The sequence below is a fragment of the Suncus etruscus genome, chromosome 1, assembly GCF_024139225.1.
Source record: "Suncus etruscus isolate mSunEtr1 chromosome 1, mSunEtr1.pri.cur, whole genome shotgun sequence".
Classification (NCBI taxonomy): Eukaryota; Metazoa; Chordata; class Mammalia; order Eulipotyphla; family Soricidae; genus Suncus; species Suncus etruscus.
Window position 1 is genome coordinate 114,986,529 of NC_064848.1, and position 72,089 is coordinate 115,058,617.

A 72,089-nucleotide genomic window follows, 5' to 3' on the forward strand; every position below is an offset into this window, starting at 1 on the left:
ACATTTTAGCTGGATTTTTTTTTCTGTGTGTTATCAATTATTTTAATGATTCTAAAATTTCCTTCAATAACAAATTATTTTTGCATAAATAGCCCAAATGAATAAATAGATTTCAATGAAATAAAGTGAACCATAGAGTTGTCCTTGGGAAAGATAACAATGAGTAACTGAGTAAAATTAAAGGATATTTTAAAATAAAGTGGCTGCAGAATGCTTTGGCAGGTTTCTCTAAAAAGAAATGACATCTAAGTCTTAAAACACTGGAAACAGAACATTCAAATATAAACACTTGGGACTGTTAGTGAAAGGGGTGTTTGTGAGAAGCCAATAAAACCAAAGGCATTTTATCTAGACTGTCCCTTCCCTCTATTTATTAATGTGAGTAACGACATTTGAGCGATGGACTTCAGACCTTTGCCAATACAAAAAGAACTTGTTGATCAGTTTGTACTTAACCACACATGCTTGGTTCCTTCTATGAGGCCAAACTCATCTCTTGAGCCTTGGCTGCTTGGTGGTCTCCACTGCATCATCCCTCTGAGGTATCTACCTTCTGGTTCAGTCCCTTTACTCATTTAATCCTTTGGAGTCTGAGCTAAATTTCTGCCATTAGTACTACTAGTCCTGCCATATTCCTAGATGACTTTAATGATTGTTCTAATACAGTTGCTCTTTCAAGTTTCTTGCTCTCATTTTGTCTGTGATCATAACAATTTTATTTATATGTAGACTTCATCCTACTCTTGGATCATTCTACATCAGATGTAGAATCACTAATCATTAATCCAAAATGTCCTAGTTTGTTTCTAGACCTGCTTGTTCAACAACTTCCAAGAGATGAGAGGTTTCATCAAATGTCCACTGAGCTATTATCTTAAAGCTTCATAGACCTTTTAGTCCTTTAAAGGTAAAGGACAGAAATAAGTTTAGATACTGCTGAAACAGCATTTTTTTTTTTTTTTTGGTTTTTGGGTCACACTTGGCAGCGTTCAGGGGTTACTCCTGGCTCTATGCCCAGAAATCGCTCTTGGTATGCTCTGGGGACTATATGGGTTGCCAGGATTTGAACCACCGATGTTCTGCATGCAAGGCAAACGCCTTACCTTCATGCTATCTCTCCGGGCCCCTGAAACAGTATTTCAACAGATATTCAGAATTAAATTATCATCCCTTTGTCCTATCAAATGTCTGGCAAAATCTGATTATCTTCATTTCCTGTTTCTGTAGTCAAGCTGGCTACATAAATGGGAAAAATAAAATCTCAACAAGCAAATTTTCACTTCAATTCTCTATTACCAAGTTGTTAGATCCTTCATAGTACTATGTAGTCTTTCTATGATTCTGCTCATTCTCTTCTCCACAACAGTAATCTTAAAAAACTTGATTTTCGGGGGCCGGAGAGATAGCATGGAGGTAAAGCGTTTGCCTTGCATGCAGAAGGATGGTGGTTCAAATCCCAGCATCCCAGATAGTCCCCCATGCCTGCCAGGGGCCATTTTTGTGCATAGAGCCAAGAGTGACCCCTGAGTGCTGCCGGGTGTGACCCAAAAACCAAAAAACCAAACCAAACCAAAAAAAACCCTTGATTTTCAAAGCTCAGACCTATTTCACTAAAGGTGAGATCTTGTCTCTGCCTTCACAAAGAAAACCAAAGTTTGTTCTATACACCTATCCACTCCTCCTTCCTCCATGTGTTTCCCTTCCTGTGGTCTCCACGTTGATGCAGATTTTTACCTGTAGCCCCCTTGAAATATCTTGTGGTCCCACAGATGTTAGGTTGGTTGAGAAATGTTGTCCTAAAACAAACTGACACAATCATGGAGACCTTTTATCTCATTTCAATGCATCTCTTTGCTAAATTGGTTTGAGAAAGCTATAGCTGAAAACAACTGCTGCCTTCTTACTCCTTTTCACAGCTAAAAAGTCAAAACAGAATAGCTTCTCTCTACATGTGGAAGGAAATATGTCTAGGCCACTATTTCTAGGATGTCAAAGCCAGTAGAATTTAGTTTGCAATTCTGCACTCTATTTGATCTCTCAGCAACATTCAATACTCAAGCACATTTCCCTACTTTGGTTTTCAGGATGACAAATTCTGGTATCTCATCTCTCCAGCTTTCACATCTCAGTATCTTTGCTTGCTTATTCTTCTACTTTCAAGAGTTCTCTCAATTTTGTGACAAGGAATCTTTCCTTTGTACTCACTTCACAGATGAACACACTTTTTAGTTTGCTTCCTACCCTTACTTATCAGTGTTTAGGGGATTACTTGTGGTTCTGTGTTCTCTCCCAGCAGCGATCAGAATTGAATGCGGGGGTCCCACAAGCAAACCATGTACTCCAACCCACTAAGTCATCTCCTGGACTCCAGTTTTTTTGTTTTTTTTTTTTTAAAAAGCAACATAATAAAAGATTTTAGGATTTTCATTTTAGACCAAAATGTCTCAGCCACAATTCTTCTAAGCCACTACAAAAGCATGAAGACAGCCATAGACAATAAACTAATGAAAATGAGAATTTAAGTAAAATGAATTTATTTATTTACAAAACAGACAGTGGGTTGAATTTGGCCCATGGCTATGGTTTGCCTGACTTCTATCTATAAAATTATCTTCTGTGCCTTCTGTTGGCCTCTTTATCAAATTTATTATCATAACCTGTCACCTAATTTGTACATTCTACCACTACTTAATGTTCACATTTAAATGTCTGCAAAGTAACTCAAATCTTAATACAGGAATTATGCTTTATTTCCCAAGAACTCTTCTCCTTTTAATGTTCTGCCTTAGTTAAGAAGCATTGCCATTCAGAGAGCTGCATCTCTTCCTCTCATCTCTCATTGTCTGAACTGGAATCATGCCTAATAAAGTCTAGAAATGTCATTACTTGAAGCACAGAGTCAAATTTAACACTTCACTAATAGATCTAAATTTTATTTACATGTTTATTACATGTTATTCTTTGATGTGCATACATATTCGAATTTAACATACAACTTGGGAGAAAGGTTAACATTCTCCCACCGAATGGGTTCAAAAGGAATGTAAAAATGGCAAACAAAACAATCTCTTACCATTTTTACTTTTTTAATTTTCCAAGACGGAATTCATTAAAATTTTTTAAGAAACAATTTAATCATGAAAACCAATTTTACTTATGTATGGAGCACAGAGAAACTAGAATCTCACCACAGCTATCTCCTAATTAAAATGCAAATACTTCAAGATTTTATAAATTGAGGGGGACTAACTGATGTCAACTGCAAATATAATGAATTAAGCAAATCCACACATGCCACTTGCTTTTGTGGGGAAGAGTTAGGCTGACTTAAGGGTGACTCAGCAGAGTTCTACTGACTATGCCTGTCTGTTAACCATCCTGCTACTCAGAATGGCAAGAGTCAAGTAAGTGCATAATGGTAGAAAGTGAAGATTAATTAGTTCCAAGTAGCTAATTGCTAACTATAATTTTGCCTATAGTTTACGGTGACATACAAATGTACAGATACTGTAAAAACTCTAACAGGAAGTTTTAAAATAAAACTTCTGGTATTATGAAATGGCTGAAATTTAGAGTATGAAGAATATTGTCTAAAGTATAATCCCAATATTTCTAATGCAAACCAATATTACGTACGGGTGTTCTATCAAAGTTGTTACTGGTAGTATCATTTCTCTCTTAATTACATGTTTATGAAAGACATGTTTTTAATATATACCTTGAGTTAAATACCTTAAAAATATGCTTTAGAAGTAATTTTTACCAGTGTTAGAGGATGAAAAATCACTGAAGGTGATTAATAAATATTTCTTATTGTCATTAAACAAATGTTAAACATTTGTAAAAAAAAAAAACTATCCTCTCTTGGGTTGGGAGGAATTTGGGACATCAGGCAGTGCTCAGGGTTTTCTTAATCCTGGCTCTTAGTTTAGGAATAACGTTTAGCAGGGCTCAGGGGACCATATGGGGGCCAGGCATTGAGTCTGGGTCAGCCATATACAAGGCAGCCTGCCACTCTTATCACTTCACACTCCAAATCTATCTTCTTTGAATAAGGCTTATAGTCATTGAATAAATTCATTCTAGATTGTTTTACTGAATGACTCTCATGTCACTGTTTAGGATGTTGACATGGCTTTTCATTTTTACAAACTTTACATTAACATCATGTTGTTGAAACTTTTCTAAATCAATTTACCAATATCAGTTTCTTAAATAATAAAAAAGAAAAGGCATCCATTTTTTTCATACAAAAGTACCAAACTTTTGTCAACTTAGCCTCTTTTCTTCTATGGAAATCAACTCTGCCCTTAAGTTTGATGCACATACCTTTACCTTTTCTTACAATAGGACTGACAATTTTTTTTCTGTCTATAGCCTGATAAGTGTTTGGGTTTTGTATGCCTATGGCTGTAACTAGGACTACTTCATTCCTATTGCTGGTGTGTGAAAATAGCCATAGACAGAGTTATTTATCCAAAAAAAATGTAGTCTGAATTTGGTCTATTGTCAGTTAACCCGTCTTAGAAAAACCAATCTAATAAAAATACAAAACAAAAATATGTGATCTTGGCAAATATAATAACTAACTCAAAATGCAGACATATTTTTTGTTTTTCTTCTGATGTTGAATACTGAATTTTGCCAACTTTCTGTTTTGGTTAAGGTTCTTCTATTATAATTTATGGATAGTTAATTTGGCATAATTTATCTTAATTAAAGAAACTGCTTGAGTTTATTTATTGAGGGATTCAGTTTAAAATTAATAAATGATGTCCATACAATTTATTATTCAATTTAATTTTTAAAAAACTTAATGAAAAATATAACAGAATCAAAACATTTAAAATAAGTACACTCACTACCCATTCCAGTAAGTCATTTAAGTCATATCAACTATAGAATAGGAAAAATAAATTCAGGACTGTAATTACTTTAAAATACACTACTTCCACTTCTGTCAATATTTTACATTTATGTATATACTCTATAGTGGAAGCAGAAATTCTCTCTAAAAACATTGTCTCCTTAAAATCTTGAGGTGCATATTAGAGCCACAGGCAATATCCCACATACAAAATTGCAGTACAGGCCTTTCAAATTTGGCATTTCACTGGTACAATACAATGACCAAAGTATATTATCACTGTACAGTGCCTAGACATTCCAGTAAGAACCATTAATTCTTTAATGTAGAATGATTAATACATATTCTACAAGGGGCAGTGAGGTTAGTATTTCTATAGGGTATATCTTGACATAATTTTCAAATTGTACAACAACACAAAAGACTTTGTTAAGGCCATGTTTTATTTGCTGATTAATGGACAAAAGGCAATGTAATTTATTTTCAAGTATTTCTTGAAAGTCTGTGCTCATAAAAATCATGAAAAGTTGGACTGTTAGTTAAATCACTGAAACTTTAAATATATCTTACACAATCTTGTTTGTACAAAAATACAAGTTAAATATAAACATAAAGCAATCATGATTTTATGCAAATCTGTGTTATGTGATCGTCAGTAATATATAAAAGTTTCTTGGTTCTGTTATTTGTGAAAAGATCAATACCAGATTGAATTACTATCTATTGGCAAAGGGCCCTAAAAAGCTTACTTCTGCATTAATCTTTTACATAATTAAGTGTATTTCCTAATTTGAAATCACCTAAACACAGGGAAAATAAAATGGAGGGGCAGTATGTCCATAAACCAACAAATAATTTGGCTGTAATGTCATAACACAAAGAAACCCCACACATCTCTTTACAATTAACATTATGCATTACACACACACAGGTATACGTGCATGCAAGCACGTAAACACATACATACGCACTCACACATACCCAGTCATAAAACAAAATCTAATGAGGTGCTGCTTCCAGTTCAATATTCAGCTTCGCATTTGTTCTTACTTCATCAAATGAATAGCTTTTTGTCACTTTCCCATTTTTGAAGACAGTATGGAGAAGATCCTAAATGAACAGAGCAAAAGTAAAATTTAGCAAGTACAGTATTATTAAGTGAATCTTTAAATTAAAATTTTGCGTCTGATAAATTTAGACTAGTTGAATACACAATGACTTAGTGATAAAAGACAATGGTCCTCAAACTATGGCCATAGGCCACATATTGTATTTGTTCCCATTTTGTTTCTTCACTTCAAAATAAGATATATTAGTGTGCATAGAAATTTGTTCATAGTTTTTGTTTTCACTATAGTCCAGCCCTCCAACTCTCTGAGGAATAGTGAACTGGTCCCTATTTAAAAAATTTGGGTGCTGGCGAGGTAGCGCTAGAGGTAAGGTGTCTGTCTTGCAAGCGCTAGCCAAGGAAGGACCGTGGTTTGATCCCCCGGCATCCCATATGGTCCCCCCCAAGCCAGGGGCAATTTCTGAGCACTTAGCCAGGAGTAACCCCTGAGCATCAAATGGGTGTGGCCCGAAAAAACAAACAAACAAAATTTGATGACCACTGGTCAAATGTTTAAATAATTTCATAAAAAAAGGAGAAGGCTGGTGAAATATGCCAAGCAAATTCAGTTTAAAATCGTTTAAAGAAAGCTAAGTTTAAAAAAAGCTATGTAATAAATACTTCACTTTCATAAAAAGGAATGATCTAAACATCAAGTTCTTGTGTTTATAAAAAACTTAGTTTCCTCCTTTAATTTTTCAAGGTGGAATATATTTACTGTCTGAATCCTCAGAACTATGGCTGCTACTTCCCTTTTACCTAGCGAAGACAAGACCCATCACCAGTTAAACTAACCCATCTGGAATTACACCAAACTTACTACTAAGTCATTGCATTTTGGCTAAAAACAAAACACTCCAACACAGAAATAAAAGTATTAGTTTGTTGACTTATGACTGAATTAAAAACCTGTATTGTATTTGTGACTTCTGAAAAATAAATACTTTTATTCATAGAGGGGTAACAAAGATAAATTAAAAGAATAGCACCAAATTCCATTTGGTAATGCCACTTCACCTTATTGAAAAATTACTGGCCTTAAATATTGTTCTGGAAATGTACAAATTGATCTTCTGGGCCCAAGTTTTCTATCTAGTCTGAATAAACACTGAGGGACACATGATATTTTCTAAAATTTTTGTTGTCATGTTTTAAAGTACACTGCTTTAGCTACAGCATTTTCTTTCAAAGAATTAAGTGGGTATTTTTATAGTTTATTCCTTAAAAATTATAGGGTACCAGAATGTACACCTATAAAAAAATCATTTCCCATTTATTTTTATTTATTTTTAGTTTTGGGGCCATACCTGGCGGTGTTCAGGGGTTACTCGTGGCAAGCTTAGAGGACCATATGGGATGCCAGGGATCAAACCTAAGTTGGCTATGTGTAAGGCAAACACACTATCCACTGTGCTATTGTTCTGGCCCATCAATGCCCGTTTAAAAGACTTATACCCTTAGTTTATCCTGGATGTAGTAGAGCTGTTTTAGAGGGATCTAAAAGTTTAAGAATTTATATAGTTTTCACTAATAATATTAAAAGTCTTTCATTAATTCTGGGTCAAAATATTACAATAAAAGAACATTATGAACAATAAATTACTATGGTAGAATCAAACATAGCATAATCTTTTCTAAAATGAGAGGCATATTTCAGTTTATTTTCACTTACAATCCAGAAATTTTATAATGCTGAATTGACAAATATAAGCACACTTTTGTACTATAAATATGAGTTCACACCACTTTAGATTTAGTTAAGTCTAAGTTTCATTTTAATTAGGTAGTCTGAATCAACTTATGTCACTTTCACAACATACATGACCAAGATACCATACTTTACTTTTATCAGTTCACAGAATTTGAGAAGCAAATAAAACTATAGGAACTGGATTCTATTACATTTTAAAAAAGATAATGACCTTTTTAATAACATTTTAAACACTCAATAATCCTTTAAATTAATCATCAAAACTGTATTAACAGTATCCTTTAAGTATTTTTCCTTTTTAGTTTTTGGGCCACACCTGAGTACCTGGTGGTACTCAGCATATACTAATGGTTCTGCATTCAGAAATCACTCCTGGCAGGCTCAGGGGACCAAATGGGATGCCTGGGATCAAACCAGAGTCGGTCAGGTGTATGACAAATGCACTACCCACTGTGCTATCGCTCTGGCCTTTTCTATAAATCTTGGTTTTTGGGTCACACCCGGCAGCACTCAGAGACTCCTCCTGGCTCTATGCTCAGAAATCGCTCCTGGCAGGCTCGGGGGATACCGGAATTTGAACCACCGACCTTCTGCATGCAAGGCAAACGCCTTACCTCCATGCTATCTCTCTGTAATCTACAAGTATTAATACACCAAATGATTCACTAATTGGCTAAGTAAAAATAAGATCTAACAGAAACCTGTTCAATCATAACCCTCTCAGTGTCAACAATTTCTTTCTTTCTGAATGTTATATAATATTTCACACAAGGAATTTTTACTATTCTCATAATCCAGTTACTTTCTGGTTTTCATCTTGGTAAGCTAAATCTATACTAAAAATAATTTGATAATAAAATTATTTTGTTCCCAAGAAGAAAATCACTACATACATGACCATATTCTTCAAAATCTCCTTTTCCTTCCTCAAGTGTAACAAAATTTCCTGCTGGTGTCCTATGTAAAGATAACCGGCCCTTTTTGGACCTTTTGTTGGGATCAGCGACTGGGTCTTTGAAGACATTAATCTGAAATCCAAATGAAGAAAAACAGAGAAATAGAAGATTAACTGTCAAGAATAATCAGTCATTCCTGTTTAAAAAACAACCTCTAGATTATTTCAAAGTACTTATAAAAATGAAAGTATTGAATAGCTTTTCTTATAATGGCAGAATGCATAAAAGTATAACTGTAAGAAAGTTTGAAGCTAATAGGTGTAATAAGCTTTAAGTTTACCTCCTTTTATACTACCAATTACCTTTAAGCCAATGTTAAGTAAGACATATACATGCTATTAAAAAACAAACACACAAAACCAAAAAATCTTTGGCCTGGTGAGTAGTATAGTGGGGTTAGGTCCTGTTAGATCCCAGACCACACCCTGATCCCTTGAGTAGCACTGGGTGCAGCTATGGAGTTCTACAGTACTATTAGAATACCCAGGATGCCCAGCTTTACAGAGTCTAAGTACTGCATCCTCCACCTACACACATGGAGGTGTCAAACCACCCACCCAAAAAAACAAATAAACAATAAAATTGTAGCTATTTGTGGCAATGAAACTGGCTTATTATCCAAGGTAAGGCTCTCTTTTCAAATAACCTTTTCTTTTTGCTACCTTTTATTCAACTATCTTGTTAATATTAGTAGCAAAAAAACCCCAACAACAATCCCCAAACAAACAAAATAAAAGTTAGAGAAACTCATCAGAGCAGAATATTTGTTTTAAGATTAGAGAAGTACGGAGCAACAGATGAGACCTTATTGGTACCAAACAGCACTTCTGGGTCAAAGTACTATACTGCTGGTACTGTCCATACTCTCCACCGCCCCCCAAACATCCTACCTACCCCCTAAAAATAAGGGAGGGAGGGGAAGCAGTTAAGCCAATTCCAGAACCCTTGCAAGAAAGATGAGACAAATCAACCCAAGGAGATCCTCCCATAGAATCTCAAGTCTATCAAGAATGAAGGGGGCAGGGGGTGGTGAGGATAGAGGGTATTCTGTTGCCTAAGAATCTGTGTATATTCCAGTTCTTAGTAATTAGAACATGATTCTAATCTTTGGGTTTTGGGGTCACATACAGTAGTGCTCAGGACTTATTCCTGACTTTGGTGGAGGACTGTGAGGTACTGGGGTTAAACCTGTGGTGGCCGTGTGCAAGACAAGTACCTTACCCATGATACTATCTCTCCAGTCTCACAAAGCATGATTCTCACAAAATTCCAAATTCACTCACTTTCACTATACTTCTGATATGTTTCCCTCTCATGCATAATAAAAGTTGCCTCTAACCAAGTCTTTTTATTTATAAAGTGGAACCTTAAAACATACTAGCTCAGAGGCACAGTACCCTTTAATCAGTGCGTTAAATAATTGAGTTCTACCTAGATACAGAGAAAGTACTAACATAGGAATAAAGATTGAGACATACCCCGAGGCCATTAGTTACAACATAACTACACTTGAAGGAACAATTCAAGAGATCTCTTGTTAACTTCTGTAACAAAGCTCCACCAGAACCAAAGGAAACATTTTCAATACTCCACTTTTTTTGCTTCATGCCTTCTACAATCTAAGGAGATTAAAAACACAAAAATAAAGTGTTAAGTAATTTTTAAAGAGAAAGAGTTTTCATGAAAAATACTGATGAATGAACTATCCCAGAACTGTAAATAACACGATTAAAATAAGGCCTACAGTATTATATTCTACTTTTTTTTTTAAACACCCAATATAAAAAAGGCAGCTTGAGGAATAAAGGAGGAAAGATTTAATTCAAAGTTCCTGGCTGTGACAATAGGTATTGTTATAGCCAGCGTTAGGGAAAACAAGAAGTTATGAATGCTGCAGGCTGAGTAAACTTATTTCATCTCTTAAAAGTTATCATCCAGATATCAGAGCATTAGCAATGGGGCCAAGACATTTTCCCCAAATCAGTAGGCTATATAAATGACTAACAATTATGAATACATCTCAAAAGGTGTTATACTGCGTCGTCACCTATGTGATAGGATATTTAAAAATGATAATAAAAGGACACAAAATACTCATCTCCAACTTGAAATATGAACATAATATTCTCAAAGTTTATTTAGAATAACAAATCTTCAGTTTTCAAGAGGAAGTTTAAATATTTATTTGAGTAACTCAACTTATTCTGGGCCAAAGAGTTTCTGAAATTGGTACAAGCAACTTGCCCTGTTTTTTCATTTGAGAGGGTGTGTTTGTGTACCTGCTAAGTTGCATAAAATGTAGATATAAGTAAATGATAATAAAGTTTGATATTTATATAGACATGCAAACAATGGTAAACTATGTAACTAGAAGATGAGCTGTAGCAGCCTGCTCCAACTCGGGTGGAATTGAAGGGTATCTTATTAAGCAAAATGAGCCAGAAGGAGAACAAATACCACAAAAACAAAGCAAGGAATGAGACAGAATCAAATAATAAGGGGTTGATCTTTGATTCCAAAAGATATTACTGAGCAGTGGGGGTAGGCAGAGTGTGAGTAAAGGAAGAGGAGGAATGGACAAAAGGATAGTCCTACAATGTCTCTGGTGGTGCTGAAGGTCCAGTAACTTTGTGTCTCCTAGCAAAATCATAATCATTAACATCTGTAACCTTACAGCACATTAACTAGGTTTCCTGAAATACAACAAAATATAAAAATTTAAAACAAATGTAGGTTTGGGTTCTTAATGTGTAACATTTTTTGTGTCACACCCAACAATGCTCAGGATTACTCCTGGCTCTGCACTCAGAAATTGGCTCTGGCAGGCACGGGGGTGGGGGTGGGGGGGGGTGGGGTGGGGGTGGGGGTGGGGGGGGTTGGGGGGGTGGCGGCGGCAGCGGCCATGACACCATATGGAATGCTGGGATTTGAACCACCACCCCTCCTGAATCAGCAAGGCAAATGCCCTACCGTTGTGCTACCTCTCAGGCCCCTTACTAAGACATACTAAGAAACAAAACATAAAAAGACACTGGGGGCATGGACCAGAGCAATAGTACAGTTTGTAAGATGCTTGCCTTGAACACTGCTAACTAGGGTTCAATTTCTGGTATCCTATATGGTCTTTTGAGCCTGCCAGGAGTGTTCTTCCCATATGAAGAGTTAGGAGTAACCCCTGAACATCACTTGATATGACTCAAAAACAAAAACAAAAAGACTTTTTGGGCATATGAAGTGTGGACTGGCTGTCATATTTATATTTTAAGTTAATATCCTGTAAAAAAATTTTACTTAGAAATATTAATAGAAAAGACATATGACATTATATGCACTCATAAAAAGTATCCATTATAAACTATCAACATGCTTTTATCAAAAAAGGAAATTTATGATAAAATAAAAAAATACAATTTGTTTTGTTCTTGTTTATGGTGTCCAAAGAGGAACCCTGGCCTGCATGTATGCAAAGAGTTAACCTTATCACTGAGCCAGATCCTTGGCCAAGGACTGCTTTACTAGATTTATAATATAAAATACATACCTCTTGTAAGGTATTAATGTCTACTCCATCCCCTTGAATAACTCTAAGATAAGGTGGCAGCAACTTGTAGCCTTTTGAGTTCTCAGTAACAGGGAACTTCTTACCTAAAATATCCAAAACCTGTATGGAAAAATACAACCAAGAAGAAAATAACTAAAAGTGAAAACTGTGAATGCTTTGCAATTAAAAAATTAAGCAATCTGAAGAATATAACTGTGAATAAGACTTCTAAAACTTAATCCCAATTTTTTGTCTAAATTAGAAATAGGCATGCTATTTCCTGTTGATCCAATTTATACTATAAAATGGTTCTACACAAAAAGCTTTTCCCTTAGATCTTTCAAATTATATAGATTAGTATATATCTTATACTAATATTAATTTATAGTAATTTATACTAATTAGTATACTAACTTATTACTAAAAGATTAAAAAATACATTTTTAAATATGTAAAGTATTTAACAAACTCATGATTTTAGTTTAGATTTATGCTGCCTGTGTTTGATGGTTGGTGAATATTTCTAATATAACTCAGATATAAATATATTTGAATTATGAAATCATTAAAAATGAAGATAATAAAATTAAACATATATAACTCAAGAGTGTCTCTTAGGTTGCCTATTCACCTTAAAGATGACACCTATTTTTTTTCACAAACTAAATCTCAGATATATTTTTTGATAATAATTACATTTTTTTGCTTTTTGGGTCACACCGTGTGATGCTCAGGGGTTACATCTGGTGATGTGCTCAGAAATTGCTCCTGGCTCAGGGACCATATGGGAGGCTAGGGGATTGAAGCAAGGTCCATCCTGGGTCAGCCGCATGCAAGGAAAACACCCTACCACTGTACTACTAATCCAGCCCCTGATAATTATTCTTAAGTAAACTGATTAAAGATATTGGCAGTTGATCAAATTAAAATTAAAAAAATTACTGTTCATAAAAAAAAAAAGATAGTGGCAGTGTGAAAATTCCATATTCAAGACTTAAGTTTCTTATAATCTGTGCCTTTTTATTAGATAGCAAGAAAAAGACAAAACCCATTAACTTTACTAAAATGAAATCTGTTACTATTCCAGGCTAAGATAAGATATTCATATTGATCTATTAATAGTATAGGAAAACTCTGGATCTTTATCTCCCTTTATTCCCAAACACAAAAAAAAAAAAACAGCATTTATAACTGTTTTCTCAGAGATAAAATGATAAAACTTAAGAGTAAAATATTTTCTAGTAGTAGGCATTAAATTCCCTTCACTTACAAGTGTTTTGTTTTTTGTTTTTTGTTTTTTAAGAAAAAGGTAAACTTGGGCTGGAGCGATAAGAAAGCAGTAGGATGGGAATGTTGCACTGGTGATGGGTGGTGTTCTTTACATGACTGAAACCCAAACACAATCATGTATGTAATCAAGGTGTTTAAATTAAAAAAAAAAAAAAAAAAAAAGAAAGAAAGCAGTAGGGAGTTTGCCTTGCATGTTGCTGATCTAAGTGATCTAAGACGAACCTTGGTTCTATCCCCAGCATCCCATATGGTCCCCTGAACCAGGAGCAATTTCCGAGAAAAAAGCCAGGAGTAACCCCTGAGCGTCACTTGGTGTGGACCCCCCTCCCCCCCCAAAAAAGGGCAAACTTATGTCTTTAACACTAAAATATTGCAACCATACCATATTCACTGAAACATTGATGGAATCTCTAATAAAAATTACTTTTCTTCTTATTTTTGGGCCACACCTGGTGGTGCTCAGGGGTTACTCCAGGCTCTGTGCTCAGAAATTGCTCCTGGCAGGCTCGGAACCACATAGAATGCTAGAGATGGAACCTGGGTCTGCCTTGAATTGGCTGCATGCGAGGCAAACGCCCTACTGCTGTGCTATCACTCCAGCCAAAAATATTACTTCTTAAAAAGTTAAAAAAAAAAGTTGAGGCCAAAGAGATAGCATGGAGGTAAGGCGTTTGCCTTTCATGCAGAATGTCATTGGTTCAAATCCCAGTATCCCATATGGTCCCCTGAGCCTGACAGGAGCGATTTCTGAGCATGGAGCCAGGAGTGGCCCCTGAGCACTGCCGTGTGTGACCAAAACCCACAAAAAATAAAATAAAATAAAATAAAATAAAATAAAATAAAATAAAGGGGGCCCAGAGAGATAGCACAGCGGCATTTGCCTTGCAAGCAGCCGATCCAGGACCAAAGGTGGTTGATTGGAATCCCGGCGTCTCATATGGTCCCCCGTGCCTACCAGGAGCTATTTCTGAGCAGACAGCCAGGAGTAACCCCTGAGCACCGCCGGGTGTGACCCAAAAACCAAAAAATAAATAAATAAATAAATAAATAAATTATTTTTATTTAACAACACTACTTGCCTACAATTTTGTTCATCAAAAACTTTAAAGGCACAATGATAATTTGAAATAAAGAAAAACCATACTTGGTAACCAAATCTCAGGACTTTGATTGTAATACCATTAATTTATAGAAAAGAAACTATCCAATAAGTACTTAACTGTACTTGTACAAATAATTCATAACTGAACATCCCCTTTCTTATTAATACATGGTCTCAGACAAACCTATAAATCTCTCTTGAATACAACTCGAAGAAAAGGGATGGGCTGGTTTAGGCATTTCGGAACAGTATGTAGCAGTTTTGATGTACCTGGTCTACAGGCATTTAATATTTCATATTAAGATTTACCTTTAACACAGTGTCAAGAGGATTTCCAGAATCAGGTCTGATTATTAATGGTGCCTCTGTACTTCTTGATACTATTAAATGTCTTAGATCTTCACCCCATATTTTTTCACATGCATTATAAATGTCATAGCTATCGCTGACCACAGATACAGGCACTGACGAAAACTGTGTTACTATATGTTCAAAAGCATCTTTTTCATGATCTTTCCCCCAAGCTGTTATGGTACTAGAAAACAAAATGAAAATATAGTTATTTAGGCAGATGCATTGTCTATTCTTGAATCACTGATTATTCATATTTCATGTCTGCTAATAACCACACTATCGAAACTGCAAAGAAGGCAAATGATTTAATGATTAAACATAATATAATTATTTGAACTGAGCTAGTCCTTAGTCAAGATTTTTAAGACTAAGAATCTTAGTCCTCTTTAACAGTTATTTTAGTTTTTTACTCATATTCAAACAATGATAAACTAGTTATTACTTTTATACTCCCGAACCTCTTTAGCTAAAAAGCATTCTGTACATTATGCGAAGATGTTAGAAACAAAGAATATATACTCACATTATTTTGAGAAATAATATAAGCATTAGATTCCATTCTGTGAATTTTTAAAAACATCTACTAACAGCAGGGATATACATCTGATCGTTTTACCTTGCAAGATCTTGTGTTTCGAGGCAATTATTTAGGCAGTTATTTTATAATGTATTTTATTGAGTCAACTATCTGTTTATCTTCAAATAGCTGGTAGTAGGTACTTATTATTTCATTTATAAACATCTATTAGTCTAAGATTAGGATATTTTGCCTGAACACAAACAATTAAAATGGGAACCTCTAAAAGTATCTATTAGCAAAAGTGGTGACAATAATATTTTTAATAGTGCCCTGAAGGACTCTTCTTATAAAATAGATGAACACTTAATATGTACCTTAAGTACTTGTTGGGTAATTAACATAGACTGTAAATAATTTTTCAAATAACTACCATAAACAGAATTGAATAATGAATCTGAAAGCTCTTACAATTTTCTCATGCTAAGTTTTTTTTTAACTTCTCTCCAATTTTCTAGCATTTATTTCTACTCCCTTTTCAAAGTACATTAAATAAAAAATAGTGGAAAAAAATCCAACCTTTTTTCTAATCTTTAAAAAAACTGGTGTGTGGGGCCAGGAAGGTGGCGCTAGAGGTAAGGTGTCTACCTTGCAAGCGCTAGCGTAGAACAGACCGCAGTTCGATCCCCCGGCGTCCCATATGGTCCCCCCAAGCCAGGGGCGATTTCTGAGGGCATAGCCAGGAGTAACCCCTGAGCGTCAAACGGGTGTGGCCAAAAAAAAAAAAAACAAAAAACAAAACACCTGGTGTGCCTCCTATTCAACATAGTACTGGAAGTCCTTGCTATTGTGATTAAGCAAGAAAAAGATATCAAGGGAATCCAGATAGGAAAGGAAGAAGTCAAGCTCTCACTGTTTGCAGATGAGATGATTCTACACTTAGAAAACCCTGAAGACTCTACCAAAAAGTTTCTAGAAGTAATAGATTCATATAGCAAAGTGGCAGGCTACAAAATTAACACACAAAAATCAATGGCCTTTTTATACACCAATAATGATAGGGAAGAAATGGACATTAAGAGAACAATCCCATTCACATTAGTGCCACACCAACTCAAATATCTTGGAGTCAACCTGACTAAAGATGTGAAGGATCTATACAAAGAAAACTATAAAACACTGTTCCAAGAAATAAGAGAGGACACCAGGAAATGGAAACACATACCCTGCTCATGGATTGGCAGGATCAATATCATTAAAATGGCAATACTTCCAAAAGCATTGTACAGATTTAACGCGATTACTCTAAAGATACCCATGACATTCTTCAAAGAAGTAGATCAAACACTTCTAAAATTCATTTGGAACAATAAACACCCATGGATAGCTAAAGCACTCCTTGGGAAAAGGAATATGGGAGGCATTACTTTCCCCAATTTTAAGCTGTATTACAAAGCAATAGTTATCAAAACAGCATGATATTGGAATAAAGACAGATCCTCAGATCAGTGGAATAGGCTTGAATACTCAGAGAATGTTCCCCAGACATATAACCACCTAGTTTTTGATAAAGGAACAAGAAATCCTAAATGGAGCAAGGAAAGCCTATTCAACAAGTGATGTTAGCACAACTGATTAGCCACTTGCAAAAAATACAAACTCAGACCCTCAGCTAACACCATGTACGAAGGTAAAATCCAAGTGGATTAAAGACCTTGATATCAGATCTGAAACTATAAGGTATACAGAACAACATGTAGGTGAAACACTCCAGGACATTGAGACTAAAGGCATCTTTAAGGAGGAGACAGCACTTTCCAAACAAGTGGAAGCAGAGATAAACAGATGGGACTATATTAAGCTGAGAAGCTTCTGCATCTCAAAGGAGATCGTGCCCAAAATTCAAAAGCCACCCACTGAGTGGGAAAAATTATTCACCCAATACTCATCAGATAAAGGACTAATATCCAAAATATACAAGGACTGACAGAATTATACAAGAAAAAACCCATCTAAACCCATCAAAAAATGGGGAGAAGACATGAACAGACACTTTGTAAAAGAAGAAATGCAAATGGCCAAAAGGCACAAGAAAAGATGCTCAACATCACTAATCGTCAGGGAGATGCAAATCAAAACTACTATGAGGTACCACCTCATGCCACTGAGATTGGCACACATCACAAAACAGGAAAACAAGCAGTGCTGGCGGGGATGTGGAAAGGAACTCTTTTTCACTGCTGGTGGGAATGCTGTCTAGTTCAATCTTTATGGAAAGCGATATGGAGATTCCTCCACAAACTGGAAATTGAGCTCCCATACGATCCAGCTATACCACTCCTAGGAATATACCCTAGGAACACAAAAATACAATACAAAAATCCCTTCCTCACACCTATATTCATTGCAGCGCTATTTACAATAGCCAGACTCTGGAAACAACCAAGATGCCCTTCAACAGATGAGTGGCTAAAGAAACTGTGGTACATATACACAATGGAATACTATGCAGCTGTCAGGAGAGATAAAGTCATAAAATTTTCCTATACATGGATGTACATGGAATCTATTATGCTGAATGAAGTAAGTCAAAGGGAGAGAGAAAGACGCAGAATGGTTTCACTCATCTATGGGTTTTAAGAAAAATGAAAGACATTTTTAACAGTATCTCAGAGACAAGAGAGATGAGGGCTGGTAGGTGCAGCTCATGACATGAAGCTCATCACATAGAGCGATGAGTGCAGTTGGAGAGATGACTACACTGAAAACTATCATAACAATGTGAATGGATGAGGGAAGTAGAAAGCCTGTCTTGAGTACAGATGTGGGTGGGGTGGGGATGAGTGAGATCTGGGAAATTGGTGGTGGGAATGTTGCACTGGTGAAGGGGGGTGTTCTTTACATGACTGTAATCATACAACTATAATCATATTTGTAATCATGGTGTTTAAATAAAGATAATTAAAAAATAAAAATAAAAATAAGAAAAAACACTGGTGTGCATAACTTTGCTCAATATGTCAAGTGATATGCTAGAAAGAACAGAGCATTTACATTTTAGAGTTGTAAACACTTAGCTAACTAGAGGCTACTTTCTTGTCTGAGCCTGAGCGTTTTTGTATGAAGCTTTTTATACTAAACACTCCTCCTAACAGAGGCTCCTAGTAGTTATAACACCAACTCTCTACATTATTAACTTTGGATGAAGGGATAATTAACACATGAAGAGAGGGCCATTCAACTAACATTAAATATATATATGGCCAAAGTGAGTACTCAATTTACTATTAAGAATCAGAAACGGGGGGGGGGGGGGGCAGAGAGATAGCATGGAGGTAAGGTGTTTGCCTTTCATGCAGAAGGTCATCGGTTCAAATCCCGGCGTCCCATATGGTCCCCCATGCCTGCTAGGAACAATTTCTGAGCATGGAGCCAGGAATAACCCCTGAGCACTGCTGGGTGTGACCCAAAAACCACACACACACACAAAAAAAGAATCAGAAACGGGGCCGGAGCAATAGCACAGCAGTAGGGTGTTTGCCTTGCATGCGGCTGACCCAGGACGAACCTTGGTTTGATGCCCTACTGTCCCATAAGGTCCCCCTAGCCAGGAGTGATTTCTGAGCACATAGCCAGTAGTAGCCCCAGAGAGTCACAGGGTGTGGCCCCCAACCAAAAGAAAACAAAAAGAATCAGAACTTTCCTCCTTATTAGGGAGTGAATTATGCTTAAAGAACATCAACCCTGGGAGGTCTGCAATGTAAGAATAATGCCTACATATAGCTAGAGGTCTTTTCTTATGCATTTTTTTTCCTAGTGCTGTATGAATACAATCAAGTTCATCTAGCACCCTTAATCGTTCATTTTTAGACTATCTCACTTGAATTCTCTACGGCATTTGAACTTCCCTGAAGTATTCTTTCCAATGACATCTCCCATATTTTCAATCTTTTCTATTTCCAGGGTTCTTCTTCAGTCTTTCTTCAATCTAACCAAGGACTCTGAACCTGGGCACTTGTCTCCCTCTATACACCTATCTGTGTGAAAAACACTCAAAACTTTTCAATAAAACCCCTGTGATCAAGATTTCTAAAATTAGATTCTTAGGCAGGATTTTCTTCTATAAAGAGGTATCTTCACCTCATCTATCCCCAGAGACATTCCCTACTGTATTATCTAAGTAATCCCATCATAACATCTATTTTTCATTTTAGTGTTTTGTACGTGACTATCATAAATATTCAATGACTCTACTTAGGTTCATTTATTCTGATGCTGTAAATTACCTCAATTATCTCAATTTCTAGCATCAGATTAAATTTGATACCTTGCCATAATTTGAGGGAAAAGTTATGTAATTGAGTATTTCTTAGTCAAAAATTCACTCATTAAGAAAATACTTTTAACACTAATGACAATGTTCTGTATTATAGATCTTTTATTTTAAAGCTATTTTTACACAGTGGTTTCCTTATCCTCAATGTACTTCTGATACTAAAATTTTATTTTTATTTTGGGCCACACCCAGTGGTATTCAGGATTTACTGCTCAGGGATCATTTTTGGCAGGCTAAGGGGACCAAATGGTGTGCCAGGGATCAAACCAAGGAAATCATTCTGACACTGATATTGAACTAAAAAAATTTTAGCTGCTTCTTTTGTATACCAGATAAAAAAACTAAAGAACAGAGAGATAAATGACTTGCCTGCCCAGTCAACATCAATTGTAAGGCCACTCAGTTCCCAAACCTTAGTCCAAAGAACATCTGAAATATTCTTTATGTTAAGAAGTCAAGTAGAGTGATTATGAGAAAATAAAAATAAAATAGATTTTCATTCTGCTTTAACATGAAAGTCCTACAGAAGATATTACTTTGTTCTCAGATTTGTAATGTCAAGCTGATATTACTTTGAAAAAGAATATAAACACTAAATTAAGTTTTATAACTGATTTTAACATCATAAGTTCAAAATAAATATACCTTAATCACAATGACAATAAATATACTCTACTCACAAAGATATGGCTAATTTTGCTAGATCCACTGATCCTGAAACTCGTCTACTACAATGCTCAGTAACTTGAATTGAATCCCTTTTCTACTGATTTAAATAAAGTTCAAATCAAGTACTATCACCTGCCAAGTCATGATCATGCTTATTTACTTCTCTCTATTCATTATTTAGTCATTTGGTTCTTGGACCTTGTCATTTCTTGACCTGATTAAAATAGTTTCTAATAAAGTCTCCTAATTTCTCCTTTGTTTTAGAAACACAAGTTATCTCATATGAAAATGGAGGATACCAGATTTTCATATGTTATTTTATGAAGATAATCTTTAAAATACTTTTCTGGTATTGCCTCTTTTTCAAAGTTCACTGCTCACCCTCCTATTTGAAAATAGAATTACAAAAACCCAGTATGTTATGCACCTATAATCTGTTATAATGAGCCTGAGAACATTTACTAACCTGTCTTCCCAATCTATTCTATATTCTCTAAAAAATCTGTTTCAATTCTTATTACTTTTCTATACATTCATATTCTCTTCTGATCTTATTCTTTGAACATAAATATAGTAAGTAAACAATATTACCCAGAACAAGCATTTCTATGATACTATGCATTTTACTAACATACTATACTAACATATATTACTATTATATACTATTAATATTTCTTCAGGAGCCAAAATTTCACAAACTACTCTCAAATATTTGCTTTGATCCTACCAGTAGAATATGGTCTTTCCTGACCTTTCATTGTACCACTGTAGCATTTTAAACTGTGTTCTCTACAAATACTTAGCCAATTGAACAGAATGTTGCAGTGTTAGTATTTTAATCCTGTAGACAGTCTCTAAAATATCTTGACATCCCTTATATCACTTTGTAGATGGCCTTACATAGAAGCTCATCTTTATTTTAACCTTACTTATTGTTTTAGAACCTCACAATATTCAGAGTACATTTGAATTAACACCCCCAACTTGGTAATGGGAATAACCTTTGTAACAAGAACCAGAAATGTTTGGTATACATTTAAAAACACTAAGTTAACTCTAAGACCAGAGAAACTGCAGCTTAGATTATAAATTTCCTTCTAGTTAAAAGCAAAAATAATGTGAACATTCTTCATTTTATAGAAAGAATTTACTTGTTCATCTACCAGAGGTCCTGACTCCAGATGATGACTTCTAGAGCAAAGACATACAGTGAAAAAGGAAACATGACTAGGTTTTACAGTACTTGTGGGCTTAGTCCAATGGTTGAAAAATAGCCTGTAAAATAAAACCTTTATGGCAGTGTAAGAATTGAAAAAATTCTCAAATTATTTGTTGGCACGGTGAAGAGTTTTCTTCCTTACCTAAAAATATTAAAACAAAGTATAAATGCTGAATTTATATTGTTTAAATTTATGAGGATTATTTTGGTACCTGGCTGTGTATTTATGCAAAATATCTCTGAGTTACAAGAAAGAAAAAACATAGTAGCTTTAGAGAACAAATGTTTAGATAACAGGAGAATAAAAATTTTTACCTGTGTTCTGCTGCTGGCACAGAATAACCGGGAACAGGATCTTTTGTTCCATAGTATTTTTTAATTAAAGCAATTCCCGCTACTGTATCTGTTCCTTTGAAGTTAACCAAATGAGCAGATGCTCCTATACCAGCAGTCTGGAAAATAAATCACAAACTAAAATCCAAAAATGAAAAAGACTCATACTTGAGATGAAAGCAGAGTTTAAAGCAGTTATTAGTCCTTATGCTTAGAGATACTGAACTATTTATTGTTAAGGAAATAGTGGTAGTAGGTAGTTCCTGATGATAATGATCCAATATTCCCTAACTAGTCAAAGCTTCAACTATGTGATTCTCTAAGAGAATCTAAGAGTGATTCATTCCAATTTCCTATCATCACCCTTACAACCTTACGTTGACCCTGTGTTTCTCTATATTATTATTTGTGAGATGATACAATGAGAATTGTAACTAACACTAGTGTTAGTGTATTTATCTGTCCATCCAGTATTATGTATACTTAAACCAAGACCTATACATCATAAGTGCTTAATATACATATGAGGACTGAATCTCATGAATTAAACAATATGACCACCTTAGAACCATTATCAATCTTACTAGCCACCCAGAAATCTAATCAACAATTGTATTAATAAAATGAGGTTCACCTCAAGTGTCTTACCTCCTGGGAAGAGACTCCTCTGTAGCCAAAATCATGTAATTTATATTCTAGACCATCTAAGTTACCAGACGTCTCTAACAAATATTTGGCCAATATTTTCTTCTGCTCTCTAGAATTTGTAGCTACTGTGATTGGATACCAGGATTGAACAAGAATAGTCTGTAGCAACAAAGTTATAGTGACAAATATTAATATATAAATGTTAATTTCTAAGAAAAAAATCAAGCTTTATCTGATATGTCCTAAATTTTCTCTATCAGAAATATCAATTAGACATTTAAAGTACATAGCTCATTCCACAAATTAACAACACAAAGGATAAATATACCAGGTCCTTAAATAATAAAAATGTCAACTTAGTAGTTTCTATTTGAAATTCCAAAGAAGCAAAAAAAAAAATATATATATATATATATAATACATTATATATAATAATATATATTTTGCGGGGGGTTGGATCACACATGGTGGTGCTTAGGGGTTATTCCTGGCTCTGTGCTCAGAAATCACTCCTGGCAGACTCGGGGGATCATATAGGATGCTGGATTTTGAACCAACGTTAGTCCTGGGTCGAATGTGTGCAAGGCAAATGCCCTATTTGCTGTGCTATCTCTCCAAGAAGAATATTTCGAAAAATCAGCTGTGATGAAGAATCAATTGAAAGACCATTTTCAATTTAATATGTATTTACAGTTTTAAATAAACACTAATTCTTACATGTTTAGAATTGCCATAAAAGTTGCTAAAAAGATATCCATAAAACCTTATAAATGCCTATCAATTTTGTATGGAATGCAGACATGTATCAAATAGTTCATGGACCAATACTAGGTTCAGAGAAGTTCAATTTCTAGTTTTTTGAGGAATGTCCATATTGTTTTCCAAAAAGGCTGGACCAGTCTGCATTCCCACCAGCAGTGGATAAGTCTTCTGAGAGAACAATCTATGCCAGCACTGTTTGTTCTGCACAGCCGTTAGAAAAAATGAAGTAATGAAATTTGCTTACATATGGAATAGAAAAGGAGACTATCACGATGAGTGAAATGAGTCAGAGAGGGACAGACAGAATGATTACACTAATTTGTGGGATATTAAAAAATAATATGAGAATAATACCCAAAGGCAATAGAAATTATGGGGGAAGTGCAATTAGGACAGAGAAGGGACCACTATGACAATAATAGCTGGAAATGGTCACTTTGGACAAAAACTAGGTGCTGAAAAGGATATGCATGATACACTTTCATTAAAAGTATTGCAAGCCATGGTGAAAGAAAAATGGGGATAAGAAGGAGGGAGAGATGAGAGAAAGAGAGAAAGAGAGGGAGAGAAAGAGAAGTAACTGTCATAGAGGCAGGCTGTGGAAGAGAGGACAGACAGAATGAGGGACAACAGATCGGAAGGAAAGTGGGGAAATTGGAGGCGGGAAATAGCCACTAGTAAAAGGATAGGTGTTGGAACATTGTATGATCAAAATTCAATCAGAAACAAATTTTTAATTATGTATCTCAGTTATTCAATAAAAAATAAATTAAAAAAACAGTTAAAACAACCCTCCCCAACCAAAATAAAAAAATTAAAAAAATAAATAAACCTACCAACATCTAAACGGGGGCTGGGACTGTATCTCTGGTACTGCACCTAACTAGCATGTGTCATGTCAGACTTGGGTTTGTTTTGGCTTGCAAGAAAATAACCCTTCAATGGCCCCCATTAGGAGGGGTGGGGGGCAGAGTAGTTAATTTCTCTTTAATATTGCTGGTCTCATAGGGCAATTGGTTGCTCTAGGAATAGCTTGCCATTTCAGTTCTTCTATTCCTTAATTCAACCTTATTCCCTATTTAATGTTTGCTTATAATTATTTTTCTACTACAAATTCAGCATTCTCACTTATTATTTTTGTTTATTTTGGGGTCACACCTGGCAATGCTCAAAGACTATTCCTGGGTCTGTGTTCAGGGGGCATTCTTGGTAGTGCTCAGGTGATCATATGAGGTGCTGGAAATTGAACCCAGGCAAGATGTGTGCAAAGCAAATGTCTTATACACTGTACTAACTGTATTATGGCTCTGGCTCCCAACTCACTTATTAATTCCTAATTAGTGTCAAGTTAAGAATGACTTTTTACTTCCCTATATGCTCTTAATTAAGATATTTTATGAGGCCAGAGCAACAGCACAGCAGTAGGGCATTTGCCTTGCACGCAGATGAACCAGGACAGACCTTGTTCAATCCTCAAGAGTCCAATATGGTCCCCCAAAGCCAGGGGCGATTTCTGAGTGCATAGCCAGGAGTAACCCCTGAGCATCACCAGGTGTGGCCCAAAAATAAAAAAACAAAAGGCAAAACACACATACAAAAAAGATACATCTTACTCTAAGTTACTGTGCCAAGTTTTTTTTCCAGTGATCACAAAACTTAATTTGTTAACTATAACTGGATCAGTTATGAAAAATGTAAAAAATAGTATAAAAAATTCTAGTTGAGTTATAAAGATAGAAAACTGACCTTAACTCCTAGAAAAATGACAGGAAAAGATACTATTAGACAGAATAATCCTTTACAATGCTATTTCTTTCCACTGGTCAACAAAGTCAGCTTAAATACACTCAGTAAAATATATTCCCTTTGCAACAAAGGTTTATGTGATTGGAGAGATAGCTCAACTAGCTAGAGTACTTTAGTTTTGTATGCTAGTGCTAAAGTACTAAAGGATTACATTTGATCCCGGGAACTGTTTGGTTCTCCAAGCACCACCAGGAATAATCCTCAAGCATCCAACTGAAAATTAATTCTAAGTAGCACCACATTTTGGCAAAAAAAGCCAAACACAAATTCTCACAGACCCAGGAGTATATTTTAAACAACTCAGATCACAACAATGTTAATGTTTCCATCTTTAATATACAAAGTTAGTGCACATTCACTACTACCAAAGTCTCCATCACTTCCTATTACTTGTAGTCTTCTGCTCTCCATTCTCTTCCACTGCTTGGTATTCTCATCTAAATAATCCAAGGCTAAGGGCCTGTCATCATTCTATACTATTAATTTGCTTCTCCATATATCTGCACTACTCTGTGATTATTTCTCTTAATAGATCTTTAGTTTCATCAAAGTTGTAGCAAACTTGGTTTTCATCTTTTCTTTTAGCTGCAAAGTATTTCATTATAAATACATATAAATCTTTATCCACTCATTTATCTTTGAACAATGGGTTAGTTCTATATCCTGACTATTGTACTAAGTCCTGCAATGAATACAGGTGTTCACATTTCTTTTCCAATTAATGTTTACGTATTTTGGGGATAGATGTCAAGAACTGAAATTGCTGGGCTACATGGAAAGTTAAAGATTCTAAAGTTTGAGAAGAGCACATATTGTTTTCCACAAAGGATTAGTCAGACGAGTGTTCTCCAACCTCTGGTCTACATGTGTATAACAGTTGAAAACAAATGATAAACTGCCTTCATCATAATTGCTGCCCATAAACTAGTATGCAAGGCAGGTAGGTGACAGTTCTCCCTTAGATCTAAAATAGTTGAAGTATGTTATTGATATAAAACATTTTCACCAACTGTGAATGAGGGTGCTATTTTAGACATATCCCTGCCAACACTGGTTGTTTCCAGTCTTTTTGATATATGCTACTGAATAGTGTGAGGTGATATTTCTATTGTTTTGATTTATATTTCCCTGATAATAAGTGACCATGAACCTACTGCCTATCAATATATCTTTGTGGAAACATCTAATATTTTCTCCTGTTTTTTTTTGTTTGTTTGTTGTTTTTTTTTTTGTGTTTTGTTTTGGTTTTTAGGTCACACCTGGTAGTGCTCAGGGGTTACTCCTGGCTCCACACTCAGAAATTGCTCCTGGCAGGCTGGGGGACCATATGGGATGCCGGAATTCGAACCAATGACCTTCTGCATGAAAGGCAAATGCCTTATCTCCATGCTATCTCTCCGGCCCCTATTTTCTCCTGTTTATATTGTGATTTTTAAATTTAGCCCAATGTCCTTCACCAAGCAGAACTTTTATTTGATGTACAAATTTTTGTTTATTTGTTTTTATTTCCTTTGCTAATGGAATCAAATCATTAAAAGTCCATATGTGACAGAGTTTTGTCTATAATTCCCCAATCTATTTTATAAGTTCAAATATAATCTAAAGGACTTAATTTTTAACCCACTTTGAATTAAATGTTATGTCTGGAGAGATAATGATCCAGTTTCTCCAACAACATGCATTGGAGGCTTTCCCTATTTCTCTTCATGCTTTCAGCTTCTGTGTCATGATTAACTGTCCATATATGAGGATCTATTTCTGGGCACTTGATTCTATTGAACTGGTCTGAGAATATGCCTTTATTTCAGTACCATTTTGATTGCTGAAGTATCTCGGAAATGCAATACTTTACATTTTCTTTTTTCTCAGAATAACTTTGGCTATTTAGGGAGTTTTATGATTATGTAAAAATCAGTAAATCAACTTGACTCTATATAGATAAGAAGTATCTGGTGATAAGGCCTAGGCTCTAAACTGAGCAGATTATGAATGAAAAAAATACAGTTAGCTAAAGTTTTAAAAATTTCTTTACTTTTACTAAAGAATATCCATAAAATGTCTGACATTACTAGACTTGTAGCTGTGCTGCTTTTCTAAATGTTCTTTATAGTGACAAACATACAGGATTACAACAAGAAGGAACCCAAACTATTAATAACAATTAATAATTTTATTTTATTAATATCTCAGCATTGTTAACTTTCCTGAAAAGAAATTTATGTAAGTTTAATCTGTCATTTTATAGATGAGGAAACTGAGGGCTGGCAAAGTTAAATCAGTTGCAAGAGATCATCTACTTTTATTATTAATAGTAACTTTTCCCTTGTCATGCAGGAGGACCAAACCCAGGTCTCACACCAGAGTTACTTTCACACTACAATCCCAGTTGAATGGTTTTTACATTTTCAATTAATATAGAAGAATTAGAAGCAAATCAATTCACCTCAATCCAATTTGTAAGCCAGTAACACTCTGGATCTGTGTTTTCTACTGTAAAGAGAACATTTCCTCTGGGAATGACAGAACCCTCAGGTACAGCTTTTACTTCTATTGGAAGATGTCCATCATATTTCTAGTAAGAGACAATAAGATACATTAATGCAACCAATCACCTATTTTTAATAAGGTTCTTTATATTTTACAAAAGTTAAATGTACTGTCAAGAAACTGCAATTATAGACAAACGCTGCTAGTAATTTTGTCACAAAACCCTTAATCAGAGGCAGGAGTGCTAGCACAGAGTAGGGCACTTGCTTTGGACATGGCTTGACTAGGTTCAATCCTAGAAATCCATCATTCCTGAGTCCACCAGGAGTGATCTTTGAGTGTAGAACAAGGAATAAACCCTAAGCACTTTGGGGTAATAACACTCCACTCCAAAGGAGTACTCTTAACCCCCTGAAATGTAATTTTGTTTGTTTGGGGCTATATCCAGCAATGCTCAGGGGTTATTCTTGGCTCTCATTCAGGAATCACTCCTGGCAGTGCTCAGGGACCACATGGGGACAGAACCCAGGTCAACCAAGTGCTCTAGCCACCCCCACCAAATAATTACTTTAAATGAGTAACAATTTAAGTATGCACTGTCTTAATTGTTAAATTGTATACTCTTAAAGTGCTTCTGTTAATATTTATTACTGCAAGATAAAATTAATTTCAAACTAGTACAAACAAAATACCTTTTCCATTTTTCACCAGACTCCAAAAGTATTAAAAGGTCATTCCCCTTTTTCTAAGCAGGTCACTTTCTATGCTGGGGGAGTGTGGTAGAAAGAGCTTCCCAAAGGGCTAGAGGACACCACTAGTAAGTTTGGCTACCATACAAACTTTTCAATGTAAGCAACCAAGAAAGTTATGGTGGCCTGCCCAGCAGTGTCAGGTATTACATGGGCCATCTCTGGTGGTGTTTGGAGGCTTCCAGGGCTCCACCCAATAATACGTAGGGATTTGTGTGGTGCTGGACATTAAATGGCAGGTCCAGTGTATGGCTAGCATGCACCCTACCCACTATCCTATCTCTTGGTTCCTAATGGGGCATTTTTATAAAGAAAAGGTGAAGATTGATAGACAAAAAATGCAACTACAAGAGAAAAAGGCAAAACAAACAATAGAAAAGGAAAAGAAAGTTACCAATCAGTAAAGGAACATTTAATATGTTTTCTTCTTACTCTGGTAGAACTAAAAACAATCACTTTGGTAGTGGACAGACCAGTCACTTTTTAGAGCGTTGGTAATCAACACCCAACTGCAACAATGATCTCTAAAGCCAGAAGAATATGTTTGCTATATGCTATGTTATTAGACACTTAAGTTATTTCTCCCTTTATTAAAGCTAAGAGCTCGAGCTCATTTGCTTCAGAAGACAAACTGGGACAAAGGAACTAAAGTAAATGGAAAATCTAGAAGTTCTTTTTTTTTTTTTTGGTGGTTTTTGGGTCACACCCGGCAGCGCTCAGGGGTTATTCCTGGCTCCAGGCTCAGAAATTGCTCATGGCAGGCACGGGGGACCATATGGGATGCCGGGATTCAAACCAATGACCTCCTGCATGAAAGGCAAACGCCTTACATCCATGCTATCTCTCCGGCCCCAGCCTTAGAAGTTCTTGCTTAGATTAAGAAGTGATAGGAAACCTTGGACAATAATTTAACATCTCTAAGTCTCAGAGTTTGTATTAATGCAGTGTAAAACTGCTAAGACAATATTATATGAAAAGACCATAGAAATACCTAAAAATTCCTTTTTTTTTTTTTTTTTGGTTTTTGGGCCACACCCGGCGTTGCTCAGGGGTTACTCCTGGCTGTCTGCTCAGAAATAGCTCCTGGCAGGCACAGGGGACCATGTGGGACACCGGGATTCAAACCAATCACCTTTGGTCCTGGATCGGCTGCTTGCAAGGCAAACGCCGCTGTGCTATCTCTCCGGGCCCAGAAATACCTAAAAATTTCTTAACACAAAAAAATCAAAAGATTTATTACACCATATGTGGGAATTATATTAAGAAAAAGTTCTAACTTATTTATTATCAACCTTACAACAAACAAAATGGGTTAGTGTAGGATTTAGTCAACTACTTAGGAAAACTTAAGCACAAACTCCATCAAACAGCAAAATAGTACTACAACATAAGCACAATGTAATATTTCTAACAATGAAATTGTTTTGCAGTTGGGGACTACACTTATTGGTGCTTAGATATCATGCAAGCCAGTGCTTGGGGGACTAAACCAAAACTGGCTGTATGCAAAGCAAACATATTCCCCCTTTTAATTTAATTTAATGAATCATTCATTAATGGTTTTGGAGGGGGGCAGTGCTCAGGAGTTACTACTGGCTCTGCACTCAGAAATCACTCCTGCTTAGAAGACCATATGGGATATCGGGTATCAAACCTGTGTCAGCTGTGTACAAGGCAAAGGCCCTTCCTGCTGTGCTATAGATCTGGTCTCATTTATTTATTTATTTATTTATTTATTTATTTATTTATTTATTTATTTTATCATACATGACAATGTTCAGAGCTAACTAAGGATTGAAACAAGGCCAACATACAAGGTGAATGCTTTACCTATTGTAGAGCAAACATTTTAATCCCTGTACTATCTCTTGAGCTCTCTATAATAAATTAGCACTTAACATCATTAGATTCCAAGAGATCAACAAGTTCAATCTCAGCCTATTTCTGAAATAAAAGAAAAGCACCAGAGGATATTCTTATAATTCTTATAAACTCCATTCCAGATGCCCAAAACTTTAAGCAATGGATCCAAACATGCTTGATAGGATTATTACAGTACAAATAAGACTAAAGATTGAGTTTCATAATCTATAGCAAACTATTCTAAATTCTAAATAGTAAAAGATATTTCCCAGGATTATTAGATAGTGAAAAATTCAAACCAACTATTTCTTGGATATGCTAGATAGCCAGTGAAACTACAATTTAAAACTGCCAAATAACTATGCCATCTCTTACCATATTTTCAAAGAAAAAATCAAATCACCTTTATGCCTTCCTTCTCTCTTCCCTCCCTCCTTCCCTACCCTCCCCTCCCTCAGAAAAAAAAAAAGAGAAAAAAATTCACCTTTATAAAAAGTGGTGGTTATTCAACTCACTATCATAACAAATTACCTATATCCATAAATACTAATGATTTGCCAACAGAAAAAAATTCTATCCTTAAATTTCGACAGGAATGTCTAAAATAGACATTAGATTTTTGTTATAAGCAGAGAGGAGTTGTAATTATAGTACTCTTCCAAAAAATTGTGAACACAAATCAAAATATATCAAACATCAATTACTTTTTACCTCAAGAATGTAGTTCCATCCCTTTTCATTAAAGACATCATCTTGAAAATGTTCTTTGTATACTTCTTTGGCTTCCTGGATCTTCTCTTTGGTCACTACTTTACCTATAGGGATAAACAGCTCCTGTTTACATTTCTGAAGACATAAATTATTCTCATACAATTTAAAAAATCTCTAGTTATTTCACTAGTCTACAGAGTCAGTCTGCCTGTCTACCTATTTATCTAAATCTCATCCTAGAGAGATTAGATAATTCATTTCCAACAACTCATGTAGGCCTAAGAGAGAAAAAAAATTTTTTTTCTTGTTTTAGAGTTATACCCACACAACTCATTTCTGAGTCAATTCAACTTATACTGAGATTTTGTTTATTTTAAAAATTCAGAGCTGGGGCCAAAGAGATTTGTACAGTGAGTAAGGTGCTTGCCTTTACATAAATGACCTACGTTCAAGCCCCAGCACCATATATAGTTCCCTGAGCACTTGTAGGAGTGCATCTCCAGGTGGCCCAAAAAACAACAGCAAAAAACCCAGAGTTGAAAATTTCCCAGATGCAAAAGTAATTTGGGAACTATTCTTCCCCCATCAACATCATAAATAGATTAGAAATAGACTTTCAAATAATAAATTGCAGAAATTATTTTGGGAAGTTTTCTGCTTTAAAATAATTGGGAGGGGGGGATTGGGCCACACCTGGAGGCATTTAGGTGTTTGTTACTTCTGGCTCTGCACTCAGAAACTGTTCCCAGCAAGTTCGAGGGACCATATGGGATGCCGGAAATCGAATCTGGGCTCATCTCGGGTTGGCCACGTGCAAGACAAACACCCTACCGTTGTGCTATCTCTCTGGCTCCATGCTTTATAATTTTAAACCTTAAGTCCACAGTTACTGGTAGTGTTCAAAACAGATCTTTAAGGTAAAATTGCAAAATTAATTATAACCATAATTCAAAATAAATTCCCACATCAATATTTAGTCTTTATTTCACAAACAAATCAGATTAGTTTAAGAAAAGACTTTTCCATACTTATCCCCAAACTTATTTTAGAACAGTGGTCCTCAAACTATGGCCCACAGGTCACATATTGTATTTGTTTCCGTCTTGTTTCTTCACTTCAAAATAACACATATTCAGTGTGCTTAGGAATTTATTCATAGTTTTTGTTTTTACTATAGTCCATCCCTCCAACAGTCTGAGGGACAGTGAACTGGGGCCATGTTTAAAAAGTTTGAGGATCACTGTTTTAGAAAAACATTAAACACTGACTGATTATAAGATTTAATACATGAATATATATTTTTGATATGTCCTTTATTTTTTATATTTATTTATGCATGCTTTTTTCTGTACCACACCCAGCAGCACTCAAGGGTTACTCCTGGTTTTGGACTCAGAAATTACACCTGGCAGGCTTGGGGGACCACAAAGGATTCTGGGGATCGAACTCTGGACAGCTGCATAAAGGCAAGTGCCCTACCTACTGTGCTACTGCTCTGGCTCCTATTATTATTATTAATTTTTTAAATAAATTTTAATTGAATCACTGTGAGATACACAGCTACAAAGCTGCTCATAATGGGGGTTTCAGTCATACAATGTACAAAACCCTTTACCAGTATACATTTCCAGCTACCAATGTCCCCAGTTTCCCTCCTTCACTCTCTGCTGCCTGCATCTGTGGCAGACATTTTTCTTTTTTTTTTCTTTTAGATTTTATGGTTTGCAATATTGTTGCTGAAGGGGTATCATGCATATCACTTTACCTCCTTTTCAGCTCTTGTTCAGAGTGATCAGTTCCAACTATCACTGTTATAGTGGTTCCTTTTCTGACCTAATAGTGGCAAACTTCCTACCATGAACTGATCCTCATGGCCCTCATCTCTATGGTCTTTGGTATTATTATTATTACCACATTATCTTTGTTTTTATGTGCGTCTACTCACACAAAGAGTATGATTATTCTATGTCTATCCTTCTCCCTCTCGTTTCACTCAGCATAATACTCTCCATATCCATTCATATATAAGCAAATTCATGAACATAATTTTAAGTTACTAGATTTTCACAAAGTATATGACTATTAAGAACAATCTACTGCAAAAGTCGCTTCCATTAACAGAATATAAAAAGTGTTTTAATAGTACTATGAAAAATATACCTTTTAAGTACTTATTGAGAATGTACTGCAATCCATAAAATACTGTTTCCTCATATTTCACCTTTCTTATTTTGGAATTTTCTGTCTTCTTTTCACGACATTCAAAGTAGGAATAAACTTTGCTTGTGTTGGGTGGATATTGTTTATAGTGAGTAACCTATAAGAAAGATAAAACACTTTAGTTAGAAAGTACAAGAACAGATTATAAATCATAAAGGAAAGAACTTAAAATGAATTAAAAACAGAGAAACTATATTTCCTTTTTTGTCCAATAACCTCTTTGTCAGGAAATAAATATCAATATTTAGTATACTTGTCAATGCTTATATCTTTATATTTATTTTACTTATATTTATATATTATAAAGATATAAAGATATGAATATCTATTAATATTCATGCAACATGAAATCCATATAATCTTATAATTTAAATTTATCACAAATTTACTTTTCATGGTTTTGGTTAAGAGTCACTATTAAAAAATCTGTGCTTTTGTTTTAAGAAGTGTTCATTGTAATATGACCATATTCTATATATAGCAAAAACTTGTAAGTTTAAAATAGGTTTTCTCTCCAATGAAATCAACTTGCGACATTATAAAAATAGCACTCCTTGCTGTTCAAAAGGACCCTTGGAGGTGAATCATATAGTATGTAGTAAGATAGGTTAAGTCGGATTTGGAACTTTCTATTTTACTCGTAAACAAGATATTGCATATGCAAAATATATAAGGAAGCCTTATCAAATCTTAGAAATTTATGTTAGGTTTTTGATATTTTCTTCTTAGGGAAGAACTCAGGAACAGGTATCACTGTAAGTTTAAGATTTCAGAGATAGCCTTGGCATGTAAAATCCCCAGATTCAAACCCCAGATTCCATCCCTTAGTACTGCTGGGTCTAAACTTGGTGACTCGAGTACCTCAAGGTCTGGCCCCTGTTAACCCCAGCACTATTAGTCTGAGCCTCGCTGCATTTAGTGGGCCTGAGCTACTAATTATTAAGGCCTGATATTACTGAACCAACCATCAAAGTTGGCCTACAGCACTGTTTCAGCTGGGAAGGACCCCACAAAAAGAGTTGATCAGCTAAATAAAATAAACAGCTAATCAAAATCTAGAACAAATTCAAACCTATTTGCCTATTCACTACTGTAAACACACAAACACACACACAAAATATATGTAAATAATTAATTTCACTGATTTATAAAATTGATAAGAAAATTACCGTACTCTAAAAACAGACCCAACGTGTGAAAATAAAGAACATTTTAAAAGTACAGTTTGCCATCTAAATTAACTTCATCTCCTTAAATGCGAAGAGCAGTGAAAGGAAAAAAGGCTATCCACATGTAAAATTTGAATGGTTTTGATGTCCTTGTACAAATTTTTGAACCTCAGATTCATAGTTGTAACACATAATAATTATTCTGATATCTTTGTCAGCTCAGAATTTTAATGGCACTTTTATTAATTCATTATTTTTCTATTAGACAGAAATAGTAGAAATAGCTCAGGTTTTGGAAGTGCCAGCTTTGCACTGAGAGCATGACTGTGTAATACTTGTCTATATAAAATAAAGACTAAAAACAAATTATGCTGTCAAAGGTATGGAGAAAAAGGAATTCTCATACATTGTAAATAGATGCATTCTCTAAGAAAAACACAGGATGGAGATTCCTCAATAACAACAACAACAACAACAACAACAAAACGTGAAGAAAAGAAAAAGAAAAATACCATATAATCCAGCATATCCTATTTCATATCCTATTTATCTGAAGTTTATGAAAATACTACTTCAAAAAGGTACAGTACAACTATGTTCACAGCAATATTATTCATAATAGCCAAGACATTTAAATGCCCACCCACAGATGATTGGATGAAGTTGTGGTACAAATACTCAGTGGACTACAATTAGCAATTAATAAAGGAAGAAATGGCACCACCATTTGCCAAAATGTGGATTCAAACGGAGACTAATTATGCTAAGAAAAATGAACGAAGTGAAAAACAATTACTGGATGGGTTTCTTCTTTTGTGAAACATAAAACAAAACCAATAAAGTAAATAAATTAACAAAACACAACCAACAAAAGTCTTTATAAAAAATACAGCAATTACTGAAGGAAAAGAAAAAGTGGGAGGAAAGGAGGTGAGGAGAGAGATCAAACTGCTAGTAAGAATGACATGAGAGGGAGGGTGTAAAAAAAAGATTAAAAAATAAAAAAAGACTCATGGTGGCAGGTTTACTGAGGCATATATACTACATACTGCAGTGTGAAACATACTCCCAAAATTTATGTAGTACTGCAAACCAATGGCAAATCAAAAAATATTTATCACAAAAGTAAATAGGGGTGCCAGGAAAGCTTCTGTGGAATATAGGAATGTGAGCAGAGTTTAAACGAAAGGGGCATAAAAAATATTTTTACTTGAAGAACATAAAAGAAAGAATAGCTGGCTTGAGTGGGGTGGTGAGATATAAAATACAGGAACAGAAACATGAAAGGCTTATAACTTACAATAAGGATTTTATGTGAACTGCAGTGGAAGTCAACATTATTAGTATATCCTAAGTTTGAGTAAATATGCTTTAATTTATGTATTACAAGACTTAGCGTGATTGTGGTGAGGAGAATGGAGTACCAAGTAGAGTAGGAACATCAGTTAAAAGGCTAAGGCCAGAGTCTAGGTTAGGCAAAAGAACTGGCTTAGTATTTTTACAGGTAAATGAGAAATAGACTGTTAGCTGAGATTTGGGGGCGAAGGAGAAAGTGAGGAGATGAAATGAATGTGAAAATGTTGCCTAGATTTCTGGAGTGAATGAGTGGGTGAATAAATGCTATTTATTGAGATGGGGAGGTATGTGAAAGGTAGGAAGTCATGAGTTCAGTTTAATACTAACAAAAGACTTCACAGTATTTAAAATTAAACTACAAAACAGAAGCTAAAATATGCTACCTTTCTTTTTCTTTAGTACTGCTCTAATTTCTATCTTCATAGAAAGTAATTCTATAGTAAATATAAAGCAATTCACAAGATTAAGAGAAAACAGCAAATTTCACTTAACATCCTGAGTGAACCTTAACTTTGAAAGTGTTTCCTGGGGCTGGAGAGATATATCAAGAGGCTGAGTCCATGCTTTGCATGCAGGAGGCTTGGGTTTGATGCTGGGCACATTCTAGTCCCTCACATCCTGTCAGGAGTGGCTCCATAGCACAGAGCTAAGAGTAGCCCCTAAGCACCACCAGGTATGGCACCCAAACAAACAAAATCACTAAAATGGTAAGGCCTTTTTTACCTTAGCTCAGAGAAAATTGTCAGTCCTAAGTATGGTAAAGAACACAGGTACCTAGGGAAAACAAGCCCTCTAAATAGAACTTAATGTCACGTATATATGACTGACTTATACCTTACATTTCTAAAAACCATAACTCTAGGCTCAGAACAATAGTACAGTGGGTAGGTTATTTGCCTTGCATACTGTTGACCTGACCTGTGTTTGCCAACCTTTCAGTCCCTGGAACCCCAAATGGTTCCCAGAGCATCGCCAGGAATGATTCCAGAACTCAGACTTTGAGGAGTATGCTCTGAGCACTACTGCCAGGCATGACCCCAAAGTAGAAACAACAAAAATAAAAGATTCATGTAAGAATCATCACAGTTAAAGAGAGATTGGGCATGAAGCAAAGCAGTAAAGTGCATGCATGAGGTTCTGGGTTGGATCTCCAGCACCAACAAAAAGATAAGAAATAATTAACTTTTTTACAACTATATAGCTCTTTCTGTGAAAGGAAAAGTCTACTTTTCCACTGAGATATTTTGATTTTTAGATTTCCCCTCAAGTTGATTTTTATTTCTAAAATGCTTCCCTCCCACAACGGGACTATATAAATATAAGGACAACTACTCTAACCTACTTTTCCAGTTGCCATTCAGCCTTGCTAGTAACCTCCAGCTGAAGCTGGAGGTGCAGTGCTACTCAGAGGCCAGTAGGAACATTTTGTTGGTATTTAGTGGTCTCCAAGTTTTAAGATTTTTATCTTCTGGCATTATAATGAGGAAGTAAAATCTCTTTTTCAAAATCCATCTTCAGTACCTGCCATATTTCAGTCATATTAGTAGCCTTTTTTTGTAGTATCTTTTACCTTTTTCTATTGGCGTGGCATGATGGAAGAAAGCCCAATGGATAATTTTTCTTTAAATCATTTTGAAAATAAAGTCAATCTTAAATTTAAGTGTCCTTTTATTTGTAATAAGAATACCTAAGTGAATAAAAACTAACTTAATTTCCTTACTATTTTCAAGATATGAGAATATACAGATGAGTATGTAATAGTTTAAATGTTCCTTCTTTGGCTCACACAGTCCTGAAAGCTCTTCAGAGGATATAAGAACAAAATTCCTACATGTATTGAGGTGAGAATCAAGGGACCTAAACTTTAACATAATCTAAACTTAAAGGGATCTGTTATACTGGCAGGCCAGGGGGCAAAGTGTGGTGGGCATTCTGGGGCCATCAGTGGAAGGAGGTTGACACTGGTGGTGGGAAGGGCCCTGACTCTCAAATTCAACTATGGATTGGTCACAATTGGTTCATAAAATAAAATTTTTTTCTCAGGTTTTTTTTGTTTTGTTTTGTTTTGTTTTTGGGTCATACCCGGCGGTGCTCAGGGGTTACTCCTGGCTGTCTGCTCAGAAATAGCTCCTGGCAGGTACGGGGACCATATGGGACACCGGGATTCGAACCAACCACCTTTGGTCCTGGATGGGCTGCTTGAAAGGCAAACGCCACTGTGCTATCTCTCCGGGTCCCTTTTTCTCAGTTTTTAAGCTAGATCCAGAGAACTGCAGGGCTTTTCTTAATTAATTCCATGCGCAAGGATCACTGCTAGTGATGCTCATGAGACCATATGGGATACTGAGGATTGAACCCTGATTGGTCATGTGTAAGGCAAGCACCCGCTGTATTATCATTCTGGCCCCTCAAGATAAGAATTTTTTGTTTTTTGGGCCACACCCAAATTTATGGTTCTGTTCAGGTCTTAGTCCTGGTGGTATTCTAGGGGCCATACAGTGTGCTTGGTATAGAACCCAGGTCAGTCAAGTCTTTTTCTAATTAGTAGTATCTCCCCCCAAAATGCAAAACAACTTTATTTGGGCTGGAGAGGTAATAGAGGTTAAAGTCCTTAAATAAAGCCCATGGGAGTATGAGTCCCAGTACCACATAAGGTCCTCCCCTGGAGCACAGGGCCAGGAGTAAACCCTGAGCACCACAAGGTGTGACCCTGTTAAAAAACAAAACAAAACAAAATACACGTTCTTTATGTATAATGGTTACATATGGAAACATAAGAAGTGTGCTGGAAGCATCAACTTGTTTCCATTTCTCCTTTGTAATTCAATAATTTACTTATATAAATCATAAGTCGATACATACATTTTTTGACAATCATTTTAAAGGATTAAAAAAAACCGCTACTAAACTATGAATGAAATTCTGTAGCATCACGACTAAAGACACCTGAAACAGTTAACTTAAAAAAATATGAGACAAGTTTTAGGGTCAGGTAAACAATCCTTGATCATAAAACAATCTTGTATCTCAAGTAGATTCTAAACTTCCAAATTCAACTGAAAAAGACCACTGGGCAAGAATACTTGGTTCTACTTTAAGTAACCCATCCAAATTATCATTAAGAGAAAAGTAAGTTAAGTGGCGAGAAGTGGACCAGATAGCACTAAGGTAAAATGAGATTCTACAAGATACTTGCTTGGCATATTGGCTCAGTGGTGCTGAACTTTCCTGGGATGTGCTACACCCTGGGTCTGAGCCCAGCACGGGAAATGTAAATTGCAACGAAACCCCAAACGTAAACACAGTAGACTTTTACGATGAGATTCCACGCTCAAGTACAACATCTCAAATAAGAGTTTGCCCCAAGTGGAGCTTCCGAACCAAGAGTGCTGCGTCTTTGCTCACAAAGTTTCGCAAACTGTAGGGGCGGTTGTCTTACAACTTGACAACGAGGGAAGGGAAGGAAACCCACCAGTGGCGGGGTTCCCCCTCGAGTTCTGGCTAAGTGTGTCCGTGAGCAAATGAATGGGGCGAGCTGCAGGATCCGCGTCGAGGAAGCCTTCCTCCCAAACACAGGCTGGCTGGGTTCTGCAGCGGAGATGGACAAACCAGTTCATTCAACTCGCAGTGTTTCACTTTCCGTTTCCCCGGAATCCGGCCGGGGTGACCCGAAGACGGGACTGGGCTGGAGTAAAGGGCAAAGCTCGGGGCCTGGGCAAGCGGGGTCAGCGGCGCAGGGCGCTCGCAGAGGAGCCGGGCCCGGGGCCGGTTCGGCGTGGTGGGCGCCGGGGGCGCGGAAAGGAGCCGCGGCGGCGGCTGCCAGCATCCCCGGGCCACCTGGGGCCACCCACCGCCCAGGGCGGCCGGGCCGGAGCCCCCGGCGCCGTTCCCTCACTGAGCGCGCGCCCCGGGCGAGGGCGAGCGAGAGGCCTCCGGCGGCGGCGGGGAGCCCGGGTCGGATCCCGCAGCGCCCGCGAAGCCCCGCGCCGGAGGGAGCGTCGCTGCCCAGGGCCCGGCCCGGCCCGCCGCCGCCGCCCAGGCCCCGCCTCCGCCTCCCGCCGGCCAGCCCTCGGCCCCGCGCCACTGCGGCGCCGCTTCACCTGCCCCAGCCCAGCCCAGCCCGCCCGCCCGCCCGCCCGCCGAGCCCCGCGCCCCCGCCCCCGCCCGCTCCCACCTTGTACGAGTCGGTGGCCAGGAGGATGTTGAACTCGGTCTCCGCCGCCGCGTTCATCTCGGAGCGGAGCGCAGCGGAGCGGCTCGCCCGGCGCGGCGCTGAGGCAGGAGAAAAATGGGCTTCGCCGCGCTCCGTCGCTTAAGTCACCGCGGCCCGCTCGCCCGCTCGCCCCAGGAGGAGGGGCCAAGGGAGAGGGGCGGGGCGGGGGAGGGAAGAGGGAGGGCGGGCCCCGGGGCCGTGCCGCGACGAAGGGAGCCGAGGTGGTGGTGGGGGGGGGGGGGGGCGGCGGCCACGGCGACGGTCCGGATGGGAGAGACTCCCGCGGCCTCCACACCTCAGCGCCGCGTCCCCGCCCCCGCCCCTCCCCTGCCCCATCACCCCGGGCCGGACGCGAGGGGCGGGGCGGCGCGGCCGCGCGTGCGCAGCTCGCAGGGCCCGGGGCGGGGCGGGGCGGAGAGGACGTGAGGCACGCGCGCGCTAGCCCAGGCGCCCACCCCGGGAAGCCTGAAGCTGCCGCCCCTAGCTCGTGACCCGGCCGCCCCCGCCCACATGTACATCGCCCCCCCAACACAACACAACGCGCGACGCGGGGCGGGGCCGAGGTCGAGGCCGGGGGCGTGTCCAGCCTCGCCACTCCTGCCCGCTCGGAGCCGGTTCGCCCGCCCCGCGGCCATCCTCCTGTCCTGCCCAGTCCCGGCCCGTTTTCGGAGTGCTCCCCAGTCACGCCACACGCTCGGGGGCCGAGGTGCCTCCCCCGTCCCAGCGTTGAACTCACCTTTGTGTCTGGCCGAGAAGAAAGGTCGAGCCTTTGGCCTCCATCCCTCTGGGGGCTCCTGAGCCTCCTTGGCCATCCGAAGGGCTGTGCTCAGGAATGAGATGCTAGGGCCCCTTTTTATACACACACACACACACACACACACACACACACACACACACACACACACGCACGCACGCACACACACACACCAATTCTGGCTGAGCCCATCACACACACACACACACACACACACACACACACACACACCAATTCCTACTGAGCCCATCTTTGAGCTTTGGGGAGATGCTTTGACTTTCCCAGGGACACACACACACACACACACACACACACACACACACACACACACACACACACCAATTCCGGCTGAGCCCATCTTTGAGCTTTGGGGAGATGTTTTGACTTTCCCAGGGAGAACACACACACACACACACCAATCAATTCTGGCTGAGCCCATCACACACACACACACACACACACACACACACACACACCAATCAATTCTGGCTGAGCCCATCACACACACACACACACACACACACACACACACACACCAATTCCGGCCGAGCCCATTACCCCCCCCCCCCCACACACACACACACAGGCCCCAATTCTGGCTGAGCTCATCTTTGAGCCTTGGGGAAATGTTTTGACTTTCCCAGGGAAAACTGCACCCCAGAGGTGACAGTTCAATGCAGTTTGCGGCTAAGAAGGTACAGGATCTAATCGAGTCCATGACTGCCAAGGAAATAAATGAGTCTAGGGTGAGAAATTGGCTGATCATCATTACCTAAACCTTGGGAAATGAGCTTGGCAATTGCCTAGTGATGGCTTTACCTAAATGTTTACCATCCATTAAGTTGCTTCTTTTTGTTCATTATCTTTCTTTGTTTTTTGCAAAACTACTATTTCCTTTGGACACATGTTCGAAACCGTCTTTCCAAATTTTAAGATTTAAGATTAAATTGACAATAACAACTTCTTCAAGTTAGTGGAAGTCTAACTTTATCAGGGTGAGGGGTAGGGTGAACCTAAATTGAGAGATTCCTCCCCAGAAAACTCAGACGCCTTCAATTTGAAGGCGACTTTTATGTCATGCAGTCTGTGGAGTTTCTTGGCAATCGATTTCGTCTTAAGCTAGAATCAATGCAGGCAGAAATCACAGAAAATGGGTGTTTTTTTTCTGTGTAGTCACCTATCTAGTAAATAACCTAATAGCGTGTGGGATTATTTGCAACAGCAAGCTTTAAAACGAGATGTTCTTTTTGATGGATCTTTCTGTTTACTAGGAAAGATTTCTTTAAAAAAAAAAAAAACCAACAACATTGTAATAACTGAAGAGGAATCTAGTGTAGAATTAGGTAACTATAAAATAACGACTCTATTTAATTATCTGCTATGATATCTCCATTTAAAAAACCGATAAAGGGAAAAAGTGGGTAAATAAGCTTATATTGTCCCATTTGCTCAAGATCTAAATTCAAAGAAGGAAAATTATTTTCTTCTTTCTTGCTCCTTGGTGACATTTTTTCCTGCATTTTAAACTTTCTATCATTTATTTTATGACAAGTTCTTTTTGCTTTGTTTCTTAGCATCCTTGTATTTACAACTGACCATTGTCCAATGCTGCTCTATGCAGGGAGAAAAGTAGAATTCTATTACAAAGTAGGCTTTGTTATTGGCAACGTTGTGGTATTTTTTTTAAGTGAAACAAATAATTTGATCTTGCAGTCTTTGAGTTGAATTTGCAGTTTTAAGATGAAAAGTTTAATATCAGTACAAGCAAAGAATGTGAATATTTTATTAGCATTGTTTGTAAAGGGCAGAAACACTCATAAGGCTGGCACATAGATTAGTTATTTAAACTAATATAGCCATCCACAGAGGATGTCATTACCTTTAGAAAATGACCATTACCCAGTTCTCTTCCAGAGTGATCAGTTGGAACAATCATTGTCATAGTGGACCCTTCTTTACCCTAACTGCACTGGGTGCTGAAAGGAGACAAAGTGATATGCATGATACCCCATCGTTAGCAATAGTGGAAACCACAGTGTCAAAAAAGAAAGAGGGAGAGAGCTGGGGGAGGGGAGAGAGAGAGACAGAGAGAGACAGAGAGACAGAGAGAGAAAGAGAGAGACAGAGAGAAACAGAGAGACAGAGAGAAACAGAGAGACAGAGAGAGACAGAGGGGGGGAGGGGAGGAGGGGGGAGGCCAGGGAAGGTGGGAGGGAAACTGGAGACATTGGTGAAGGGATAAGTGTACAGGGAAAGCCTGTACATTCAATGACAGGAACTCAAGCATGAACAATTTTGTAGCTATGGTGCTTAAACAAAGTAATTATTAAAAATATAGATAATGACCATTTATTTAAAACAGACTTAATATAAATACATGTAGTTTCTCAATATATTCCAGACATTTGATTTCACCTCAGTTAAAAAAAGGAGGGGGCAAAACAAAACTAAGAAGCAGATGTGGGACTCACTGGCCCGCACCTTTGGCTTAACTAGCCATTCTAGCTTTCATCCTTCCTAACTTCCTCTAGTATTTCTGCCAGCAATGCTTTTCACATTAAAAGGAAAACTTTGAAAGGAGTTCTTTTTCAAAATTCCATGGGCCTTTGGAGATCTCAGCTTCTAAGGACAATTTTCTAAGTACATAGCTCATCTATCAAAACACAGGCATCTTAATGGATCTAGATTTATCTTGGTGCTGTCAACCCTTCAAGAACAATTTTTTTGAAAATTTAAAACATTTTTTTCTGGAGGCATACCTAGCAGTGCTCAGTACTCTTGGTGGTGCTCATGGGATGCTGGGGATTGAATCCGGGCCAACCGAATGCAAGGCATAAGTCCTATCCACTGTACTATCACTCTGGTCCCTTAAAACTTTTATGTTTTAATTTTGGGTCACACCTGGCAATGCTCAAGAGTTACTTCTGGCTCTGTTCTAAGAATCACACTTGGTGGTGCTTGGGAACCATATGGTATGACAGGGATCTAACCTGGATCAATGTATACAAGGCAAATATCCTACATGCTATAACTATCACTCCAGCTCCCTTCCAAGTACTCTTTATTGGCTTGGTCTCTTGGGTCCTCTCCAGTCTTAAAGCAGGCCTATGCAGAAAACTGTTAAGTCTAAGACAGGACACAGAAGGGATTGAGAAACTAACCTACATCAAGAAAGAATCAGTATATGCACATCTATTACTCATAGAAATTTCAATTGCATTCTTCTTAGGTGACCTTGAGGTCTGACTGTGTTATATCCTCGTAATAGTTTGCTTGGGCATTGCTGGGTTGATCATTAATACTAAACTTTAAATCTCATAACTTATAGAAGGTCTAGCAATCTATGTAGACTGCATGACAAGTTCAATTCCCTATTCTTATTAGTTCTGCTTTTGTTTCCATTATATTCAAACATTTCCCCCAACAATAAGAGCCGGGAGAAATAAGAGTAGAAGGCAAGAAGGAAAGATTTGAATTCATCTTTAACAGGAAAGTAAGCACCTATGCCATATGTGAAGATTTGCTGATAAATTTTGTTGCTATTAATTTACCTTAAGATTCAATTGCCAAAATCATTGACTAAAATATTTTTTAAATTTTATTTAGTTATTAATTGATTAGTTGGTTTTGGGGCCACAACCAGTAGCACTCAGAGGTCACTCATGGCTCTGCACTCAGAAATCGTCCCGACAGGCTGGGGGACCATATGGGATGCCGGGACTTGAACTGGTCCCATGGAGTCAGCCACATGCAAGGCAAATGCTCTCTCTAGCCCCCTAAGATATTGAGACAATTAGAAGTACCTTGTTATGCTTTTTCTTTTCTTTTCTTTTCTTTTCTTTTCTTTTCTTTTCTTTTCTTTTCTTTTTTTTTTTGGTTTTTGGGTCACACCCGGCGGTGCTCAGGGGTTACTCCTGGCTGTCTGCTCAGAAATAGCTCCTGGCAGGCACAGGGGACCATATGGGACACCGGGATTCGAACCAACCACCTTTGGTCCTGGATCGGCTGCTTGCAAGGCAAACGCCACTGTGCTATCTCTCCGGGCCCTTGTTATGCTTTTTCAATGCTACATTTTCTTAGGTGAAGGTTTGCTTATCAAATATATAGATTTGTATAAGAAATGAATGTCCATGGTATCTAGTTAACTATTTTTAATTTCAGTAGTTATGTGTAGTGTACCTGAGACCCTGAATTTGGTGTAGATACCTAAGACCCACCCATTTCTGGGAGGGGTCTTGGGAACCGGATATTAGGTGTGACCTTACCTGCAAGACCCGGCCCATTCCTGGGAGGGGTCTTGGAAAAGTTAGATAAGCCTTGGACCAAGAGGATTCGCCCCTTTCTGCGCTGTTGGGTGCTCTGGCTTTTGGGGCCTCTGTGTTCTGGTCTTTGACCAGCATGGGGCTCTCAGGAAGATGGCTAACAGGAGTTAAGATGCAGGGCTAAGAATGGCCGAATGCTTAAAAGGTTATGAGATAGGCCACACACCTGTGGTGGTCAGGGCATGAATAAAGCTGATGGTTCCTAATGCCTGCCTGTGAGTGAGTGATTACGCCGTTCACCTGGGCCTGGGACCCGCCGGCACGATGGGGTTGCGGAGCCACGTGGCCTGGGATGCCATCCATCGCCATCCAGCCCCATCTTTAATTATTTGATTCTACAGTTATGCATTTGTTTTTAATTTGTGGGTTTTTTGGAGGAGTTGTTTGTTTTATTTTTGAGTCAAACAGCAGTAATCAGGGCTTACTTCTGTAACTGTTCTTAGGAATCACTCTTGATGGGCCTGGGGGACTATTGAAGGTACCAGGAATCTAACCTAGGTTGACCATGTGCAAGGCAAGCACCCTACTCACTATAGTAGCTCTCTAGCCCCTGTATTTATTTTCAATAAATCTTAAATAAGGATATCTAGCACATAAAATTTAATATTTCTTGAGAATTATTACTTAGAATGAAGCAAAAGTATACGGTCACTTAGAATGATGAACCTTACTATTTTCTTACCTATATTTAGCGTTTTTATATCTTCAATATAAGACTGGTTTCCTTTTTTTTTTTTTTTAATAATCACATTTTCTTTTTAATTTTCTTTTATTTTTTTGTTTTTGGGTCACACCCGGGAGCACTCAGGGGTTACTCCTGGCTCTACACTCAGAAATCACTCCTGGAAGACTCAGGGGAACATATGGGATTCCAGGATTTGAACCACCAGCCTTCTGCATGCCAGGCAAATGCCCTACCTCCATGCTATTTCTCCGGCCTAAGACTGGTTTTCTTAAAGAAGTCATTTGTTTTGTTTTTGTTTGTTTTGGGGTCACAACCAGTGGCAGTCAGGGGTTACTCCTGGCTTTATGCTCAGAAATTGCTCCTGGCAGGCACAGGGGATCATATGGGATGCCGGGATTCCAACCACCGTCTGTCATGGATCAGCTGCATGCACGGCAAATGCCCTACCACTGTGCTATCTCTCTGGCCCAAGAAGTCACTTCTTAAAGAAATATGAAAGGCTACATACTATATGATTTCACTTATATGAACTCTAGAAAGGCATGCTATGATTAATGAAGCAGATCTGTGGCTGTCATAGGCTGAAGTTAAGGGAGCCAGATAGACTGAATTAGGGATTGAAGAAAACCTTTTGAGAGTATGAAAATTTTATCAGTGATGCTACTTATGCAACTATAAATATGGCAATATTTATTGAATGTATAAACACAAATTATTACATATCAGCTATCCTATTAAAACTGAAATACTATTTTTCTCAAAATCACTAAATATTTTCCTCTCTTATTCTGTTTTCTTATGCTTTCACTGCATACTTTCATTTTCCTCTATCACTGCATAAGATTTGGGTGTGAGTGTCATTTTACTGTCAGAGAAAGGACAATGGTTGAAATTATTGAATATTTATAGATCCTCAATGCTAAAAGGAGTTTTCTACTATAGAGTTGGAAGCAGAAAAGAGAATAACAAATTATAAGTTAAATAGGGATGTATCAACAACTAATATATACACACAGTATAGTATAAATAAACATCAAAAAACTAAAACAAATTATATATGTATAGTTGTGAAGGATCTTTGACATGCTAGAGATAGTATGGTATAATAACTTTGTACATTAATTTCATAAACTTTTTTATTCTTTTTGTCTTTTGGTCCAGACCTGGTGGTGTTCAGGAGTTACTCCTGACCATGTGCTAAGAACTCACTCCTGGCAGGCTCAGGGGAGGACCATATATGAATGACAAGGATCAAACTCAGGTTGGCCATGTGTAAGACATTTGCCTTACCATCTGTGCGATCACTCTGGCCAATTATTTATATTTTATTTTTATCTTATTTTTGGTTTTTGGTATGCCAGACAGTGATCAGGACCTAATCCTGGCTTTGCATTCAGGGTTCACTCTTGATGGGTCTCTGGGGATCATATGGAGTGCCATGAATTAAAACTGGGTCAATGCAAGTGCTTTTCCTGTTGTATTATCTCTCTGGCCCAAGACCATAAACTTTAACACTATTTAACCATATTACCTAAACTATAACTATTTTTTAAATTTGTTTGTTTGTTTGTTTGTTTGTTTTGGGGTCACACCTGGCAGCGCTCAGGGGTTACTCCTGGCTCTATGCTCAGAAATCGCCCTTGGCAGGCACAGGGAACCATATGGGATGCCGGGATTCGAACCACCGACCTTCTGCATGAAAGGCAAACACCTTGCCTCCATGCTATCTCTCCGGCCCTATTTTTTAAATTTAAGAAAGGACACTTAAGCTCATTCTTCAAGTCCATGCTCATCCTTAAATATGTATCTTGATTATTTATCTCCAAATTTCATTGCTTGCTTATTTCTACTCAAAAGTCTATGTTCTCTCAAACATATATTTCTCTCCTTTTCTACCCTAAAATCTTTCTAAATAAGTTTCAATAAAGTAATCTTGTTTCACCAAACAGAATTTAAAAAAAGAGAGAGATTTTTCTTCTCAGTGCTTTTCCAAAATTATGGAAGAAAAGGGATCTGAAGTGGGGGAGACAAAACAATCTGGGTGTTGAATTCAGTATTTCCAGTAAAGATCCATGTGGACAAAATCTATAGTTGCAGAGATAACTTCTGTGTTCTTGGAACCATGGAACCTGAGAGATATCAACCAGCTTTCACCCAGCATCTACACATGTACTTTTTTGTATTCTAATAACTGGTTTACATGTGAAGCTAAAATTACAATCTTGCATTCTTTGATCTCTACATACTGTCTGTCTAGTTTCTTCTTGTCATATACCCAGTCTTAATTCTCAGGACTTTTGTCTGTTTCCCAATATTTGCCCTTATGACTTTGCCTTTTTTCTTATCTAGACAGCCTTCACCCCATTCTTTCATATTGTCAACATCATTTCTGGCTTTCTTGTTTGCAGGTGCCCAGAGTCTAACCTCTTTTTGCTCTTAAAGTTTCCAAGTACTAATACCAAGCACTGTTAGGCAACATCACAGCCATGACTGTCATTCATGTCATACAGTAAAGCCTGATAATCCCTTTACCTCCTCTCTTCCCTTTCTTAGCATTCTTCGCTGTTTTGCTCAGCAGGCATTTGAAATGTTTGCCTGTCTCCTCAAACTTAACACAAACAAACAAGTCCCTCATTCTCATTAGGCAATAGAATCTCCTGTGTATATAAAAAAAATAAAAATCAGAAAGTAGGAATTCTAAACTGTAATAGACATGAGTTTATCTGTAATCTATATTTATCTTTAGAGTTCTATTATCTGAGCTAGGAACATAGTAGGGACATAGTTAATGTTTAGTGTAATACTGAAAGAGAAGGAGCAACTTCTTTCAGCACCAGAGTCAGAATGAGCTTTGTGATTATATTATCTGTTCATCATCATCATCATCATCATTATCATCATCATCTTCATCATCTTCTTCTTTTTCTTCTTCTCCTCTTCATCATCATCTTCTTCTTCTACTTCTCTTCTTCTTGATCTTCTTCTTCCTTCTACTTCTTCCTTCTCCTCCTCCTCCTCCTCCTTCTTCTTCTCCTCCTCCACCTCCTCCTCCTTCTCCTCCTCTACCTTCTCCTCCTTCTTCTCCTCCTTCTCTTCTTCTTGATCTTCTTCTTCTTGATCTTCTTCCTTCTCCTCCTCCTCCTCCTCCTCCTCCTCCTCCTCCTTCTTCTTCTTCTTCTTCTTCTTCTTCTTCTCCTCCTCCTCCTCCTCCTCCTACTTCTCCTCCTCCTTCTCCTCCTCCTCCTCCTCCTCCTACTTCTCCTCCTCCTTCTTCTCCTCCTCCTCCTCCTCCTCCACCTCCTCCTCCTTCTCCTCCTCTACCTTCTCCTTCTTCTCCTTCTCTTCTTGTTGATCTTCTTCTTCTTGATCTTCTTCCTTCTCCTCCTCCTCCTCCTCCTCCTCCTTCTTCTTCTTCTTCTTCTTCTTCTTCTTCTCCTCCTCCTCCTACTTCTCCTCATTCTTCTTCTTCTTCCGCTTCTCCTCCTCCTCCTTCTTCTTCTTTATCTTTATCTTCTTTTTCTTCTGCTTCTTCTCCTCCTCCTCTTCCTCCTCCTCCTTTTTTATCTTCTTATCTTCTTCTTCTTCTTCTTCTTCTTCTTCTTCTTCTTCTTCTTCTTCTTCTTCTTCTTCTTCTTCTTCTTCTTCTTCTTCTTCTTCTTCTTCTTCTTCTTCTTCTTCTTCTTCTTCTTCTTCTTCTTCTTCTTCTTCCTCCTCCTCCTTCTTTCTGGTTTTAGGCCACACCCGGCGATGCTCAGGTGTTATTTCTGGCTTTGCACTCAGAAATTGCTCCTGGCAGGCTTGGGGGACATAATGGAATGCCAGGAATTGAACCTGGCTCCATCCTGGATCAGCTGTGTGCAAGGCTAACACCCTACAGCTGTGCTATCTTTCCTGCCCCAATCTTAGTTTCTTTTGTATGTCCTTGTTCTACTAAACCTAGATATGCTTCAGTCATGAAATGCAAAATGAATTGATGGATTAATTACAGCAGAAGCTAAAACACTCATGTCTGGGACCAGAGAGATAGTTCTACGGTGGCTGCATTGCAGGTAAGGCTTGAGTTTGATTCCTGGTATCCCAGGGACAATCCCCAAACCCTAAACTGGTAGCTTCTGAGCACTGCTTTGTGTGGCTCCTAAATTTCTTTTCGTTGTTCATCCTCCCAAAGAGATTGCAGTATTTCAGAAAGGGCTAGTTCACTGTCTTTGTCCTAAAATGTTGACAACACAGAAGCAAACAATAGACAAAGGACACTAGATGTGGTGAGAAATCCATTTGTTTGGTAAAAAGAAATGTGCCTTTATTTTAAGCCATAAGAATTTTGGACACCTTACGTAATACCCAGGTTTATTCTTGCAGATGCATAATGTCTTCTTTTTTTTTCAGGATCAGAAAAAGAGGTATACCTCTGTTGTATTAGTTATTAATTAATAGAGTCCTTGACGTGTGAACATTCCACCTCTAGTCCAGGTTGGGCTCCTTTCAATCCCCTCTAGTCTCCTTAATTTTTCCTTGAGTCTCCCTTCTTTCTTACAACACTTTATTAATTTTTCTAGGCATATAATCATATACGAATGTCTTCCATCTCAAATAAAAATAACACAAATGTTCCTTTTCAGTTATCAGAAAATTTTTTTTCAGAAAGAAAGATTAAAAAATATGTAAAACATGGAAAGACAGGAGGTTGAAGAGATAGTAGAGGGGTTAAGGTACTTGTCTCATGCCCAATTGACCCTGGTTTAATTTCTGGCACAACCAGGAGTGACTCTTGAGCCCATGGCAAGAAATAAGTCCTGATCCTGCTGAATGTGTCCCTCTTCCCCTAAACAAACAAAAGAGACAGATAAAATTAAGTCTCTACCTCTCCATCTGTTTGTTTTGTTGTTGTATTTGTTTGTTTGTTATCTTGGGCCACACCCAGTGGCTTTGTGCTCAGAAATCGCTCCTGGCTTGGGGGACCATATGGAATGCTGGAGGATCGAACAGTGGTTCATCCTGGGTCAGTTGCATGCCAGGCAAAAGTCCTACTGCTGCACCATCGCTCCAGCCCCTCTACCTTTCCATCTGTACTTCTTTTCCTCATTTGCTACCTGCTCTGTTTATGACATGACAGGGCCATGTAAACTGGGCTGACTTAATAATTCTAATTCACAGATAAGGTTAATAACATCTGTAGCAAAAAAAAAAATTTTTTTTTTTACCCACGAGATGTCTTGTTTTATTTTCCCGTGACATAAAATCAGAGAGAATTTCTCTACAGGAAACAGTCTGAGCCTGTTACACCTCATGTTCATCTAACGTGGAACTTAGTTGTGGGCCCCGATGAACCAAGCTATTATCTACCTAAACAGGATCTTCCTCCATACACAAGGCAGAGGCTGAGTTCTGGGCCAAGAACTTTTCCCAGTAGTAAACTTCCTGTTCACTTACAGTACCTGCTAATAAGAGGTGAGGGAATGGTTCATATCTCATCTCAGTACAGATGTGCTAATTATATGATCCTGAAGCCAATTCTTAGTCACAAGAGCTTTCCTCAACTTCCCAGAAGTGAACCAATGACTCTTTGTGCCAAGAGGAATCCCTCAGACCTACTTTGAAACACCTAATTCTGGTGTTGGATCACAGCTGGATTCCCCACAGATATTTCTGCCACTGGATCTTCAAACTGCATCAAGCTCAGAAAAAAAATGGAGGAACATGTTTGTATATACTACTAATTGAAATAGCCCAATTATAGGAGTGTCTTTGGCTTTTGCCAAGGTTTTTTTCAATACTCTATTCTATTGAACCACACCTTTTATTTTTTAGCAACCACACAAATTAAATTGTTCTGGATTTTCTTTTGTTTCTCTAGTCTTGTAGAATAAACAAAATGTTTAGATTACACAATCCTCACTTTTCCTCTAAAATTATTCTAGTTACTTGTCCTCCAAGTAGTTTGCAAACCTATTGCAATGCATTGGTAACAGTTAGATTTGGGGATTATTCTTTCTATTCTTAGCTCTGAAATATGCTGGCCTTTTTGAATCTGCCTGTCACCTCTTCAGCTACTTGTCCTACAACTGCTCACCTGAAAGGTTTTTACCTTTGTCATTGGAGTGCTGGGGGAAGATTCTTGCTATCCTAGCAATTATAGCACAGAACACACCTTATTTATCTTTCATTTTTTTCTTTTTTTATAACTAATGTCTTTATTTAAACACCTTGATTACAAATATGATTGTAGTTGGGTTTCAGTCATGTAAAGATCACCCCCCTTCACCAGTGCAACATTTCATCACCAATGTCCCAAATTTCTCTCCTCCCTGCCCAACCCCCACCTGTACTCTAAACAGGCTTTCTACTTCCCTCATTCATTCACATTGTTAGGATAGTTATTAATGTAGTTATTTCTCTAACTACACTCATCACTCTTTGTGGTGAGCTTCATGTCATGAGCTGGACCTTATAGCCCTCGTCTCTTTTGTCTCTGGGAATTATTGTAAAAATGTCTTTTATTTTTCTTAAAACCCACAGATGAGCAAGACTATTCTGCGTCTATCTCTCTCCCTCTGACTTATTTCACTCAGCAGAATAGATTACATGTACATCCATGTATAGGAAAATTTTATGACTCCTGACGGCTGCATAATATTCCATTGTATATATGTACCAGTTTCTTTAGCCATTCATCTGTTGAAGGTCATCTTGGTTGTTTCCATAGTCTGGCTATTGTAAATAGCGCTGCAATGAATATAGGTGTGAGGAAGGGATTTTGTATTGTATTTTTCTGTTCCTAGGGTATATCACTAGGAGTGGTATAGCTGGATTGTATGGGAACTCAATTTTCAGCTTTTGGAGGAATCTCCATATTGCTTCCATAAAGGTTGCACAAGACAGCATTCCCACCAGCAGTGAACAGGAGTTTCTTTACACATGCCCGCCAGCACAGCTTGTTCTCATTCTTTGTGATGTGTGCCAATCTCTGTGGCATGAGATGGTACCTCATAGTTGTTTTGATTTGCATCTCCCTGATGATTAGTGATGTGGATCATTTTTCATGTGCCTTTTTGCCATTTGTATTTCTTCTTTGGCAAAGTGTCTGTTCATTTCTTCTCCCCATTTTTTGATGGGATTAGATGTTTTTCTCTTCTAAAGTTTCATCAGTACCTTGTATATTTTGGATATTAGCCCCTTATCTGATGGGTATTGGGTGAATAGTTTCTCCCACTCAGTGGGTGGCTGTTGTATCCTGGGCACTATTTCCTTTGAGGTGCAGAAGATTCTCAGCTTAATACATTCCCATCTATTTATCTCTGCTTCCACTTGTTTGAAGAGTGCTGTTTTCTCCTTAGAGATTCCTTTAGTCTCAGTGTCATGTAGTGTTTTATCTACATGTTGTTCTATATACCTTATGGTTTCAGGTTTGATATAAAGGTCTTTAATCCATTTGGATTTTACCTTCTTACATGGTATTAGCTGGGGGTATGAGTTTGCTTTTTTGCAAGTGGCTAACCAGTTGTGCCAACACCACTTGTTGAAGAGGCTTTTCTTGCTTCATTTAGGATTTCTTGCGTCTTTATCAAAAGCTAGGTGATTGTATGGGGAACATTCTCTGAGTACTCAAGCCTATTCAATTGATCTGAGGGTCTGTCTTTATTCCAATTGTAGCATTAAATAATTAAGGATGGTGCTGGATGGTGAAGGATGGATTGAAGGATTCTTCCCTGCCATCCCAGGCCATGTGGCTCTGCAACCCCCATTCAGTTGGCGGGTCCCAGGTTTAGGTGAACGGCGGAATCAGACTCATCCAGAGACAGTCATCAGGAAGCATCAACTTTATTCATGCCCTATTCACCAAATGTGTGGCTTATATCATAACCTTTCAAGCACAGCCATTCTTCGCTAGCCCTGCATCTTAATTCCTTTCAGCCATCTTCCCTTTCACCTCCATGCTGGCCAAAGACCAAAAGGGCAGAGACCCAAAAAAGGGGGCCGAATCCCCTGGGTCAAAGGCTTTATCTACCTTTTCCAAGACCCCTCCCAGGAATGGGCGGGGTCTTGCAGGTAAGGTCAAGTTACCTAGGGAGAAAGGGTGGGGGATAAGGCTTCACCAATAACATGCTATTTTGATAATTATTGCTTTATAATACAGTTTAAAATTTGGGAAAGTAATGCCTCCCATATTCCTTTTCCCTAGGATTGCTTCAGCTATTTTGATGGTGTTTATTGTTCCAAATGAATTTCAGAAGTGTTTGATCCACTTCTTTGAAGAATGTCATGGGTATCTTTAGATTAAATTAAGTGTGTACAATTAAATCTGTACAATGCTTTGGGGAGTATTGCCATTTTAATGATGTTAATCCTGCCAGTCCATGAGCAGGGTATATGTTTCCATTTCTGCATGTCCTCTCTTATTTTTTGGAGCAGGGTTTTATAGTTTTCTTTGTATAGACCCTTCACATCTTATTCAAGTTGACTCCAAGATATTTGAGTTGGTGTGGCACTAATGTGAATGGGGTTGTTTTCTTAATGCCCATTTTTTCTCTATCATTATTGGTGTATAAAAAGGCCATTGATTTTTGTGTGTTAATATTGTAGCCTGCCACATTACTATATGAGTCTATTGTTTCTAGAAGCTTTTTGGTAGAGTCTTTAGTGTATTCTAAGTATAGTATCATATCATCTGCTAACAGTGAGAGCTTGACTTCTTCCTTTCCTATCTGGATTCCCTTGATATCCTTTTCTTGCCTAATTGCTATAGCAAATATTATGTTGAATAGAAGTGGTAAGAGAGGACATCCTTGTTTTATACCAGAATTTAGAGGAAAGGCTTTTAGTTTTTCTTCATTGAGGATATTGGCCATTGGCTTGTGGTAGATGGCCTTAACTATATTGAGAAAGGTTCATATCTTGCTGAGATTTATTTTATATCAAGAATGGGTGTTAGACCTTATCAAATGCTTTCTCTGTGTCTATTGATTTGATCATGTAATTTTTTCTTTTTTTGGTTTTTGGGGCCACACCTGTTTGATGCTAAGGGGTTACTCCTGGTTAAGTGCTCAGAAATTGCCCCTGGCTTGGGGAGACCATATGGGACACCGGGGGATCGAATCACGGTCCTTTCTTGGCTAGTGCTTGCAAGGCAGACACCTTACCTCTAGCGCCACCTCTCTGGCCCTGATCATGTAATTTTTTTTTTCTTTTTTTTTTATTGTGACTGAAGTTCATTACACAGAATTATTTAAAGTACATAGTGACAATGAATGAAGGGATTTCCCACCACCAATGTTGTCCTCCCTCCACTCCTCTTTTCAGCTTGTCTCCCACATATCCCTCCTTTACCCCCCAGAATCCTAGTGTAACTGGTCTCCACCTTACAGCTTGTTATAGGTTGGGTATCTATTCTGTTTGATGTTCCAGTCTGGTCATTTTTTTTAAGTTTTTTTTTAATTTTTTATTTTGAATTATGAGAACAAAAGATGCAAAGAAAGAGGACAAGGTAAAGTTACAGTGGAAGGACAATCACCCATAACATAATTCTCAGAAGAAGTCCCCTTGCTGATATCTTAACTTTGAACTTTCAGCCAAAGAAAGTTAAGATAAATAAAACAGAATCCATGTACAATTACTTTGTCCCTCAAATCCCCAGATTGTAACACATTATAATATTTCTTAACAGCACACAAGGCAATCTAAAGCCATAAAACTTACGTAACTCCTTAAACATTAGAGGCATAGTATTTTTTACATTTCCATGTACATGCATATTAGCTTAAGTTAACCTCAAATATTAAGTGTGTTTTTTTTAAGGATTAGAGTCAAAGGAGCACAGTAAAAACGGTGTTAGAGTGGCAATTGTTGTTTGCATAGGGCCACCAAAATATGAGGGGCCTGGAAAGGAATAACCTTGGCCTAAATACAAAGAGATCATACCCCTGAAGTTTCCTGGCATAAGACCAACTCTAGGCTTCAGGCAAGTTATCGTCCAATCCAAGACATTGTCCGTAGTGCCAACACACTTTTCACACAGTCTCTGTTGTTGGTATCATGTTTCTGTATTAAAGATCCTGGAATCTGCATATCCTACATTGAAGTCATGATGTGGAGCATCTTCTCGTTTCACCTCACCATTAAAGGGCAATGCAGGAAGCCCTGTCCTGTAAGCAGGTCGTTGTTGTTAAGTCTTCTCAGTGTTAAGGGAAGTCTCTTTTCAGCAGGACGATGTCTGAGCAGTGGTAGGGTCTTCTGTGGTAGAGGATTGCTTCCAGGTGATGTAATAGACAAACCTCACAATTAAGGGGCAATACAGCAAGCCCTGTCCAGTAAGCAGGTCATTGTTCTTGTTGTCTTCTCAGTGTTAAGGGGTGTCTCTTTTGAGTAGATAGATGTCAGAGCAGCTGTAGAGTCTTCCCTGGTAGAGGAATGCCTCCAGGTGATGTTATATACAACCTTGGATGTTTTGTAGATGTCTTCTCTAGATTGGGGGTGAATGGAGAATGCCCATTCTTCTGAGGCCTGTGCCAGGTCTTTATGTCAATGTTCAGGGTGTAAGGTCCCATTGCACTACAAGATTTGTGTGTTCCCATCTCTATTAGATAAGAACTTATTGGTATGTATAGTATTTTCCCATTTTGGCGTGCCTAAGCAAACAAGAAATAAAGCCACGTGGCGCTATCAGAGTATCTGAGGGCGTTAGAACATTTCCAACAATACCCATGACTTGGTTCAAACATAAGCATTAAACTGAGGGATTCTTTCACACCAAATTCCATATTGAGCAGTTCACAAAGAGAAGATAAAAAAAAATGGGGGGGGGAATCGTCACTGTATAAGAAAATATTCAGCAAGTTATAACCGTCAAAGAAAACACCCATAAAATGTTAAAAAGACATAAGTGTCCTTTTTATGCCTTCTGAAATAGTTGGGTGGGTGTTAACTTCAGGGCACCACTTTGGTCTGTGACTTAGGACTCTACAGTACTTAAGTTAGAAAGGGTAAATGAGGAGTAATGATGATAGGAGTTAAGAAAGTTAAATAGAAATATGATCTTTTGAAGGGGTAAGAAAAAGGGCAGAGTACAAAATGGACATTCTGCATACATAAAAACATAATTCAATGATAGTGAGTACTATTAATGTTTCTTGTGCATGTGGGGCGGTAGCAGAGATTACCAGTGACTTCAAGAAGCTGGGAGGCCAGAAGTTCAGAGCCCCACCCAGACCCTCCCTAAGGAGCTGAATGGATAATGGGGGAAAGTCTAGGGTATTATTATGTTGATAGATTTACGGATGTTAAATCATCCTTGCATTCCTGGGATGAAACCTACTTGATCGTAGTGAATGATCTTGATGAGGCATTGGATCCTATTTGCCAGGATTTTTGTTGAGGATCTTTGCATCTGTGTTCATCAGGGATGTTGGTCTGTAATTTTCATTTTTGGCAGCATCTCTGTCTGGTTTTAATATCAAGGTGATGTTAGCTTCATTAAACTACTTGGATGTGTTCCCGTTTTTTCAATTTCATGAAAGAGTCTGGTCAGAATTTGTGGGCGACCGTGCACCCACATATTCAATGGAACTCTGGATGAATTTTTCACTGCCTGCCTGATAGCCACAAAGTTTGCATAGCCCCGAGCCAACAAGAAACTCTGCAAATAAATTTAGCTCAGCACACAGAATCTGGCTTAACCAGATTCCTTAACCTTTCCATGAAATCTGTTTTTGTGCCTGCTCTCAAGCATATAGTTATAGATATGTTTTTGTAAAGTTTATATTATGATCCTTATTGCTTGCACAAAAGATAGATCTAAATGGAAAATAGGCTAAACAAAAAATTGTATTTGCGTAAATATCAATTAGCTATTTGTTTAAGAATTTGCTTCCCCTCCCCTCATCCTGCCAGGTTCCTCCTTATCCTTCCCACCATCAAAATGTGTATGTGCAGTATGCACACTAAACCAAAAAAGGAACTTATGCTCCCATTGGTTAAAATTGTTGTACTTGTACAAATCTGATTGGTTTATGTTTCAATCCTATGTTACTACTCCTCCCACTGGAGCAGGGCATAAAAACCCTGCTCTCCCCTCAATAAACTCTCTCGACTGGCACACACGTCACCCTGAGCCTTTTACTAACTTCTACAGCTTAATTTTTTAGGTGTTCACAAAAGAGCTTAACACTTGCGAATTATTTGTAGTTGCCTTCTGCCTTCTGTCCTGGTTGAGAGAAAGCTGCTGGCTGGAATTTTCTCCCAGTAAAGGGCAGGAGCGGAGGCAATTGCAAGAATTGGTTCCTCTTGAAAGGTTTGAAAGAATTCATTAGTGAATCCATCTGGGCTTGGGCTTCTTTTTGGGGCAGACATTTGATTACCGTTTTAATTTTCTCATAGTGATGGGGTGTTTATATATATGCTACATTCTCCTTATTCAACCATGGAAGGTTATAAGACTACAAGAATTTATCCATTTCCTCCAGGTTCTCATGTTTAGTGGAATAGAGTTTCTTAAAGTAGTCTCTGATTACCCGTTGAATCTCTGCAATATCTTTAGTGGTCTCCCTCTTTCCATTTCTGATATGGGTTATCAAGTCTCTCTCTCTCTCTCTCTCTCTCTCTCTCTCTCTCTCTCTTTGTGATTTTGCCAGTGGTCTATTAATCTTGTTTATTTGTCAAAAAACCACCTTCTACTTTCATTGATTTTTTGGATTGTTTTTTGGGTTTCTAGTTCATTGATTTCTGCTCTAAGCTTTATTATTTCCTTCTTCCTATTTTTGGTTCCTTTTGTTGATCATTTTCTAATTCTATAAGCTGCATCATTAAGCTATTCAGGTATGCCCCTTCTTCCTTTCTGATGTGTGCTTGCAAAGCTATAAATTTTCCTCTCAGTACCACTTTTCTATGTCCCATAGAATCTGATAGTTTGTGTCTTCATTGTCATTTGTTTCCAGGAAAGTTTTGATTTTCTCCTTGATTTCATCTCAGATCCACTTTTTGTTCAGTGGTCTTCCTGGTACTATAGGATTCATCTGAATAGGAATAAGCAGTCCTAGCCTCCTCTCCTTTTTATTCCCATCTTTAAAGCTACTTTAAAGCAACAGAAGATTATGCTACTCTTTATGCAGGTTCAAATATGAGGAGGGGCTAGAAAGAAAAGAATAGACTTTTATCTAGAGTGATCTCTGATGAGCAGTCATAAAACAAAGCTTTTCATATGCAATTATTCAACTATTCTCATTACTTCATTATCTTAAGTCTTGTGCCATTATCTATTATACTATTGACTAGAACACAGTATTGGCTCTCATCTTATTGCTCATTATTGTAACATATAGTCAAGATACTATGTTTAGACTTTCAATGTTAATTTGAGGGAATGGGGAGATAGTGCAAAGTGGTAGAGAATATGCTTAGACTTGTGAGGTGCTCAGTTCTAACCCTCATACAGCATGGCTCCTGACACATGTTGGTTGTGTCCCTGGTGGCCCCTAATATAACTGAGTATGCTATACATCCATTAAAAAACTAACAAGAATTTGTTTAGTAAATCATTATTAATGCAATTCAAGGCATTTACTAAGCATTTAATTACAGGTAGTACTAGTTGGTATATAAACAAAGCAATGCAATAAAATTTTGCCTTTAGACTTAATACTAAATACAGAAATGTTGATTAAATAATTTTTACTGACAAAGAACGAAGTCAAGCTGAGGTTGGGCTTAAGGAGAAGACTATATCTTAGAAAGGCGTTTTTAAACCCCATGACCCCTTCTTGAGAACCTGCTATGTTTATGATCTTGACCTTAAAGGGGTTGATATCAGAATTTCTGGCTTCTCAGAGCAAATAGTCTGGCAAAGAAATTCAAGAATAAATTTTCTCTCCTTCTAAAATATATCATATTTATCCACAAGCACTGAATACTTTACTTTAAAACTTGTTTTGTTGATTGCTTACCTTGAACTATTTCTCATTTTTTATCTCTAGATCTCCCCAGAAGGGTGCTTTTGTCCTTTCTGTAGTAATAGGAACTGCAAGGAAGGCAAAGAACATGGGATTTATTCCACCTCTTTAAAAGCTTTATCTGGGAGGGAGAGAAAGCTTATTGAGCTAGAGCTCCTGCTCTGAATGCTGATCCCTGACAACATGGCCCCTTTAACACCTATAGTACAGATCCCCAAGCATAGAACTATTAGTACTTCCTCAAATCAAACAAAAACCAACAAAAGACTTCCATCTCCTTTCTAGTTTTTTTTTTTTTTTTTTTGGTTTCTAGGTTGCACCCGACAGCTCTCAGGGGTTACTCCTGGCTCTATGCTCAGAAATCACTCCTGGTAGGCTCAGGGGACTATATGGGATGCCGGGATTTGAACCACGGACCTTCTGCATGAAAGGCAAACACCTTACCTCCGTGCTATCTCTCCACCCCCCAATCTCCTTTCTGAAAGCTTATCATTTTACATAAAGTTTGTATTAGCATGCAGTAAGATTTAACTATCTCTAACATAAACTTCCAAAAGCACTTGCATACATAAAGTTTAACCTAACATTTTTCTTTGTCAATAAGCAGTGCAGAGAAGAACATGGTATAGGAATCTGTACACTTTCTGTCTCATTGCTTTGATGTTTTCAATGCAAGTTTTGCCTGTGTTCTGTGTTGACTGCCACAGTTTCTGGGGTCATCATTGGTCATTAGTATTGTAGCCATATGAAAACAATCTATCCAAGGTAAAACAATAAGCACAGTAAATATTAAGTCACCATTGCTTTCCATGTGAGAGAGGCAATGCTTGATCTAAGGTAGTGGAGAGAAGAAAGCGAGCAAATCAGAAATATTTGGAAACAGATTGTTTTTTTGTGGTGGTGGTATTCCCAAATGGTGCTTAAGAGAGGGCCCCATCATGGATTCTCAGCCAACCATTCAGTTTAGTACAAGGGCAGGAGGATTCTATTCTGCTTGGGTCCCAAAGTCCTGGGGATTACTCAGGCCACACCAGAGATGCTGAGTCCTCCAGAGCCACACTCTATGGTGCCTTTCTATTCATTCCCATCTCCCAGCCCCATAGGATATAGTATCTCCATAATATCTTCTAACCCTTGGAATGAGAGTTAACAGGACTTACTGAGAGGCTGTGAATGAAAGAGCATGGGAAATTTACAAGAGTTGAATTGAAGAAAGAATGAAATCAGTGATTCTTTGACATTAGCTTGAACTACAGGGTAGTTCTTACATGAGTAGTAGAAAGCTATGGGTTTTGGAAATCAAATTAAGAGTTAAATTTGGAGAGTTTGGGGTTGAGATTTCTATTAAACAATTACAAGCATATCTGCTTGCCTAGTGAGGTTGGGACTATTTTATGAATTTTTCCATACCTATATGAATAGCTGGTTCCAAACACTCCTGTAACTAAGAATAAACTCATGCCTCATATTCACTCTTTTTTGTTTCTGAATTATCTTGGTTATTTATTTGTAGATTTAAGTTCTGTCTAGTGATGTTTTCTCATCCCCAGAGTTAGTTCTGACCCTGTGTTTCTGTAGTCACAGGATACCTAGGGACCAGCACTACACAAATCAAGCTATTGGGAATAGACAAGTGATTTATTTCCAGATGAAGCAACATCATGGAAAATTTTCTTTTATAACATCACTGTGATGGTCATTTAACATCTATGTGATGACCATTTATTGGTTATAAGAAAATAAAAATATTTTTAGAAAATAATTGAACATGAAATATTAGTAAGTTAAGTATTTATTATTGGTACTTTCATATTTTGATAATAAACACCTGTCACAAATGAAGAGAGGAGAAAAAGCAAAACAATTATATGTATTTTTAAAATAATATGTTTATTTAAACACCATGATTACAAACATGTTTGTAGTTGGGTTTCAGTTATAAAAAAGAATACCACTCTTCACCAGTGCAACCTTCCCACCACCAATGCCCCCCCCCACCCAACTCCCTCATCCCCCACCCCCTGCCTGTATTTGAGACAGGCATTTTATTTCTCTCACTCACTACCATTGTCATGATAGATGTTAGTGTAGTTATTGCTCACTCATCTGTGGGATATAAGAAAAATAAAAGACATAATTGTAACACCCAGAGAAAATAGAGATAAGGCCCATGATATGAAGCTTACCACAAAGAATGATGAGTTCAGTTAAAGAAATAACAATTATATTTTTTAAAGTGAAAATTAGACATTATTTTTAGGTAAGGGAGTCTCCCTGGTCCTATGTAAAATTAAAATATACACAAGTTGGTGAGAACACTCTAGGCACTGTGTTTCTAACCCCTTAGGTGGATAGGTTTGATGAAGTAAGATAGCAGCAGAGAAATAATACCAGCCCAGTCAATAGATTCATTGGAGTTAGCCTGATTTTACTTCATGGCTTCTCTTTGCCATGTGCTGCCTATCTGCCATGTGCTCTCTATCTGCCAAGCCCAAAGCCAGAACTCCTTTTTTTTTTTTTTACTTTTTATTTTATTTTTTTTTAATTTTTGTTTTTTGGGTCACACCCGGCAGCGCTCAGGGGTTACTCCTGGCACTATGCTCAGAAATCGCCCCTGGCAGGCATAGGGGACCATATGGGATGCTGGGATTCAAACCACCGTCCTTCTGCATGAAAGGCAAGCGCCTTACCTCCATGCTATCTCTCCGGCCCCTGAACTCATTTCTTTATTCAAACCAATTCCCAAAACCAGGACGGGGGAGGTCTAGTAATCCAGATGGGCTTTTACATATCAAAAGAAGTGGTTACTGGAAAGAGGGAACATCTATGTTTGGGGTTGATAGCTGGGTTCACCTTACAGTCTGAGCTCTTGTTTGGTAGAATCAGAAATAGTTTCAATAAGGCTGCTCAGAGCTGATCAGATACTATGAAGTTTTGTAGAACACTAAATGATTGAGCAACACATTGGGAGAAAAGTTAATAAATTGGAACATAAATAAAGATAATTTAACAATAGAATTATGTAACCTGTACCACAGCTTTTCCTCTAAAACAGTTGATTTAGCAGCAATTTGCTTGCTTGGCAGATCAAAACTAACCAAAGGGCGTTAGATGTTCTCTTTAGATATCTCTATTAAATCATCTAAGTCTGGGACATTACTTTCAATGTTTAGGGGATATTTTTGTAAAGTTTAGGGCATTTGGTCTTCTAGAATAAGAGCACCCTCCTTCTAGATAGTATAAAAGTATTGGCAAATTTCACAGGTACCATGTACAGGTCAAGTTACAGTGCAATTGGAGGGGCAAGACAGTTCCATTTTATCTTAATGACATTGGAGACTTTTTTTTTGACAAGTGGATTGGTCATTTTCCAACCATACCAATACCTTTTTAGCCATCTCATCAACTTTTAGTGTTTTTGATCTTATTGTTTTCTGTTATCACTTTGAGTTAGCAAACTTATATATATATATAATCAATAATTACTGTAACTTTGCTGCATATCTTTATTTATATAAATATAATTGATTTATTTTATTTTATTTTTTTTTTAAGCTTTTTGGGTCACACCCAGTGGTGCTCAGGGGTTACTCCTGGCTGTCTGCTCAGAAATAGCTCCTGGCAGGCACGGGGGACCATATGGGACACCGGGATTTGAACCAACCACCTTTGGTCCTGGATCGGCTGCTTGCAAGGCAAACACCGCTGTGCTATCTCTCCGGGCCCTATAATTGATTTATTTAAAAATCCTGGTTACAAAATTGTACATTTCCTACCACCAATGTCCCCAGTTTCCCGCTCACCCACCATTCCTTGCCTCCCTCTGGGGCAGGTATTTTATTTCTCTCTCTCTCCCTCTCCTCCCCACTCTCTCTCCTCTTTCTTTCCTTTTGTTGATACTGTAATTAGTACTACTGCTAATGAAAGGATACCATGCACATCACTTTATCCCCTTTAAGCACCCAGTTCTTGTTCAGAGTGATCAGTTCCAACTATCATTGTCACAGTGGACCATTCACTGCCCTAATTGCATTCACCACTCTTTGTGACAAGTTTCCTATTATGGACTGGTCCTCCTGATCCTCATCTCATCATCTCTGGATATTACTACTATACTACCTTTAATTTTTCTTATATTCCACAATGAGTAGATTATTCTATGTCTATCCCTCTCTCTCTCTCTGACTCTGACTGATTTCACTCAGCATAATAATCTCCATATTCATCCATGTATAAGCAAATTTTATGGCTTCATTTTTAACAGCTTTATAGTATTTCATTGTGTAGATGTATCACAGTCTCTTTAGCCACTCATCTATTCTCTGGAACTTAGGTTGTTTCTAGATTATGGTTACTGCAAATAGTGCTATGATCAACATAAGAATATAGAGGGCTTTTATGAGTGGTGATTTTGGGTTCTTAGAGTATATATCTCTAGGAGTGGTATTGCTGGATCTTTGTAAGCTCAATTTCTAGTTTCTTTCTTTCTTTCTTTCTTTCTTTCTTTCTTTCTTTCTTTCTTTCTTTCTTTCTTTCTTTCTTTCTTTCTTTCTTTCTTTCTTTCTTCTTTCTTTCTTTCTTTCTTTCTTTCTTTCTTTCTTTCTTTCTTTCTTTCTTTCTTTCTTTCTTTCTTTCTTTCTTTCTTTCTTCTTCCTTCCTCCTTCCTTCCTTCCTTCCTTCTCCTTCCTTCCTTCCTTCCTTCCTTCCTTCCTTCCTTCTTTCTCTTTCTTTCTTTCTTTCTTTCTTTCTTTCTTTCTTTCTTTATTTATTTATTTATTTCTTTCTTTCTTTCTTTCTTTCTTTCTTTCTTTCTTTCTTTCTTTCTTTCTTTCTTTCTTTCTTTCTTTCTTTCTTTCTTTCTTTCTTTCTTTCTTTCTTTCTTGGAATATCCACATTTCCCCCCCAAAAAGCCTGGAACAGTTGATATTTCCACCAGTAGTGAATGAGAGTCCCTTTCTCCTTGCATTCACACCAGCACTGGTTGCTCTTCTTCTTTGTGAGGTATGCCAGTCTCTTGGTGTGAGATGATATCTCATTGTTGTTTTGAGTTGAATCTTTCTGATGATTAGTGACTTGGACATTTTTTTTTTAATTTGCCTTTTGGCCATCTTTACTTCTTTAAATATAGAGAAACAGAAGAAATGTCTATTTATTTCTTTTCCCCATTTTTGGATAGGGTTAGATTTTGTTTTCTGCTTGCTAAGTTCTTTAAGTGAGATGGCAATCTTTTAAAAAAAAATATACCCATATTCTGTATGTTTCAGTATAGTTCTTTCTGTACCAGTGATATTGTAGTTCTTAGAATTACTTTAAAGCTATGTGCCATACCATTTACCAATAATTCACAAGGTTTCTCACAATGAAATTATATTCATACCAATTATTTATTTGTTTGTTTGTTTTGGGGGCACACCCAGTAGTGCTCAGCGTTTACTTCTGGCTGTGCTCAGAAATTGCTCCTGGCTCAGGGGACCATATGGGATGCCAGGGATCAAACCCATGTCCATCCTGGATCAGCTACAAATGCCCTGCTGCTGTGCTACCACTATGGCCCCTCAGACCAATTATTGGTATGTGTGTGTAAATGATGCTGATGAGGTCAGATCCCAAGATGTAGAAGTCACTGGTGAGGTCAGTCACTGATTAGGTCAGTTGCTAGTGAGGTCAGATGCCAGGCGAGTAGAGCACTCACAAAGAAGTATCCACCAGACACTTCTGGAGAGTAACACTTTATTTGAGGTGGGAAAATACTATGAAGAGAGAATAAGATCAGAACTCCGTGTCAATCAGTAGGATATGAGAAGGGATTTTAAAACAGGGTGTGTACTTCTGTGTTTAGGGAAGAGAGGGTATGGGGAATAGGGAAAGCAGAGTGTGTGCTTTGGGTGTTAAAACAGAGTGTGTGTTTAAGGTGATTTGCTATAGTAGGAATCTACTGAAATGTCATGACTTACATAATTTGGGAAGGCATAGATGCTTCCTGGGTCCGGAAGTCTAATTAGAATATGAATACATGCTAAAAATCAAAGAATAAGTTTCTACAAGTCATATTTGTTCTTTTCAATTCTCTCTCTCTTCCTTCCTTCCTTCCTCGTTCTTTTCTTTCTTCCTTCCTTCCTTCCTCGTTCTTTTCTTTCTTCCTTTCTTCCTTTCTCGTTCTTTTCTTTCTCTTTCTTTCTTTCTTTCTTTCTTTCTTTCTTTCTTTCTTTCTTTCTTTCTTTCTTTCTTTCTTTCTTTCTTTCTTTCTTTCTTTCTTTCTTCCTCCCTTCCTTCCTCCCTCCCTCCCTCCCTCCCTCCCTCCCTCCCTCTTTCTTTCTTTCTTTCTTTCTTTCTTTCTTTCTTTCTTTCTTTCTTTCTTTCTTTCTTTCTTTCTTTCTTTCTTTCTTTCTTTCTTTCTTTCTTTCTTTCTTTCTTTCTTTCTTTCTTTTCTTTCTCCTTCCTTCTTTTCTCTCTGTCTCTCTGTCTGTCTCTGTCTGTTTCTGTCTGTCTCTCTCTGTCTCTGTCTCTCTGTCTGTCTCTGTCTGTCTCTCTGTCTCTGTCTCTGTCTCTGTCTCTCTCTCTCTCTCAGGTTGGGCCACACCTGGTGACGCTCAGGGGTTGCTCCTGGCTATGTGCTCAGAAACTGAAATCGCTCCTGGCTTGCGGGACTGTGGATCAAATCAAGGTCTATTCTGGGTTAGCCGCATGCAAGCAAGCACCATACCACTGTGCTATCACTCCCGGGCCCCTCTTTCTTCATTTTTTGAGAATTTCATATCTAGACAAAAGTATAGTATATGAAACCTAATGCACCCATCAGTCAGTCTCAATAATGATTAATTTAGGATCAATCCTGGTAAATTTTAACAAGATTTTTTTAATCTTTTTTTTTTTAATTTTTATTGTGAACAAAGTGAATTACCAGTCTTTCACAGTAATATTTAAGGTACATAGTGACAATGAATCAAGGGCATTCCCACCACCAGTGTTGACTTCCCTCCATCCCTGTTCCCAGCATGCATCCTATATCTGCCTCCTTTGCCCCCTGGACTGCTAGTGTAAATGGTCCCCTTTGTGTATAACTTTGTTGTAGATTGGGTATTGATTTTGTTGTCGTTGACTTTGGGTTTGGTGTTTAAGTCTGATCATTTTTTATTTCTACTCAATGTTCATACAACTGTTTGGTCCTGGTACCATCCATTTCCCCCCCTCAATTTATGAGGCAGAACAAGATGATTCAAGTTATGTGGTTCTGTTTGAAAAAAAAGAAAAGGAAAAAGAGGAAAAAAAACCTTGGAGGAGTCCATCTAGAGGTTATAAATATCAGTTCAAAAGAGAAAGGGAAAAAAGAAAAATATAACAAAAACAAAATAAAACAAAACAAAAAAACAAACTAAAAACCAAAACCAGCCACTACAAAAAACACAGCAGCAACAACAACAAAACCAAAAATTAACCCTTATGTTAAATATTTATTTATTTATGATTAGGTGGCCCTATATGGCAGTATTAAGGAGCTATTCCTAACTGAGTGTTCAGTAATGATCCCTGGCCATGATGATGGGTGCCATATGTGGAAAACCAGCATATGTGGTGCTAGTTACCAAACTGGGGTTGGCTGTATATGACAACTGCTTTTTCTCTTTTACTATTTCTCCAGACATTATTTATGCTTTTTAGTAGTTAAATGATAAAGTTTATGTTATGACATGTTAAAAACTATTATTTTGGGCCCAGAGAAATAGAATAGCGGTGTTTGCCTTGCAAGCAGCCGATCCAGGACCAAAGGTGGTTGGTTCGAATCCTGGTGTCCCATATGGTCCCCCGTGCCTGCCAGGAGCTATTTCTGAGCAGACAGCCAGGAGTAACCCCTGAGCACCGCCGGGTGTGGCCCAAAACCCAAAAACAAACAAACAAACAAACAAAAACAAAACAAAACAAAAAAACTATTATTTTTAAAATGAACATACCAATCAGGATGCCTAAGTCCAGGAATTTCTTGCACTGCCACAAAACACTCAGCCAGTTCTATGGCAGTGCAAACTACTGATTATTGAATTATTTTGGTAAATTTTCAATTCCCACGAATAGAAATCACATCTCTGGCCTTTTCAACCTGAATTTCTAGAGGTAGGCCTCAATATTCAAATATTATTTTGGAGCAAATTCTATGCTTTATACCATTTTATGTATAAATATTTAAATGTAGGTCTTTAAGTAATATGTCTCCTTTATTATGTCTCCATTATCAAAATTCAAAATAAAATAATTACTTTACATACATAAATACATATATATATTTGCCACATTCAGGAGTGGTTGAGGGTTGTTCCTGCAGTGTTTAGCAAACCATGCAGTAGGCCATGAATGTAGCAGGTAAGGGTTTAAACCCAAGATTCCTGTATCCTAATCATATGCTCAGCTCATTAATCAGACTCTCTGAGTGAAATATGATGAGATATATTTATATATATATATTTTATTTAAACACCTTGATTACATACATGATTGTGTTTGGGTTTCAGTCATGTAAAGAACACCACCCATCACCTGTGCAACATTCCCATCACCAATGTCCCAAATCTCCCTCCTCCCCACCCAATCCCTGCCTGTACTCTAGACAGGTTTTCTATTTCCCTTGTACATTCTCATTATTAGGATAGTTTAAAATGTAGTTATTTCTCTAACTAAACTCATCACTGTTTGTGGTGAGCTTCCTGAGGAGAGCTGTAACTTCCAGCTCTTTTCTCTTTTGTGTCTGAAAATTATTATTGCAAGAATGTCTTTCATTTTACTTAAAACTCATAGATGAGTGAGACCATTCTGCGTTTTTCTCTCTCTGACTTATTTCACTCAGCATAATAGATTCCATGTACATCCATGTATAGGAAAATTTTATGACTTTGATAGGATATATTTTAAATCTCTTTATAGATGCTTTTTTGTTTTCTATATGTTTTAATTTATTTTCTCTTCTTGAGGAAATCAGGTTATTACTGATAGTTTCCTGTGGTTTGAGTCAGAATTATTCAGTAGAAAAAAAGATGAGAATTATATGTATAGCTTTAAATTTGAAGTACAAAAAGAAATAAGATAAAATATTTAAGTAATTTATTAAACATAATAGTCAAAACATTAAAATTCAACATGTAATCAATATTAAATTTTAACAAGATAATAAATAATTTATTATTTAACAAGATAGTTAAAATTTACCCACAGGATTTGTATTCCCTTTGGACTATAACTCCTATGTGTATTTCACAATTATAGCATATATGATTTTTGCCAAAACACATTTCAGATGCTCAATTTCCATATATCCAAGTAGAGTATTAAAAATCACAAGTCTAAACTTTTCTGAATACATCCCTAGGGATATTTAATGCTTTCTGTAGTTTTTTTTTTTTACTTTCCCATAAAGTTGTAGTTCTGGTAAATCTAAAGGTTTTGTTCCTTAGGTACTTTATTGTGCCTTATTATTATTTTTGAAAGACTGCTTCATAGGTTTTGTGTTTTTGAGGACTTTAATTGTTACTCCCTTGTGATATGAATACATAATGTCTAAATCCATTAATTCATTTAGGGTCATATAATAGTGGTACTTCAGTGTTCTTTATCTACTAGTATAAGTTGGTATACAAGAATAATTTTCTTTCATAATTTGAGTATCTGGAAATATATGGATATATAGTTTACATAAGAATAGTACACTAGATTGAAGGGTACCTGGGCACTCCTGCCTGGGAACTGCCTCCCTATATGAAGCTCAGAGACTGAGGTGTTTGGATCCATCCTAGGCATGGTGAGTGCAAGCCTCCACTGCTGCTGCCATTGAAGGGTACCTGGGTGCTCCTGCCTGGGAACTGCCTCCCTGTAAGAAGCTCAGAGACTGAGGTGTTTGGACCCGTCCTGGGTAGGGTCAGTGCAAGCCTCAGCTGCTGCCGCCTTTGAGGGGTACTTGGGCACTCCCACCCTGGGAACTGCCCCCCCTGTACAAAGCTCAGAGACTGAGGTGTTTGGACCTGCCCCGGGCAGGATAAGTCCACCTCACTTTGCGGCCACTTGATCTTTCTAACTTAATGAACCACACCATAATAATTCAGAAAAAAAAATCACACAGCAAGCGAAACAATGGGGAAAACTTGCAGGCAAACACCATGCACAGAGAATGAAGATGATAGCTCTGATGACCCAAAATATACCAACTATTTAACTAATTTCTTGGTTAAGGAATTTAGAATAGAAATATGGAGGATCTTCATAGAAATCAAAGAAAACAAAGCTCAAGCTGAACAGAACACAAAAATAGAAATCAGAAAACTCCAAACTAAAATAACGGTCAGAAAAACATGGCAGCTGGACAGAAAACCTCAATGGAAAGCCTCTCCAACATGATAAAAGCAACCGAGAACAGAATCAGTGAACTAGAAGATGAAATGCAGAACAACTCCATACGGCAGAAGAGATTGGAAAAGAACCTTAAAGCAAATGATCAGACAATAGAAAACGTACTCAAAGAATGTGAACAGATAAAAATAGAAGTCTTTGATAAACTCAACAGAAACAACATAAGAATCATTGGACTCCTAGAGGCCCTGGAAGGAGATCCCCAGGAAGAATCAACAGTCAAAGACATCATCACAGAGAAACTCCAGAGCTAAAGAGTGCATACAATAAAATCCTGCATGCCCAAAGAGTACCAGCGAAAAGAGACCCAAGACACATCCTAGTCACAATGATGAATCCCACAGATAGAGATAGAATATAAAAGCAGCAAGATCAAAAAGGGAAATTACATTCAAAGGAGCATCCTTAATATTTACAGCAGAAATGTCACAAGAAACTCTAAAAACCAGAAGACAGTGGTGGGATATTGTGACAAGACTGAATGAAATGGATGCTTCACCTAGAATACTTCACCCAGTCCGACTCACGTTGAGGTTTGAAGAAAGTATACTAGCTTCTCAGATAAGCAATAGCTCAGAATCTTTACAGATGCAAAACTAGCCTTAAAAGAAAAGTTAAAAGGTCTACTTTAAAACAAGGCAGCCCAACAGACACAACAAACTTATATACAAAGATGACATTAAATTTCATGATAATCATCTCCCTCAATGTCAATACTAAATGCACCAGTTAAGAGACACAGAGTGGCTAAACGGATCAAAAAGATGAATCTAACCTTCTGCTACCTACAAGAAACACATCTGAATAATCAGAACAAACATAGACACAAAATCAAAGGCTGGAGGAAAATCATCCAAGCAAACAACACCCTCTAAAAAGCCAGAGTGGCCATATTATTATCAGACAACACAAACTTTACACTCAGAATAGATGTAAGGGACAAAGATGGACACTTCGGGGGCCGGAGAGATAGCATGGAGGTAAGGCATTTGCCTTTCATGCAGAAGGTCATTGGTTTGAATCCCGGCATCCCATATGGTTCCCCGTGCCTGCCAGGAGCAATTTCTGAGCATGGAGCCAGGAGTAATCTCTGAGCACTGCCGGGTGTGACCCAAAAACCACACACACAAAAAAAGATGGACACTTCATAAATATCCAAGCAAACAACACCCTTAAAAAAGCGTAAATCATCCAAGCAAACAACACCCTTAAAAAAGCCAGAGTGGCCATATTAATATCAGATGACACAAATTTTAGACTCAGAAAATTTGTAAGGGGCAAAGATGGCACTTCGTACTAATCATGGGTTAAGTGCAACAGGAAGAAATTACACTACTAAACATATACACCCAATGAGATACCAGCAAAATATCTAATACAATTACTGACAAATTTGAAAGAGGATATCAATAATAACACAATAATTGTGGGAGATCTCAACACGGCCCTGTCAACACTTGATAAGTCAACCAGACTGAAACTCAACAAAAATACACTAGCCCTTAAAAGAAAAATGGAGGAAAGAGGCCTAATATATATAATATATATCATATATATTCATCATATATCATATATTCATATGAATATATGAATATATATTCATATCATATATATATATGACACTCCATCCCCAGAAACCTGGATACACATTATTCTCCAATGTATATGGGTCATTCTCCAAGATAGACCACATGCTGGCATATAAAACATATCTTCATAAAATCAAGAGGATAGAAATTTTGCAGGCTACCTTTGCTAACCACAAGGCTCTGAAATTATATGTGAACTACAAAGGCACACAGAAGAAAAACTTTAACACGTGGAAATTAAACAGCCTACTACTGTACAACCAGTAGCTCTGAAATGAAATCAAGAAGGAAATCAAGACTTTCCTGGAAACAAATGACAATGAAGACACAAACTATCAAAATCTATGGGACACAGCAAAAGTGGTACTGACAGGAAAATTTATACCTTTACAAGCAGACATCAGGAAGGAAGAAGGGGCATACCTG

At 37.7% G+C, this 72,089-nt stretch overlaps 1 protein-coding gene across 2 annotated transcripts; it reads right to left on the bottom strand.

Annotated features, from left to right (window-relative positions):
• Positions 1-2,513: 2,513 nt before the first annotated feature.
• NAMPT (nicotinamide phosphoribosyltransferase) lies at positions 2,514-40,107 on the bottom strand. 2 transcript variants are annotated; one of them, XM_049783309.1, is made up of 11 exons: positions 39,949-40,107; positions 33,190-33,346; positions 31,030-31,133; positions 27,663-27,791; positions 22,652-22,810; positions 21,986-22,122; positions 14,885-15,110; positions 12,184-12,303; positions 10,121-10,261; positions 8,580-8,714; positions 2,514-5,977 (listed from the first exon to the last, which is right to left on the bottom strand). In XM_049783309.1, the coding sequence occupies exons 1-11, from the start codon at positions 40,003-40,005 to the stop codon at positions 5,867-5,869; spliced, it is 1,476 nt and encodes a 491-aa protein (XP_049639266.1). In that variant the 5' UTR covers positions 40,006-40,107; the 3' UTR covers positions 2,514-5,866. The 2 variants fall into 2 exon arrangements, with proteins under 2 accessions (XP_049639266.1, XP_049639273.1); XM_049783316.1 differs by lacking the exon at positions 27,663-27,791.
• Positions 40,108-72,089: the final 31,982 nt, after the last annotated feature.

Excerpts from the sequence above, each read along its gene's own strand:
- NAMPT (XM_049783309.1), bottom strand. The coding sequence starts at position 40,005 with ATGAACGCGGCGGCGGAGACCGAGTTCAACATCCTCCTGGCCACCGAC. Across the intron at positions 31,134-33,189 it reads TCTCAATAAGTACTTAAAAG|GTAAAGTAGTGACCAAAGAG; the intron begins GTATATTTTTCA and ends TTATCCCTATAG. Across the intron at positions 8,715-10,120 it reads TTGTAACTAATGGCCTCGGG|ATTAATGTCTTCAAAGACCC; the intron begins GTATGTCTCAAT and ends TTTGGATTTCAG.